At 35.8% G+C, this 72089-nt stretch overlaps 1 protein-coding gene across 1 annotated transcript; it reads right to left on the reverse strand.

Moving 5' to 3' along the window:
* Positions 1–36868: 36868 nt before the first annotated feature.
* Positions 36869–44220, reverse strand: LOC139894464 (uncharacterized). Its single transcript, XM_071877777.1, has 9 exons — positions 40812–44220; positions 40570–40720; positions 40398–40476; positions 40128–40202; positions 38745–38829; positions 38331–38601; positions 38183–38225; positions 38004–38107; positions 36869–37596 (listed from the first exon to the last, which is right to left on the reverse strand). The coding sequence occupies exons 1-9, from the start codon at positions 44090–44092 to the stop codon at positions 37168–37170; spliced, it is 4518 nt and encodes a 1505-aa protein (XP_071733878.1). The 5' UTR covers positions 44093–44220; the 3' UTR covers positions 36869–37167.
* Positions 44221–72089: the final 27869 nt, after the last annotated feature.

Raw genomic sequence — 72089 nt, forward strand, 5'->3', positions numbered from 1 at the left:
TTCTGGAAATAAATGCGGGTATTTCTTCTTCATCTGATCTTCACGCTCCCAGGTGAACTCGGGTCCTCTACGAGCATTCCATCGAACCTTAACAATCAGTATCTTGTTTCGTTTAAGTCTCTTAACCTCACGATCCATTATTTCGACGGTTCTTCAATGAATTGAAGTTTTTCATTGATTTGGATTTCGTCCAATGGAATAGTGAGATCTTCTTTAGCAAAACATTTCTTCAAATTTGAGACGTGGAAAGTGTTATGTACAGCCGCGAGTTGTTGAGGTACCTCCAGTTGGTAAGCTACTGGTCCGACACGATCTATAATCTTGAATGGTCCAATGTACCTTGGATTTAGTTTCCCCCGTTTACCAAATCGAACAACGCCTTTCCAAGGTGAAACCTTAAGCATGACCATTTCTCCAATTTCAAACTCTATATCTTTTCTTTTACTGTCCGCGTAGCTCTTTTGTCGACTCTGGGCGGTTTTCAATCTTTGTTGAATTTGGATGATTTTCTCGGTAGTTTCTTGTATTATCTCCGGACTCGTAATCTGTCTATCCCCCACTTCTCTCCAACAAATCGGAGACCTGCACTTTCTACCATAAAGTGCTTCAAACGGCGCCATCTCAATGCTTGAATGGTAGCTGTTGTTGTAGGAAAATTCTGCTAACGGTAGATGTCGATCCCAACTGTTTCCGAAATCAATAACACATGCTCGTAGCATGTCTTCAAGCGTTTGTATCGTCCTTTTGGTCTGTCCATCAGTTTGTGGATGATAGGCAGTACTCATGTCTAGACGAGTTCCTAATGCTTGCTGTAATGTCTGCCAGAATCTTGAAATAAATCTGCCATCCCTATCAGAGATAATAGAGATTGGTATTCCATGTCTGGAGACGACTTCTTTCAAATACAGTCGTGCTAACTTCTCCATCTTGTCATCTTCTCTTATTGGCAGGAAGTGTGCTGATTTGGTGAGACGATCAACTATTACCCAAATAGTATCAAAATCACTTGCAGTCCTTGGCAATTTAGTGATGAAATCCATGGTAATGTTTTTCCATTTCCATTCCGGGATTTTGGGTTATTGAAGTAGACCTGATGGTTTCTGATGCTCAGCTTTGACCTTAGAACACGTCAAACATTCTCCTATGTATTTAGCAACATCGGCTTTCATACCCGGCCACCAAAAATGTTTCTTGAGATCCTTGTACATCTTCCCCATTCCAGGATGTATTGAGTATCTGGTTTTATAAGCTTCTCTAAGTACCATTTCTCTCATATCTCCAAATTTTGGTACCCAAATCCTTTCAGCCCTATACCGGGTTCCGTCTTCCCGAATATTAAGATGCTTCTCCGATCCTTTGGGTATTTCATCCTTTAAATTTCCCTCTTTTAAAACTCCTTGTTGCGCCTCCTTTATTTGAGTAGTAAGGTTATTCTGAATCATTATATTCATAGATTTTACTCGAATGGGTTCTCTGTCCTTCCTGCTCAAGGCGTCGGCTACCACATTTACCTTCCCCGGGTGGTAACGAATCTCAAAGTCATAATCATTCAACAATTCAATCCACCTACGCTGCCTCATATTCAGTTGTTTCTGATTAAATATGTGCTGAAGACTTTTGTGGTCGGTATATATAATACTTTTGACCCCATATAAGTAGTGCCTCCAAGTCTTTAATGCAAAAACAACCGCGCCTAATTCCAAATCATGCGTCGTATAATTTTGTTCGTGAATCTTCAATTGTCTAGACGCATAAGCAATCACCTTCGTTCGTTGCATTAATACACAACCGAGACCTTGCTTTGATGCGTCACAATAAATCACAAAATTATCATTCCCTTCAGGCAATGACAATATATGTGCCGTAGTTAGCTTTTTCTTCAATAACTGAAACGCTTTCTCTTGTTCATCCTTCCATTCAAATTTCTTCCCTTTATGCGTTAATGCAGTCAAGGGTTTTGCTATTCTGGAAAAGTCTTGGATGAACCTTCTGTAGTAACCAGCTAATCCTAAAAATTGACGTATATGCTTCGGAATTTTTGGGGTTTCCCACTTTTCAACAGTTTCTATCTTTGCCGGATCCACCTTAATACCTTCTTTGTTCACTATGTGACCGAGGAATTGAACTTCTTCTAACCAAAATGCACACTTTGAAAACTTAGCGTACAATTCTTCCTTCCTCAATACTTCTAACACCTTTCTCAAATGTTCACCATGTTCTTGGTCATTCTTTGAGTAAATAAGTATGTCATCAATGAAAACAATGACAAACATGTCAAGGTATGGTCCACACACTCGGTTCATAAGGTCCATGAACACAGCTGGTGCATTAGTTAAACCAAACGGCATGACCATAAACTCGTAATGACCGTAACGTGTTCTGAAAGCAGTCTTTGGAATATCATCTTCTTTCACCCGCATTTGATGATACCCGGAACGTAAGTCAATCTTTGAATAAACAGACGAGCCTTGTAGTTGATCAAATAAGTCGTCGATTCTCGGTAGTGGGTAGCGGTTCTTGATGGTAAGTTTGTTCAACTCTCGGTAGTCGATACACAACCTGAATGTACCATCTTTCTTCTTGACAAACAAAACAGGAGCTCCCCACGGTGATGTGCTTGGTCGAATGAAACCACGCTCTAAAAGTTCTTGTAATTGGATTTGCAGTTCTTTCATCTCGCTGGGTGCGAGTCTGTAAGGAGCACGAGCTATTGGTGCAGCTCCTGGTACAAGATCTATTTGAAATTCAACAGATCGATGTGGGGGTAATCCCGGTAATTCTTTCGGAAATACATCGGGAAATTCTTTTGATACGGGAACATCATTGATGCTCTTTTCTTCAGTTTATACTTTCTCGACGTGTGCTAGAACAGCATAGCAACCTTTTCTTATTAGTTTTTGTGCCTTCAAATTACTAATAAGATGTAGCTTCGTGTTGCCCTTTTCTCCGTACACCATTAAGGGCTTTCCTTTTTCTTGTATAATGCGAATTGCATTTTTGTAACAAACGATCTCTGCTTTCACTTCTTTCAATCAGTCCATACCGATTATCACATCAAAACTCCCTAACTCTACCGGTATCAAGTCAATCTTAAATATTTCGCTACCCAGTTTAATTTCTCGATTTCGACATATATTATCTGCTGAAATTAATTTACCGTTTGCTAATTTGAGTAAAAATTTACTATCCAACAGCGTCAATGGACAACTTAATTTAGCACAAAAATCTCTACTCATATAGCTTCTATCCGCACCCGAATCAAATAAAACGTAAGCAGATTTATTGTCAATAAGAAACGTACCCGTGACAAGCTCTGGTCTTCCTGTGCCTCTGCCGCATTAATATTGAAAACTCTTCCGCGGCCTTGTCCATTCGTGTTCTCCTGGTTCAGGCAATTTCTAATAATGTGGCCCGGTTTTCCACATTTATAACAAACTACATTGGCATAACTTGCTCCGACACTACTTGCTCCGCCATTACTCGTTCCGACACTATTTGTTCCTTTCGTTCTATTAACCCCTGGTCCGTAGACCTCACACTTCGCCGCGCTATGACCATTTCTTTTACACTTGTTGCAAAATTTGGTGCAGAACCCCGAGTGATACTTTTCACACCTTTGGCATAGCTGCTTCTGATTGTTGTTGTTGTTGCGATTGTTATTGTTGTTGGGATGATTGTTGTAGTTGTTGTTGTTGTTGTTGTTGTTGTTGTTGTTGGGCCATTTGTTGTAGTTGCGATTGATGTTGTGATTGTTGGGATAATTGTTGCGATTATTGTTGTAATTGCTGTTGTTGTATTGGTGATTCTTATCACCGTTTTTCTCCCACTTTCTTTTGACTTGCTTCACATTGGCCTCTTCAGCAGTCTGTTCTTTAATTCTTTCTTCAATCTGGTTCACTAGTTTGTGAGCCATTCTACATGCCTGTTGTATGGAGGTGGGCTCGTGTGAACTTATATCTTCTTGGATTCTTTCCGGTAATCCTTTCACAAACGCGTCGATCTTCTCTTCCTCATCTTCGAACGCTCCCGGACACAATAGGCACAATTCTGCGAATCATCTTTTGTACGTGGTAATATCAAATCCTTGGGTTCGTAACCCTCTAAGTTCTGTCTTGAGCTTATTGACCTCGGTTCTGGGACGGTACTTCTCGTTCATCAAGTGCTTGAATGCTGACCACGGTAGTGCGTACGCATCATCTTGTACCACTTGCTCTAGATAGGTATTCCACCATGTTAATGCAGAACCTGTGAAGGTATGCGTAGCGTACTTCACTTTGTCCTCTTCGGTACACTTACTTATGGCAAACACCGATTCGACCTTCTCGGTCCACCGTTTCAATCCGATCGGTCCTTCGGTTCCATCAAATTCCAAAGGTTTGCAGGCAGTGAATTCTTTGTAGGTGCATCCTACACGATTTTCTATACTGCTAGATCCAAGGTTATTGTTGGTATGTAGCGCAGCCTGTACTGCGGCTATGTTTGAAGCTAGAAAAGTACGGAATTCCTCTTCATTCATATTCACGGTGTGTCGAGTAGTCGGTGCCATTTCCTTCAAAATAGTCAAATGGAACAAGTTAATCATACAGAATATTAAGAGTAGTTAATAGTATTTCGTAGCATAATATGAACTCATTTATAAAAGCTTTTTCTTCATATTAGCGTTTTATAAGTTTAAATTCGGGTAGTACCTACCCGTTAAGTTCATACTTAGTAGCTAATATACAATTCAACTACTACAATTCTATATGAAAAACTGATTATAATAATATTTCGCGTTCAAACTTTTATACAATATTTTACAAACTTACAATACCGCTTATTTTACATAAAGCATGAAATATAGCACACAATAACTTTGATACAAGATAGTTGTGAAGATAATTCTAGCTAGTACACAAGTCGTTCAGCAAAGGCAATAAAGACACGTAATTCATACGTCCAGAAACAAGTCATGCATTTTGGTTTTACTAAGACTACTTCCCATCCTTGGTCTTGTGGAACATAACCGTTATGGCCGTTGATAAGACAGCGTGTTGTAACATCGTCAAAGGGACGAGGGTTACGTAATGACCAACAGTCTCGTAATAACCTAAAAACCTCATTTCTTACCCCAATTACCGACTCCGTTACTTGTGGGAACGTTTTATTTAATAGTTGTAGCCCGATGTTCTTGTTCTCACTTTGGTGAGAAGCGAACATTACTAACCCGTAAGCATAGCATGCTTCTTTATGTTGCATGTTAGCTGCTTTTTCTAAATCATGAAGTCCTATATTCGGATACATTGAGTCAAAATAATTTCTTAACCCGTTGCGTAAAATAGCATTTGGGTTCCCCGCAATATATGCGTCAAAGTAAACACATCGTAACTTATGGGTTTCCCAATGTGATATCCCCCATCTTTCAAACGAAAGTCTCTTATAAACCAAGACATTCTTGGAACGTTCTTCGAATGTCTTACAAACTGATTTCGCCGTAAATAGTTGTGCCGAAGAATTCTGACCGACTCTAGACAAGATTTCATCAATCATGTCTCCGGGTAGGTCTCTTAAAATATTGGATTGTCTATCCATTTTGTGTTTTTATACTGTAAAATAGACAAGAGTTAAATTCATAAAAAAAATACTTATTAATACAAGCAATTTTTACATATATCATAAAGCATAAGCACACTATATTACATATATTACACCACACGAATACAACTATCTTATTCCGACTCGCTCATTTCTTCTTCTTCGGTTTTGGTTCGTTTTGCCAAGTTTCTAGGGATATATGATGTTCCCCTAATACGAGCCGTCGTTTTCCACATTGGTTTAGAAAAACCTGGTGGTTTAGAGGTTCCCGGGTTATTGTCACAACTTAAGAAATACGGGTGTTGACGATACATATAAAGTTCATCGGGTTTCGAATCAAATTTCTCTATTTTTATGCCCTTTCCCTTATTGTTCTCTTTGGCCTTATTAAATTCAGTTGGGGTAATTTCTATAACATCATCGGAATTCTCGTCGGAATCCGATTCATCGGAGAATTGGTAATCCTCCCAATATTTTGCTTCCTTGGCGGAAACACCATTGACCATAATTAACCTTGGTCGGTTGGTTGAGGATTTTCTTTTACTTAACCGTTTTATTATTTCCCTCACCGGTTCTATTTCCTCCTCCGGTTCCTCCTCTTCCAGTTCTGATTCTTCTTCCGGTTCCGACTCTTCTTCCGGTTCCTCTTCGGGAACTTGTGAATCAGTCCATGAATCATTCCAATTTACATTTGACTCTTCATTATTATTAGGTGAGTCAATGGGACTTGTTCTAGAGGTAGACATCTATCACATAATATCAAACGCGTTAAGAGATTAATATATCACATAATATTCACATGTTAAAAATATATAGTTTCCAACAAAATTTGTTAAGCAATCATTTTTCAAGTAAACACGGTCGAAGTCCAGACTCACTAATGTATCCTAACAAACTCGATAAGACACACTAATGCAAAATTCTGGTTCTCTAAGACCAACGCTCGGATACCAACTGAAATGTCCCGTTCTTATTGATTAAAAACGTTCCATATTAATTGATTTCGTTGCGAGGTTTTGACCTCTATATGAGACGTTTTTCAAAGACTGCATTCATTTTAAAACAAACCATAACCTTTATTTCATCAATAAAGGTTTAAAAAGCTTTACGTAGATTATCAAATAATGATAATCTAAAATATCCTGTTTACACACGACCATTACATAATGGTTTACAATACAAATATGTTACAACAAAATAAGTTTCTTGAATGCAGTTTTTACACAATATCATACAAGCATGGACTCCAAATCTCGTCCTTATTTAAGTATGCGACAGCGGAAGCTCTTAATAATCACCTGAGAATAAACATGCTTAAAACGTCAACAAAAATGTTGGTGAGTTATAGGTTTAACCTATATATATCAAATCATAATAATAGACCACAAGATTTCATATTTCAATACACATCCCATACATAGAGATAAAAATCATTCATATGGTGAACACCTGGTAACCGACATTAACAAGATGCATATATAAGAATATCCCCATCATTCCGGGACACCCTTCGGATATGATATAAATTTCGAAGTACTAAAGCATCCGGTACTTTGGATGGGGTTTGTTAGGCCCAATAGATCTATCTTTAGGATTCGCGTCAATTAGGGTGTCTGTTCCCTAATTCTTAGATTACCAGACTTAATAAAAAGGGGCATATTCGATTTCGATAATTCAACCATAGAATGTAGTTTCACGTACTTGTGTCTATTTTGTAAATCATTTATAAAACCTGCATGTATTCTCATCCCAAAAATATTAGATTTTAAAAGTGGGACTATAACTCACTTTCACAGATTTTTACTTCGTCGGGAAGTAAGACTTGGCCACTGGTTGATTCACGAACCTATAACAATATATACATATATATCAAAGTATGTTCAAAATATATTTACAACACTTTTAATATATTTTGATGTTTTAAGTTTATTAAGTCAGCTGTCCTGGTTAGTAACCTACAACTAGTTGTCCACAGTTAGATGTACAGAAATAAATCGATATATATTATCTTGAATCAATCCACGACCCAGTGTATACATGTCTCAGGCTAGATCACAACTCAAAGTATATATATTTTTGGAATCAACCTCAACCCTGTATAGCTAACTCCAACATTACTGCATATAGAGTGTCTATGGTTGTTCCAAATAATATATATACATGGGTCGATATGATATGTCAAAACATTTTCATACGTGTCTATGGTATCCCAAGATTACATAATATATTAGAATACATGTATAATATAATATAAGTTAGCTAGGATATGATTTGTATAGAATTGTTAATATTTTCCGTAGCTACAAAAATAAAAAAAATATTCAATCTTGTTTTACCCATAACTTCTTCATTTTAAATCCGTTTTGAGTGAATCAAATTGCTATGGTTTCATATTGTACTCTATTTTATGAATCTAAACAGAAAAAGTATAGGTTTATAGTCGGAAATATAAGTTACAAGTCGTTTTTGTAAAGGTAGTCATTTCAGTCGAAAGAACGACGTCTAGATGACCATTTTAGAAAACATACTTCCACTTTGAGTTTAACCATAATTTTTGGATATAGTTTCATGTTAATAATAAAAATCATTTTCCCAGAATAACAACTTTTAAATAAAAGTTTATCATAGTTTTTAATTAACTAACCCAAAACAGCCCGCGGTGTTACTACGACGGTGTAAATCCGGTTTTACGGTGTTTTTCGTGTTTCCAGGTTTTAAATCATTAAGTTAGCATATCATATAGATATAGAACATGTGTTTAGTTGATTTTAATAGTCAAGTTAGAAGGATTAACTTTTATTTACGAACAAGTTTAGAATTAACTAAACTATGTTCTAGTGATTACAAGTTTAAACCTTCGAATAAGATAGCTTTATATGTATGAATCGATTGATGTTATGAACATCATTACTACCTCAAGTTCCTTGGATAAACCTACTGGAAATGATAAAAATAGATCTAGCTTAAAAGGATCCTTGGATGGTTTGAAAGTTCTTGAAGCAGAATCATGATACGAAAACAATTTCAAGTAAGATTTCCACTCGAAATAAGATTGTTATAGTTATAGAAATTGAATTAAAGTTTGAATATGATTATTACCTTGTATTAGAAAGATAACCTACTGTAAGTAACAAGGGTTTCTTGATCTTGGATGATTACTTGGAATGGATTTAGAAAACCTGGAAGTAAACTTGCAATCTTGGAAGTATTCTTGATTTTATGAAACTAGAACTTTTGGAATTTATGAAGAACACTTAGATCTTGAAGATAGAACTTGAGAGAGATCAATTAGATGAAGAAAATTGAATAATGAAAGTGTTTGTAGGTGTTTTTGGTCGTTGGTGTATGGATTAGATATAAAGGATATGTAATTTTGTTTTCATGTAAATAAGTCATGAATGATTACTCATATTTTTGTAATTTTATGAGATATTTCATGCTAGTTGCCAAATGATGGTTCATACATGTGTTAGGTGACTCACATAGGCTGCTAAGAGCTGATCATTAGAGTGTATATACCAATAGTACATACATCTAAAAGCTGTGTATTGTACGAGTACGAATAAGGGTGCATACGAGTAGAATTGTTGATGAAACTGAACGAGGATGTAATTGTAAGCATTTTTGTTAAGTAGAAGTATTTTGATAAGTGTCTTGAAGTCTTTCAAAAGTGTATGAATACATATTAAAACACTACATGTATATACATTTTAACTGAGTCGTTAAGTCATCGTTAGTCGTTACATGTAAATGTTGTTTTGAAACCTTTAGGTTAACGATCTTGTTGAATGTTGTTAACCCATTGTTTATTATAACAAATGAGATGTTAAATTGTTATAATATCATGATATTATGATATATAATATATCTTAGTATGATATATATACAGTTAAATGCCGTTACAACGATAATCGTTACATATATGTCTCGTTTCGAAATCATTAAGTTAGTAGTCTTATTTTTACATATGTATTTCATTATTAATACACTTAATAATATATTTACTTATCATTTAACATAATTAACCAAGTGTATCAATATTTTAATATGATTCATATGTACCTAGTAAGACGTTGTTATAACGATAATCGTTATATATATCGTTTTCGAGTTTCTTAAATTAATAGTCTCATTTTTATGTATATAACTCATTGTTAAAATACCTAATGAGATACATACTTATAATAAAATCATGTTAACTATATATATAACCATATATATGTCATCGTATAGTTTTTACAAGTTTTAACGTTCGTGAATTACCGGTCAACTTGGGTGGTCAATTGTCTATATGAAACCTATTTCAATTAATCAAGTATTAACAAGTTTGATTGCTTAACATGTTGGAAACATTTAATCATGTAAATAACAATTTCATTTAATATATATATAAACATGGAAAAGTTCGGGTCACTACATATTAATTGTGAACTTATATATTTCCCGGGAATTACCTACCCGTTAAAGATTTCACAAGTAATTATTGTACAAAAGAATTTTCATTACAGTCTTTACGAAAATATATGTATGTATATTTCTTCAGATGTAATATGGATTCAATGAGTTAATATCATATTAAGCTCATTTGATTTTTGGCTTGACTTAGAAATGATTAATCTCTAAAACATTAAAGATTACATAATCTTTGCGGAGTTTTTCACTAATGAAATCAATACTTCATTATTTATTCTTATTGATATTCCTCGGTGAAGGATGTTGGTGCTCGTGGTATTTTTGTGAACCTTACAAGGCATAGATGATGTTTTCTGGAAAGTTTCGAGTATATCGAAATTGAAAATATAAAATCAATTATGTAATTGATTAATACACTTGGTTTATTATGAAATGGAATTCATTGGGTTGAAACAGAGATTGTAGTTAACAATGGTTATGTTGTTATGGAAGGATGTACATCATTGCATATTAGTAATATGAACTAACCGAGTAGTACCTACCAGTTAAGATTCACACGTAATAACTTAGTACGAAAAGATTTATTTTGATTTCAAAATTCATATATATTAAATATACATAAAATTTCTTCAGGGGAAATGAGTTAATACTTCATCGGTTATTGTTGTTGGTATTTCTTGGTAACTACGGTGCGTATGACGTTGATGCTCGTGGAACAGATTGTGAAGTTGAGGTTTGCGATGCGGATGTTGTTGGTGGTGGTAATGGTACTGTTAGTGTTGTTGTCGGTGGTACTGTTGATGCCGGTGATGCTGCTGGTGCTTGTAACCTTTGCACCGTATTCTCCAAAGACACTATCCGAGCGCGAAGCTCATTGACTTCTTCTACTACACCGGGATGATTGGCGGTTCGGACGAGCGGATGAATAAGATCCAGAATTTGAGATAGTATATTATCGTGACGAGATACTCTGGAAATGAGAGAGAAAATGGTGTCTCGAACAGGTTCGCCGATAAGTGCTTCAGGTTCTTCGCCAAGAGGGCAATGTGGTGGATGGAAGGGATCACCTTCTTCTTGTCTCCAATGATTAAGTAGACTACGAACCCATCCCCAATTCATCCAGAATAGATGATGGCTAATTGGTTGATCCATTCCGGTTACACTGTCTTCGGAATTCAGGTGAATATCCATATCGGAATAGCTGTCGGAGTTTAAGGAATTTGAACTAGATACGGGATCCATCTTGTATAATTAGGGAGATGATTTTTGATATGAATTAGATTATAGAATTTAGTTTGGTATTCTTCAATACATAATTTACATATGTATATATAATACCAAATTCCATAAATCACGAAGAAATTTTCGGAAGATGTCAGGAAAAGTTTACAGTAACAGATACGCTAAGATATGAATTTTGTCTATACACTATTCATGCAATCAATGCAGGAAAACGTGTCTAGACTTAAGAATGATAAGCATGTAATTTCCGACAAGAAATGATAAGCAAAACTTTTAACATGCAGACACGATCGAAGTCCAGACTTACTAATGCATCCTAACAACTATCAGTTAGACACACTCATGCAAGACCTGGTTCACTAGGACCAACGCTCTGATACCAACTGTGACGATTGCTCCAAATCCATATGGACGAACACGTCATTCATCGATTTCATTGCGAGGTATTTGACCTCTATATGATACGTTTTGTAAACATTGCATTCTTTTGAAAAGGCACACCATAAATGAATATTTAAATCAAAGATTTTCGACATCTGATGATTTCTACATATAGACAATCACCGTAAATAATAGTTTACAATAGTACTTCCATTGACAATGCAGTTAAAATACGATACATGGTGATGATTTTGTGAATGCAACGTTTCCTTGATAAATATGCCATGTAAGACTCCATGCACATAGCTTGTCTAACATATAAGCAAACAGCGGAAGACTTCTAGGGAACCTGAGAATAAACATGTTAACAAGTGTCAACACAAAGGTTGGTGAGTTCATAGTTTTAGTGTTTCGCATAATCTGTATATAAAGGTGGATCACAAGATTTCAGTTGTTTCATCCAGAAACGTTTATCAAAATATTCTACGAACGTATATATAATTTATACCCTTTGTATAATCATCTTAATAATATACGCAAACCAACGTGTACACTTCTCAAATAGCATACGTCCGTTAAAAGGCTAGTGCTCTAACTCGGACGGGGATATCAAGCCCTATGGATCCATATACTACTACTCGCGCCCACCAGTTCTTATAACTGGCAGTTACTAGTTACCAAAGCTAAGGGATTTTCGGTTCAAACTCAGTGTAGAATTTAGTATGTACTTGTATCCATTGTGTTTAAAATAAAGTACATGTATTCTCAGCCCAAAAATATAGATTGTAAAAGAAATTAAAAAGGGAGCATATGAAACTCACCTTAGCAGCATATAAAGTCGTTCACCAAAATGTGACTGAAACTCGGATTACCAAATAACCGTAGATCTCAACCACGAGAACATATGTTGGTCAATAAATGTCTATTAAGCTAGGTCAGGTTATAGTGTATCACAATCCTAATGCTCGATATCGACATACAAAAGTTATCCAATGTTGTTTCAAAAAGTCAATTTTGACAATAGTTCAACAAACGAGACGTACCTTATATAAGGATTCATTTACTAGGCTGGTAATATTTAAAAATCCATTTTATCAATCTTGTAAACAAGTTGTTTAAATCTTAATTGCAGATTTAAAAGCAATTCCAATTAACGTCAATCATAATTCAGTTGATCATATCTTTTAATCCGTTCATCGAAACTATTCGATATCTAAATGAAAAGTTATTGATTTTTCGCCAGCTTTCCAAAAACATGTATATCATATACCTTTTACCAGTAATATATGTATTTAATTCGTGGTTCATCATAAACTGTTTAACGACGAAATTTAGCATACCAGCATGTATAAATATATATACTCGAGCACTAGTCAGGGATACACAATTAATATAAAAAAGATAAAATATGAGTGCTTACGTATCAATATTGAGATTCAATATTGTAGAAAAGTACGTAGACGTAACGGAGATGATAAACACTAGGTTTGATTCACAAATATACCCCCGAACATTACCCATAACCTCCTTGGCAATAACCCATAATTTCCTTAGCTCTATCCTGCTTAAAAACCATTTTGAAAGTGACACGCTCATGACCTCGTCGTAGTATTTTATGTATAATACTACTAATAATAATAAGATTAATAATAATATTAATCTTAATAATAATAATATAAATAATAATAATTATAATTATAATTATAATTATAATTATAATATAAATATATATATATATATATATATATATATATATATATATATATATATATATCAGAGAAATAGATTGATGAGGAAATGAAGAACAGAAACGAACTCGTGCGAATTTATAGATTTGAGCCACCAGCCCCTGCCATGCGATCGCATGGTTTATGGGCATCAAGGCCATGCGATCGCATGGCCCTCTGATCCAGCTCACATTGTTTTAACTTTTTGTTTGTCGACATAATTTAATAATAATATATATAATATATATAATTTAAATTAATTAATTATATATTATATTTTATTCCCGTGCGTAGTGGACTTGTAACTTTTGCTCCGATAAGTCGTACGTCGTTACTCGACTTATGTCCCGGTTTCGGTTTTTCAAGTGTCCCTTCGTACGCTGAGAAAACTTGTAATTTACATTTTGGGACACGTACCTTTGTCAAAATATAGCCTTAAATTATCCCTAAATTATATCACTCAAAGTATATCTTAAACTTTTGAGTATTTTGGTCATTTACTTCTATAAATCATCGTCTCGCTATTTGTTAATATATATATATAATAACAATTCGTTTTATGACCAAGTTAATATTATATTTTATCGTATTGTTAAATATATATTTTCAACATTTATAAACACGTTTTTAAAATACATCTCTCAAGTTATTCATATATCTAATTCTTAACAATTAATATTCTAATTATTGTATGTGTCCAAATTACGTTATTTAAACAACCACCCTTAATTAACCAATCTTATTATATCGAAATACGTTCTCGCACGTTTGAAACAAAATCAATTCAATAGTATGCAGTTTAGTTCTCCATTAACTTTTATCTAACTTTCATTATCTAACACTTTACCATTTTCCGAATACCATTAAAAATGAATGATTTCTCAAATCAGTGTGGACCTCATAACAGAGACCCGTAAAAATATCATAATCATTATGAGGCCTAATAAATATCTTTTAATTCAATCGTTTGGCATAATCTTTTAACTCCATAGTTGAATATATCAATCAGATAATCAAACCAATAAGTTTAATGCACAGTATCATTTACTTAACACTTTGTTACGTTTTCAAGTTATAGTATATGTATCTATTTACATATAATTGTTCGCGAATCATTGATAACAATCGAAGGGTAATTGAATAGTTCAAAATTTTGAGATTCAACTTCATAGACTTTGCTTATCGTGTCGGAAACGTTAAAGATTAAGTTTAAATTTGGTCAGAAATTTCCGGGTCATCACAAATAATAGCTTTGCAAATTCACATTTACAATATGATTACCATGTACGAGATCAATTACACATATATGATGTTGTTGTGGCAGAAGTGAACTAGACCAAAGCGGTAAACAAGTCGTATCTTCTACATTTCTCAAAAATAGCAAAATCACATTGTAGGTTGAAGCAATTAAGAAACTCATACCAATGAGCTAGTAGCTTAACTAATCCAAAATCTTTAATAGTAAACTTAAAAATTGATGGAAGATTTAGTAGCTTGAATCTATATGATAGCATTCTCGGTGATCAACACATCGTCAACAAAAAAACTAAGGCAACAATTAATTCATTTTAACAAATAAACAGTAATCATGCTTAGATTCTCAGAGTCAATAAAAACTTAGGTAGTTTTAAAGTTCCACTGCCTGGATGCCTGTTTTAAAACAGGGACGGATGTAGTATACGTTCAGTGGTCGTACGGGACACCAGTGAAATACACAATGTAGTGAGAATTTTTTTGGTTTTTAACTAGTGACACCAGTGGATTTTGTAAATTTTTTAAGTGACTCCACTGAAATAAGATATCTAACAGAATTTTTTTTAGGATTTTAACTGGTGACACAAGTGACTACCATTTTCAGATCTGCCGCTGTAACCATATAGGGACTTCTGTAATTTGCATACACAACGCCTTAATCTATTCTTCGGGTGGTTTCATATATATTTATTCATCTATGAAACCATGCAAAGAACCATCGTTGATGTCCAGTTGATGTAAAGCCCGCCTTTAACTGTGACGCCCTGTACAAAACCATCGTGTACGGATCATCAACAACAGGATCATCACAAGGTCAAACACTATATGCTGTTTGAAAACCGATTTGCATTCATTAAAAAGATAACATTTTACAAAGATAACATGTCATAAGACTTATTACAAACCATTGTTCCAAAATAACATAAGTTTACGAATGCAAAACATAGGTTTCATAATTTGAGACATCTCTAGTAATGCAGTGGATAACTAGTACAGTAGGTCCATAACAGCAATTCAATAACAGCATGACAGCAAGTGTAACAGCGGAAGCAATAAACCTCTAGGCACCTGAGAAATACAAGCTTAAAAAGTCAACACGAATATTGGTGAGCTATAGTTTAAGTTGTAATAGTAACGTAAGATAGGCCACAAGATTTCAGTGCTGCAACAGCATATCAAAACAGTATGAAAAGTATATGTATAACCGTGGGCACCCGGTAACTAGACTTAATGTTTATAACCCCCTGATAGTACACTTGGCGATTGCGTATGTTCACGAAGTATTAAACACTCGTTAAATGCTAGCGCGACTAGCCCGAGTGGGGATGTCAAACCCTATGGATCCATATCTAAGATTCGCGTTCACCGGTTCAAAAACCAATGACTAAACGTTACCGTGCTAAGGGGAAAGTTTATGCCGTTGTATAACTCACATACATACAAAGTTTAAGTACTCGTGCCTAGCATGTAAAACGTAAAAAGCGCATGTATTCTCAGTCCCAAAAATAGTAAAAGTAGTAAAAGGGATGCTATAACTCACAGTGATAAAAGTGGTAAAGTCGGTAATGAAAGTACGCAAGTAGTAAGTCGGTCCGAAAGGTCGTCAACCTAAATCAAAGGTTACTAGGTTAGTAGGTTATCTTTATAAATTCTAATAGTGCATAAAATAAGTTTAAGTGTCATCATCATCATCATTCATCATCATAAAAGCTAAGTAAGTTCGACAAGAATAGAGATCGAAACAATAGGCTGACTTCGGTCAGCAGCTATGACCTCTACGTAAATCGAAAAGATGCATAGTCAGTGGCCATGGCTCCGTATATGAGTCCCCTAACAGCTGACCAATTTTAAGAACCTAACTCGTCTTCGTTTGACCGTGGAGACGGTTTAAGTGCGAGTATGTCAGAAATTTCAACACAACGTTAATAGGGTGTAGTGACTATCGGAGGGCCATAAATCCTAAACCGTAACTCGGATTAAGACGAGGCCTAAACGGAAAATCATCTCATCGAACCGAAATAACTGAAAATCAACTTTACAGTAGCCCAGGTGGTCTGATCAGATACGAAAAATAGTAGGTAAGTGCTCTGGTGGGGTTCTTTTTGCTTGATGCTCATCACGGTTCTCATCCTTGATGCTTGTAGCTTCAAGTGTACAACTCGTTGATGGTTTAGTATCACTTTTGACCAAGATTCACCATCAATACACAATATGTTAAGACCAAGTAAGAAAACAACTCATTCATGAGTCTTAGATGGATGATGAACCAAGGTTACATCATATCCTTAGTCTTAACACAATTTCAATTTACAATAACAACTAAAGCTACAAACTTTACATCAATTCAACAAGTATAAGCACAATCCAAGTCAAATGTGGTGATGGAACCCTAAGCTAGAGAGCTTGGATCCATTTCACACAAGTTACAAGGTTGCAAAGCTAGAAAGCTTGAACCTTTAAGTGTTCTTGAAGATGTTGAAGCATAAAGCTTGGATCTTGAAGATACATGAAGATTACAAACAAAAGTTTGAATCTTTATCATAAAATAACAAGATTAAAGCATAAAAGAAGTAGATCTACAAAGTTGGTGAAGATTCAAAGCTAGAAAGCTTGAATCTTCCATGTTCTTGAAGGATTCATACTTGAATCAACAAGATATAATCAAGATCAAGTTAAAGGAACTTGATCTCCATGAAAGAATGATGATGATACACGAAAATGATGAAGGAAAAGAAGAGAAAAAAAAAAGAAACTTACAAGTAATACTAGAAAGGAAAGAAAGAAAGAACAATTGTGTGTGAAAACCAAATGAGAGCTAGTGTTTGAATGAGGGAAAATGGCTAGTATTTATAAGCAAAAATTGACATGGATTGATGACATGGAGGCCCCTAGGGCCGTAGGTTTTCATGGGGGGGGACACCATTTTGCTTTATGGATAATGGTTGTCTAAAGTGTGTACTTATGCTCGAATCCTAAGTGACAATATGGATAATCCTTATCCAAATGGCTAGTATGACTCATTAATTAATTTATTTTTTTTATTTATTTATTATTATGGGTCACTAGTAATAATACTTGGGCTAATTAATTGGGTCACTAGCTAGAGTAGGGTGGGCTTGAGCTCATCAAGTTAGAAAATCCAACAAGACTAATTATTGGGCTCTAGCAATTGAATAAATAAAATTAAGCATCCAAAGGCCCAAGTAATTATTATTATAAAATAATAATTAATATTTCGCTGTCCAAATATTTCGGTTCCGACAAAAGTCAAACGTGCGCGCAGTCCGCGGTTTATTCGTAACGGCAAGTAACACTAACTGTTATAAAGCATCCAAAGGACAAGTTAAGCATTCCACATACACCAAGGCATGTTTTAGGGTGAATATGAATATAAAACACGTGTGCCAAGGTTCCGGAGTAATAAAGTAACACAGTACGCACAAATACGCAGTTTCGCTAAAATACAAGGCACAAAAGCAAGTCGAAAAAGTCGGGTCGTTACATTACCCACCTGTTATTGGAAATTTCGTCCTGAAATTTAAGATGAGGCAGGTTATGGAGTCGGGAAAAAGTGAGGATACTTCTGCTTCATTTGATCCTCTCGCTCCCAGGTAAACTCAGGTCCACGCTTGGCATTCCATCGAACTCGGACAATTGGAATCTTATTGCGTTTCAAGGTTTTGACCTCACGGTCCATAATTTCTACAGGTTCTTCCACGAAGTGGAGTTTGTCATCAATCGTAAGTTCCTCCAGGGGTATGATAAGTTCCGGTGGAGCAAGACACTTTTTCAAATTTGATACATGGAAGGTAGGATGAACAGCACTCAACTGAGTTGGAAGATCCAAATGGTAAGCAACCGGTCCAACACGTTCCAAAATTTCAAAAGAACCAATGTATCGCGGGTTCAACTTTTCGCGCTTTCCAAACTGAATTACACCTTTCCAAGGTGCGACCTTCAACATTACCTGGTCACCCACGTTGAATTCGAAGTCTTTACGTTTAAGATCAGCATAACTCTTTTGGCGATCGCGGGCCGTCTTAAGTCTCGCCTGAATCTGAGAAATTTTCTCCATCGTTTCATGGACTATCTCGGGTTCGGTGATTTGCACTTCACCTAATTCGGACCAACAAATAGGAGAACGGCACTTGCGGCCATACAACGCTTCAAAAGGCGCGGCTTTAATACTTGAATGATAACTATTGTTGTAAGAGAATTCGACTAGCGACAGATGCCTTTCCCAAGACTTTCTGAAGTCAATAACACAGGCAAGTAACATGTCCTCTAAAGTCTGAATCATTCGTTCACTATGACCATCGGTCTGGGGGTGATACGCGGTGCTCATGTCGAGACGGGTTCCCAAGGCTTCTTGCAAAGAATGCCAGAATCTGGAAGCAAAACGGGGATCGCGATCTGAGATAATTGATAGAGGCACACCATGACAAGATACAACCTCTTTGATGTACAGTTGAGCAAGTCTCTCCATTGTATCTGTTTCTTTCATCACTAGAAAATGAGCAGATTTGGTAAGACGGTCAACGATAACCCAGATTGTATCGTATCCGCCCACCGTCTTTGGTAGCTTCGTGATGAAATCCATTGTAATTGCTTCCCATTTCCATTGTAGGATTTCTGGTTGTTGAATTAATCCAGATGGCCTCTGATGTTCAGCCTTAACCTTCGAACAAGTCAAACACCTTCCAACATAAGTTGCAACATCCTTCTTAAGATTTGGCCACCAATACTGTTCCTTAAGATCGTGGTACATTTTTTCGGCTCCTGGATGAATTGAATATCTCGACTTGTGGGCTTCATCAAGTAAAAGGCTTCGTAAATCTCCATAACGAGGTACCCAAATTCTTCCGGCATAACATCGGAGTCCAGACTCCTTAACCTCGAATTTAGAGACGAGAATATTCAAGTATTCATAACGTAAGTTCTTCTCGATGAGAGCCTCTTCTTGGGCTACTCTGATCTGGCTATGGAGGTTCGAATGGATGGTGATGTTCAGAGCCCGAACACGAAGAGGTACCGTTCTCTCCTTTCGACTTAAAGCGTCGGCTACAACATTGGCCTTACCAGGATGGTAACGAAGTTCACAATTATAGTCGTTCAACGTCTCAATCCATCGTCGTTGTCTCATGTTCAGGTGCTTCTGATCGAAGATGTGTTGGAGACTCTTGTGATCGGTAAAGATAGTGCTCTTTGTCCCATAAAGATAGTGTCTCCACAGTTTCAATGTGAAGACAACGGCTCCAAGTTCGAGATCGTGAGTAGTGTAGTTTCGCTCGTGGACCTTCAGTTGACGAGAAACATAAGCAATGACCTTCGTTCTTTGCATCAACACACAACCAAAACCATTCTTTGAAGCATCGCAGTACACAACGAAGTCGTCACTGCCTTCGGGAAGAGATAAGATAGGTGCGGTGGTTAACTTCTACTTCAGGGTTTGAAATGCTGCTTCTTGTTCTTTTTCCCAAACAAACTTCTTCCCTTTATGAGTTAACGCAGTCAAAGGAAGCAAAATCAAAGAGAAACCTTCAATGAACCTTCGGTAATAACCGGCAAGACCTAGAAATTGGCGGATGTGAGTCGGAGTAGTGGGGGTTTCCCACATGCTGATAGCCTTGATCTTGGCGGGATCAACTTTGATACCTTGATCACTCACAATATGACCCAGATATTGGACTTCCTTCAGCCAAAATTCACACTTGGAGAATTTGGCATAAAGTTGTTCTTGTCTCAAGAGTTCGAGCACTAACCGAAGATGTTGTTCATGTTCTTCTTCACTTCGGGAATAGATGAGGATATCATCTATGAAAACGATAATGAACTTATCCAGGTATGGCTTGCAGACACGATTCATGAGGTCCATGAATATAGCGGGTGCGTTGGTTAAACCGAATGGCATCACGAGAAACTCATAATGACCATAGCGGGTTCTAAACGCAGTCTTCATCACATCACTCTCCTTCACCCTCAATTGGTGATAACCTGATCGCAAATCGATCTTAGAATAAATGCTTGATCCTTGCAGCTGATCAAAAAGATCGTCAATTCGGGGAAGAGGATATCGATTCTTGATCGTCAATTTGCTGAGTTCGCGGTAGTCGATACACATGTATCTGTCCTTCTTCTTCACGAATAAAATAGGTGCACCCCAAGGCGACGAGATCGGTTGGATAAACCCTCGGTCAAGCAATTCCTGTAGTTGACTCTGCAATTCTTGCAGTTCTGAAGGTGCCAGACGATAAGGCGCACGAGCTACGGGTGCAGCTCCCGGCACTAGATCGATCTGGAACTCCACGGCTCTCGGTGGCGGTAATCCAGGCAGTTCTTCCAGAAAGACGTCGGGGAATTCATTCACGATTCGCACATCATTCACACTCTTCTCTTCTGTTTCTAAAGCCTTCACGTGTGCTAAAATAGCAAGACGTCCTTTCTTCATGATCTTCTGCGCTTTCATACAACTAATGAGGTTCAGTTTTGAACTACATCTCTCTCCGTATATAACCAGTGGCTCACCATCTCCTTGGGGTATACGAAGAGCTTTATCTCCACAGATAACATCGGCCCTTACTTTAGTCAACCAGTCCATGCCGAAAATCACGTCAAAGCTTCCCAATTTGATGGGTATCAAGTCAATTTCGAAATCCACGCCAGCTATGTTAATAATAGCTCCTCGGCCAATTTGGTCAACTTTCTCAAGTTTCCCATTGGCTACCTCAACTAGCATACTTTCTTTTAAAGGAACTAATGACCAATTTATCTTATCGCAAAAGTGTCTACATATATAACTTCTATCGGCACCGGTATCAAATAGGACAGAAGCTAAAAGATTGTTAATAGCGAATATACCTGTCACCAATTCGGGGTTCTCGCGCGCATTCCTTGCATTAACATTGAAAGCTCTACCACGCGGTGGTCCGCCGTCCTTCTTTTTATTGGGACAATCATTCCTAAAGTGGCCCTGCTGTCCACACTCGTAGCATTTTCTTGGCCCATTTTGGTTTGTCCTTGCAGCTGGGACGGGAATCTTGCAGTTCTTGCCAACATACCCGATCCTGTTGCACTTTTCACAGACCGCATTACAATACCCAGTATGGTGTTTGTAACACCTCTTGCATTGCGGTAGGGTACCTTTGTAGTTCGGGTTGGAGCTTGTGCCGGGGTTGGGGTTTCCACCGTTGTTGTGTCTCTTAGCGGGGGTTTGATCATAGGTCCTCCCCTTACTGTTATCCCACTTTTGCTTGTCACTACTACCCGCTTCAGACTTGGACTTCTCCAGTTCATCGATGAGAATCTGATTCATGAGTGTATGCGCCATGCGCATTGCTTCGGGAACATTCGGTGGCTTGGACGAGGTGACATTACCCTTGATGGACTTAGGGAATCTCCAAAAGTATCTCTCCATACGGTTGAATTCCGGGGTGACCATGGTAGGACACATAAGAGCAAACTCAAGAAACCTCCGATTGTAACCATCGAGATCGTTGCCAACAGCCTTCAATTGCATAAACTCCATTTCCATCTTTTGTATCTCGGTTCTAGGACAATACTCATCAATCATAGCTGCTTTGAACTCCTCCCATGGCGTAGCATACGCCTCATCGATACCTTGTGCCTGTGCCATGGTGTTCCACCACGTGAGGGCGCCATCAGATAGCGTGCAGGAAGCAAATTTGGTTTTGTGAGACTCGGAACAGTTACTGACTCGAAATACTGATTCAAGCTTTTCAAACCATCTTGTGAGATCAACAGGCCCCTCAGTTCCGCTGAAGTTATGTGGTTTACAGCTCTGGAATTCCTTGTAGGTGCACCCGTTTCGAACGGGTTGGATAGCCGGCGGTGGTTCAGCTTGAGGGTTCATTTCCGCCAAGGCTGCGGCGACTCGTTCATTAATCATCTCTTCGATTTGAGCTGCTGTGGGTGTTGTTCGTGTGTTTGCCATTGTCCTTCGAAACAAAAGTTTTGACTTAAGTCAAAATCCAGCATACAACATACAATAATACAGTATATAGTAAAGAGGGAAACAACACAACGTATGCCAATATAGTAACGCAACCAGGTATAAATACCGCAAAACCAACATACAGTAATGTAGATAGAACACTGTGCAAGAATTTAACAATACAAAGTTCCATTCATTAATAAAGAGTTGCATACATCCGCATAAGTTCGCACATTACATAAGGAAAACATGGAACTACAAACGAGATTACAAAATGAAATCTACTACAAAGCTCTATGGTGACGGTGGGTAAAGGATGTCCACCACATGGGACATCTGCTCCTCGAGCTCAGTCACCCGAGCATGGAGGATCTCCACCTCCCTTGCCAGTTCCTCGACAGAGGGAGGGGCTGGCAGAGCAGGTGGTGCTGGTGGTGCAGATGGTCCGGTTCAAGAGGTAGATGTTGCACGGCGGTAAGGCTTACGCACGAACGAATCAGCCGGGTAAGGCACGACCCGCTTACGGGCGGTAACCCTACAACGATGGCCACGTGCGTTAGTGAATGCTCGTCCTCCGTTGATCCCCGGAATAACGGTGCCATCGAAACGGTACCGCTTCTTCGGCGGGGTGAAGGGTGGCTGCACAGGTGCATCATCAGGGTTCTCCTCGTCGGAGTCATTGTCACTAGTTTCATCTGTGGATGAGTCGTCGGATGATGAATCAGTTGGTGTCACGTCCTCCAGATAGGGCCTGGAAGAATAATGTGACTTACTATATCAAATCACAGTTGTATAAACGAGAACGACTCTATATGAGACGATTTATTGAGTTTTGCAGCGGAAGATAAATAGATTACATTAAATGTTTTTAAATGAATTGGTAAGTAATGCATAAAGACTCCTAGCATGGCAAGCAATCATCATCAAAGCAGCAGATATACAGCGGAAGCAATATTTAAGTACCTGAGAATAAACATGCTTAAAAAGTCAACACGAGGTTGAGTGAGTTCATAGGTTTGTCATAAATAATGATTTCAGTAATAGTATTAGACCACAAGATTTATTTTCAAAAGTAGATCACTCAGATCCAGTCAAGTTGATCTCCCGCAGGATCAAAAATTATGCCAGTGCGTGATATTTAGACTAAACGTTCTTTGCCCCGTGATAAGTTGTTCTGTCCTTGTCGTTTAATTTCATTATCAAGTAATACAAAGACTTAGTCAAATGTATCGGGGATGTTACTCCCGATAGGCCTATCCCCAATAATTAAGAATGTCGCAGCAATTAAAAATATCACTGTAGGGACTTAGTCGGACATAGCCGGGTATAGCATAGTTTAATAGTTGGTACTGATATTTAGACTAGACTTTCAAGTTTACCCAGTACAAGTTATCGTTTATACTTGTCGGTTGGGGACTTGCTGGTCATAGCCCAACATATCACAGTTTAATAGTTGGTACTGATATTTAGACTAGACTTTCAAGTTTGCCCCGTTCAAGTTATCGTTTATACTTGTCAGTTGGGGACTTGCTGGTCATAGCCCAACATATCACAGTTTAATATTTGATACGTGTAAAACAGTTATAAAAGTTGTGCATGTATTCTCAGCCCAAAAATATATAAAAAGGGAGCAGATGAACTCACAAAAAATCAGTTTTAGTATTTGTGTTCATTTCATAAAAACAGTTATAAAAGTAGCGCATGTATTCGCAGTCCAAAAATGTAAAGAGTAAAAGGGATCTAGAAACTCACGATAAATCAGTTTTAGTATTTGTATTCATTTCATAAAAACAGTTATAAAAGTAGCGCATGTATTCTCAGCCCAAAATATAGATAAAAAGGGAACTATGAAAACTCACATTAAATAGCAGTTGAAGTATTCCACGCAAGAAGGAAAGTAAAGCAAGTAAGTGATCTGGATATCAACTAGTAGTAATTCTTCAAAGAGAGAATGAGAGAAATTTTTAGTGTGAGTTTGAATGAGAAATGATGGGTATTTATACTTGAAAAAATTAGGTAAAAAGAATAAAATAATTAAAAGAAAAGAAATATTTTAAATTTTAATAGGATTTTAAAATTCAAAAGTATTAAATGTTAGGTCATGGGATAATGCACAAAATAAAATAATAAAAGTAGTTTTCCATTATAATTTTTAATTAAAAAGTAATTTTTTTATTTATTTATTTATTTTATTAAAAAAATCATTTATTTTAAGGATTTTTTTTATATATTTTTTTTTGAAATAAACAAATTGATTTACTACTTTTCCAAGAATATTTGTCAATATTTTTTTTATTCATAATAACAATACTGATAATAAAGATATTAATTATTGATATCTTCTTTAAAAAGGATATTAATAATAATAATAATAATAATAATATTAATATATCAAATTAATGCGTAATTATTTACAAATAATTGTTCATGAATCGTCGGAATTAGTCGAGGTTAAATGAAATCATATAAAGATTTTTGTTTAAATTTTGCCGAAAATTTACGGGTTGTCACAGTTGGAGGTGGCGGCGATCGGCGATCGGCGACCGGTAGTCATGATCCGGTATCTGAAAGGTGGGATTGGTATGACACGTCCATCAGGAAGGCGTAGGCACCAATGGTTATGCTCATTACGGAACGGAATGTCCCCGTATTCCCAGAGAATCACAACACCACCGGGGCGGGGCTGTGGCTCCTGAGGTACCGGGGCAACTGGAGTTGAAATCTCTGGAGGGTCCTGGGCTCCGACTGTGGTAACCACTGGTACAGGTGTATGGCTGCTGGTTCCGGAGGATGAAGCGCCAAGGTCACTAGAGGGTGTCGTCGACGGAATTGGAGGGTCGGCAATAGTGGTAGGTGAAGTGTCTGAGGAGTCTGAGTCACTGCCCAAAATGATGACAGGTGGAATATCCGACATCTGAACAAGGAAAATAACTTTTCCATATCAGTAAGTCATAAGCAAGCATGTATTAGGCACTATAGCAACCTAGCATGGCAATAACAATAGTGCTAAACAGAAATAACATGTGAAAGCAGATAGTAATCATGCAATAGCGGAAGTAAGCATACAACAAGTTCGCATGGCAGTGAAGATAAGCAATAGCATGCAGTAAGATCACATAGCAGTAAAAGTAAGCAGTAGCATGCAGTAAGTCTCGCAGAAACAAGTAAACTAGCAAGTTGTAGATTAGTCCTATTAGTGAATCCTACTCGGGTCAGTCTAGACTCACTAATGCAACCTAATTCCCAACAACCAATGCTCTGATACCAACTGTGATGCCCCGTACAAAACCATCGTGTACGGATCATCAACAACAGGATCATCACAAGGTCAAACACTATATGTTGTTTGAAAACCGATTTGCATTCATTAAAAAGATAACGTTTTACAAAGATAACATGTCATAAGACTTATTACAAACCATTATTCCAAAATAACATAAGTTTACGAATGCAAAACATAGGTTTCATAATTTGAGACATCTCTAGTAATGCAGCGGATAACTAGTACAGTAGGTCCATAACAGCAATTCAATAACAGCATGACAGCAAGTGTAACAGCGGAAGCAATAAACCTCTAGGCACCTGAGAAATACAAGCTTAAAAAGTCAACACGAATGTTGGTGAGCTATAGTTTAAGTTGTAATAGTAACGTAAGATAGGCCACGAGATTTCAGTGCTGCAACAGCGTATCAAAACAGTAAGAAAAGTATATGTATAACCGTGGGCACCCGGTAACTAAACTTAACATTTATAACCCCCTGATAGTACACTTGGCGATTGCGTATGTTTCACGAAGTATTAAACACTCGTTAAATGCTAGCGCGACTAGCCCGAGTGGGGATGTCAAACCCTATGGATCCATATCTAAGATTCGCATTCACCGGTTCAAAAACCAATGACTAAACGTTACCGTGCTAAGGGGAAAGTTTATGCCGTTGTATAACCCACATATATAAAAAGTTTAAGTACTCGTGCCTAGCATGTAAAATGTAAAAAGCGCATGTATTCTCAGTCCTAAAAATAGTAAAAGTAGTAAAAGGGATGCTATAACTCACAGTGATAAAAGTGGTAAAGTAGGTAATGAAAGTACGCAAGTAGTAAGTCGGTCCGAAAGGTCGTCAACCTAAATCAAAGGTTACTAGGTCAGTAGGTTGTCTTTATAAATTCTAATAGTGCATAAAATAAGTTTAAGTGTCATCATCATCATCATTCATCATCATAAAAGCTAAGTAAGTTCGACAAGAATAGAGATCGAAACAATAGGCTGACTTCGGTCAGCTGCTACGACCTCGACGTAAATCGAAAAGACACATAGTCAGTGGCCATGGCTCCGTATATGAGTTCCCTAATAGCTGAACAATTTTCAGAACCTAACTCGTCTTCGTTTGACCGTGGCGATGGTTTAAGAGCGAGTAGGTCAGAAATTTCAGCACAACGTTAATAGGGTGTAGTGACTATCGGAGGGCCATAAATCCTAAACCGTAACTCGGATTAAGACGAGGCCTAAACAGAAAATCATCTAATCGATCCGAACTAACTGAAAATCAACTTTTCAGTAGCCCAGGTGGTCTGATCAGATACGAAAAATAGTAGGTAAGTGCTCCGGTGGGGTTCTTGGTGCTTGATGCTCATCACGGTTCTCATCCTTGATGCTTGTAGCTTCAAGTGTACAACTCGTTGATGGTTTAGCATCACTTTTGATCAAGATTCACCATCAATACACAAAATTTTAAGACCAAGTAAGAACACAACTCATTCATGAGTCTTAGATGGATGATGAACCAAGGTTACATCATATCCTTAGTCTTAACACAATTTCAATTCACAATAACAACTAAAGCTACAAACTTTACATCAATTCAACAAGTATAAGCACAATCCAAGTCAAATGTGGTGATGGAACCCTAAGCTAGAGAGATTGGATCCATTTCACACAAGTTACAAGGTTGCAAAGCTAGAAAGCTTGAACCTTTAAGTGTTCTTGAAGATCTTGAAGCATAAAGCTTGGATCTTGAAGATACATAAAGATTACAAACAAAAGTTTGAATCTTTATCATAAAATAACAAGATTAAAGCATAAAAGAAGTAGATCTACAAAGTTGGTGAAGATTCAAAGCTAGAAAGCTTGAATCTTCCATGTTCTTGAAGGATTCATGCTTGAATCAACAATATATAATCAAGATCAAGTTAAAGGAACTTGATCTCCATGAAAGAATGATGATGATACACGAAAATGATGAAGGAAAAGAAGAGAGAAAAAAAAGAAACTTACAAGTAATACTAGAAAGGAAAGAAAGAAAGAACAATTATGTGTGAAAACCAAATGAGAGCTAGTGTTTGAATGAGAGAAAATGGCTAGTATTTATAAGCAAAAATTGACATGGATTGATGACATGGAGGCCCCTAGGGCCGTAGGTTTTCATGGGGGTGGGGGGGGGGGGGGGGAGACACCATTTTGTTTTATGGATAATAGTTGTCTAAAGTGTGTACTTATGCTAGAATCCTAAGTGACAATATGGATAATCCTTATCCAAATGGCTAGTATGACTCATTAATTAATTTATTTTATTTATTTATTTATTATTATGGGTCACTAGTAATAATACTTAGGCTAATTAATTGGGTCACTAGCTAGAGTAGGGTGGGCTTGAGCCCATCAAGTTAGAAAGTCCAACAAGACTAATTATTGGGCTCTAGCAATTAAATAAATAAAATTAAGCATCCAAAGGCCCAAGTAATTATTATTATAAAATAATAATTAATATTTCGCTGTCCAAATATTCCGGTTCCGACAAAAGTCAAACGTGCGCGCAGTCCGCGGTTTATTCGTAACGGCAAGTAACACTAACGGTTATAAAGCATCCAAAGGACAAGTTAAGCATTCCACATACACCAAGGCATGTTTTAGGGTGAATATGAATATAAAACACGTGTGCCAAGGTTCCGGAGTAATAAAGTAAAACAGTACGCACAAATACGCAGTTTCGGTAAAATACAAGGCACAAAAGTAAGTCGAAAAAGTCGGGTCGTTACATTAACTGTGACAATGGCTATGAGCACTCTAACATTAGCAAGTTTAGCTACTGGGGAAAAGGTATGCTTGTATTTTGTACCTTCTTTTTGATTAAAACCTAATAGCCAATTTTACTTTATTCCTCTTTGCAGTTCCATTTGCATTATATTTTGTTTTGTAAACCCACTTAGAAGCTAGGGATCTGAATAAATCTGGTAAATATGTTAATTACCAAGTTTCTTTCTTAAATGCTTCAGAAGCCAAACTCTAATGAACAACTTTCATGAGATCAAAAACAATGATTTCAGCAATCGGTAAGTTTTTGATGATGAAATTATAGTAGAGACGAAAATAATGTTCTTAAAGCTTGTTGCCAAGATCTGTATTTGTACTAGTTTGAGCTCTAGATATGGTCAAACATTTTGTATTAAATAAAAAGGGAACAATAGATCCTTTACTTTTTTTTTTTTTTTTTTGAAAAAAAAAACAAAAATTAAATAAAAATAGATAAAAGGGAATGAGAATGTATCGAATATGAATCGGATTATGTCATATCCACGTCCGTATTTATTAATCAAAGTTTTTTCCATATACATATTCATACCCATATCCATTAATTTTAATTTATCCATCCATATTGATATCTGATTGATTAATCGGGTTAATGGATATTTATTAAATAATTCATTGTTGAACAACTTAATTTTATTAAAAACTGTCGATTGTTATAAAACTATTTAATTACTAAAAAATAAGTTATAACGTATATAACCTACGTACTCTAAATCGACTATTATATGGTGAGTTGTGTATAATATACAAATATACGATCCAAATCCAACGAGGTAACTAGATTTTAGGTGGTTACATGATTACTAACTTGGGTCACTAAATTAGTTATCAAATATATGCGAAGACTTTCCTTTTCTTTCCTTTCTTTTTAGTGCTTCGACCCGAACTCAAAGACATAAATGTTGATCGTATAATCCTTGTTTTCCTACTTTTCTGTACCTCATTAGTTGAGACAATGTTTAACAACTTATGGTTTCTTTAGACCATTTCTAACCTTGCATGTGATATCACACGCAGTTTTGACATTTTTTGGCCAAAAAGTGCAATATGACTCTAACTGCGAAGTGTCAGTTTCTGACATTTTATAACCGCAAATGTCAGTTTTTCAGTGTCAGTTTAGTTTTCTGTAGGATCCATTTGTTTTTTATTTTTACATTTTATTTATATAATTAACACATTATTTAATAAAACTAATAATAAAATATTCAGTAATAATAAAAACAAAATGCAAACTAATAAATAAAAGAAGTAATATAAAAAAAATTACAATCTAAAAATAATAAAATTAAAGATTACATAAATAAAGACTAATTCATAGGTGGAAATGACGCTGGAAGATTCCGAATATGCTCGATTAAATCTTCAGTGAGTTGGTATAACACCCTAGGCAAATCCCACATCGCCCACGGATATGAGTGATCATGAGATTATAAGGTAATACTCACGCTTAAATGACACAACGCGTTTTGGGACCACAGGTAGAGCAAGTGTGCGAGTACGTTGTGGTTAAGCGCGCTCTGGCGAGAGCACTATCAGGATGGGTGACTGTAGTGACCCGAACTTTTCCTATTTATATATATTAAATGAAATTGATATTTACATGATTAAGTGTTTCCAACATGTTAAGCAATCAAACTTGTTAAGACTTGATTAATTGAAATAGGTTTCATATAGACAATTGACCACCCAAGTTGACCGGTGATTCGCGAACGTTAAAACTTGTAAAAACTATATGATGACATATATATATGATTATATATATAGTTAACATGATATTATGATAATTAAGTATCTCATTAGGTATTTTAACAATGAGTTATATACATAAAATTGTGTTTATTGAATTAAGAAACTCGAAACGATATATATAACGATTATCGTTATAACAACGTCTTACTAATTACATATGAATCATATTAAGATATTGTTACACTATGTTTAATCATGATAAATGATAAGTAAACATGTCATTATGTATATTAACAATGAACTACATATGTAAAAACAAGACTACTAACTTAAGGATTTCGAAACGAGACATATATGTAACGATTATCGTTGTAACGACATTTAAATGTATATATATCATATTAAGATATATTAATATATCATAATATCATGATAATATAATAATTTAAGATCTCTTTAGATATAATAAACAATGGGTTAACAACATTTAACAAGATCGTTAACCTAAAGGTTTCAAAACAACATTTACATGTAACGACTAACGATGACTTAACGACTCAGTTAAAATGTATATACATGTAGTGTTTTAATATGTATTCATACACTTTTGAAAGACTTCAAGACACTTATCAAAATACTTCTACTTAATAAAAATGCTTACAATTACATCCTCGTTCAGTTTCATCAACAATTCTACTAGTATGCACCCGTATTCGTACTCGTACAATACACAGCTTTTAGATGTATGTACTATTGTTATATACAATCCAATGATCAGCTCTTAGCAGCCCATGTGAGTCACCTAACACATGTGGAAACCATCATTTGGCAACTAACATGAAATATCTCATAAAATTACAAAAATATTAGTAATCATTCATGACTTATTTACATGAAAACAAAATTACACATCCTTTATATCTAATCCATATACCAACGACCAAAAATACCTACAAACACTTTCATTCTTCAATTTTCTTCATCTAATTGATCTCTCTCAAGTTCTATCTTCAAGTTCTAAGTGTTCTTCATAAATTCTATAAGTTCTAGTTTCATAAAATCAAGAATACTTCCAAGTTTGCTAGCTTACTTCCAATCTTGTAAAGTGATCATCCAACCTCAAGAAATCTTTCTTATTTACAGTAAGATATCTTTCTAATACAAGGTAATACTCATATTCAAACTTTGATTCAATTTCTATAACTATAACAATCTTATTTCGAGTGGAAATCTTACTTGAACTTGTTTTCGTGTCATGATTCTGCTTCAAGAACTTTCAAGCCATCCAAGGATCCTTTGAAGCTAGATCTATTTTTCTCATTTCCAGTAGGTTTATCCACAAAACCTGAGGTAGTAAGGATGTTCATAACATCATTCGATTCATATATATATATATAACTACCTTATTCGAAGGTTTAAACTTGAAATCACTAGAACATAGTTTAGTTAATTCTAAACTTGTTCGCAAACAAAAGTTAATCCTTCTAACTTGACTTTTAAAATAAACTAAACACATGTTCTATATCTGTATGATATGCTAACTTAATGATTTAAAATCGGAAAACACGAAAAATACCGTAAAACTGGATATACGTCGTCGTAGTAACACCACGGGCTGTTTTGGGTTAGTTAATTAAAAACTATGATAAACTTTGATTTAAAAGTTGTTCTTCTGGGAAAATTATTTTTCTTATGAACATGAAACTATATCCAAAAATCATGGTTAAACTCAAAGTGGAAGTATGTTTTCCAAAATGGTCATCTAGACGTCGTTCTTTCGACTGAAATGACTACCTTTACAAAAACGACTTGTAACCTGTATTTCTGACCATAAACGTATACTTTTTATGTTTAGATTCATAAACTTAAGTTCAATATGAAACCATAGCAACTTGAAACACTCAAAACGGATTTAAAACGAAGAAGTTATGGGTAAAACAAGATTGGATATTTTTGCTTATTGTAGCTACGTGAAAATTGGTAACAAATTTATATTAATCATATCCTAGCTAACTTATATTGTATTATACATGTATTCTAATATATTATGTAATCTTAGGATATCATAGACACGTATGCAAATATTTTGACATATCATATCGACCCATGTATATATATTATTTGGAACAACCATAGACACTCTATATGCAGTAATGTTGGAGTTAGCTATACAGGGTTGAGGTTGATTCCAAATATATATATACTTTGAGTTGTGATCTAGCCTGAGACGTGTATACACTGGGTCGTGGATTAATTCAAGATAATATATATATCGATTTATTTCTGTACATCTAACTGTGGACAACTAGTTGTAGGTTACTAACGAGGACAGCTGACTTAATAAACTTAAAACATTAAAACGTATTAAAAATGTTGTAAATATATTTTGAACATACTTTGATATATATGTACATATTTGTTATAGGTTCGTGAATCGACCAGTGGCAAAGTCTTACTTCCTGACGAAGTAAAAATCTGTGAAAGTGAGTTATAGTCCCACTTTTAAAATCTAATATTTTGGGATGAGAATACATGCAGTTTTATAAATGTTTTACGAAATAGACACAAGTAATTGAAACAACATTAAATGGGTGAATGATCGAAGCCGAATATGCCCCTTTTGCTTGGTAACCTAAGAATTAGTAAACCGATCTACTAATTGACGCGAATCCTAAAGATAGATCTATTGGGCCTAACGAACCCCATCCAAAGTACCGGATGCTTTAGTACTTCGAATTCGTTTTTATCATGTCCGAAGGATTTCCCGAAATGATAGGGGATATTCTTATATGCATCTTGTTAATGTCGGTTACCAGGTGTTCACCATATGAATGAATTTTATCTCTATGTATGGGATGTATATTGAAATATGAAATCTTGTGGTCTATTATTATGATTTGATAATATATAGGTTAAACCTATAACTCACCAACATTTTTGTTGACGTTTTAAGCATGTTTATTCTCAGGTGATTATTAAGAGCTTCCGATGTTGCATACTAAAATAAGGACAAGATTTGAAGTCCATGCTTGTATGATATTATGTAAAAAAACTGCATTCAAGAAACTTATTTTTGATGTAATATATTCTTATTGTAAACCATTATGTAATGGTCGTGTGTAAACGGTATATTTTAGATTATCATTATTTGATAATCTACGTAACTCTTTTTAAACCTTTATCGATAAAATAAAGGTTATGGTTTTTTTAAAAATGAATGCAGTCTTTGAAAAACGTCTCATATAGAGGTTAAAACCTCGCGACGAAATCAATTAATATGGAACGTTTATAATCAATATGAACGGTACATTTCAGTGACCTCCTGGGAAAGTGCTTCTCGTGTGTGGTCGCCAAGAAAAAGTTGTGCGCCTGCGGGCAAAGCGGACAATATTGTGATCATGTTAAGGTGAGGTGTTACAAAATGGTATCAGAGCCACTCATGTGCCGTTGGGGGTGGTGGGCAAACCTCATCGAGGACGATGAGTCCCTAAGAGGTGAATGTAACACCCTAGGCAAATCTCACATCGCCCACGGACATGAGTGATCATGGGATTATAAGGTAATACTCACGCTTAAATGACACAACGCGTTTTGAGACCACATGTAGAGAAGGTGTGCGAGTACGTTGTGGTTAAGCGTGCTCAGGAGAGAGCACTATCAGGATGGGTGACCTCCTGGGAAAGTGCTTCTCGTGTGTGGTCGCCAAGAAAAAGTCGTGCGCCTGCGGGCAAAGCGGACAATATTTTGGTCATGTTAAGATGGGGTGTTACAGTTGGTCGTGCACCGCCTTATCCCTTATTTCTCTTGTGACAATGTCTTGATCACGTCCTCTATTCCTTACTCGTTGGTCACGATTTGCCCTTTCCTCGAATATAAATCTTTCTTCCCATTTACATAGCGCAAAATCATTATCTTCTAAAATCATGTTATGTAAAATGAGACGACATTCCATTATTCTTCGCATCTTGTTACTTTCAAAGTCCGTAAAGGTTGACTTAAAATATGAACTCGTCCTTAAAGAACACCAAATGCCCTCTCTATGTCCTTTCGTGCACTTGTTTGAAATCTTGTGAACTTAATCATTGGTTCGTCTGTGGGGCACGACATTCCTTTGATAAGTGTCGCCCATTCGGGATATATACCATCGGCAAGGTAATAACCTTCGGTGTATTAATGGCCATTTACCTCAAATGGTGCAGATGGAGCAGTTTCGTTCTTTTGTGCATCAAAAACGGGTGACTGGTTAAAAACATAGATATCATTGTTGGAACCTGCCATCTCAAAAAAAAAAAAAACATGCCAAATTCAAGTCATATGAAGCCACCGCTTCAAGCATAATTGTCGGTTTCTTGTGATCACCTTTAGTGTATTGTCCTTTCAAAGCAACAAGATAATTCTTCCACTCCCAATGCATGCAGATACTACCGAGCATACCCTTGAATCCCATGCTTCTCCTCGTGTGCATGATACAATCGTGCAACATCATCGTGTGTAGTGGGAGATCTCATGTATTGCCTTTTATATAAATCGATGACACATTTACAAAAGTTGTCTAAAAATAGTACTGATGTTTGCTCACTCATATGTAAATATTCATCGATAGCATCATGGCTCAATCCATAAGCCAACTGACGTATAGCTGAAGTACACTTTTGTAAAGTAGTAAACGACTCCCTATCGAGCGCATCAATATTTTCTCTAAAAAAATTAAAATGCTCGGGAATATAATTACCATTAAATGTAGTTATTTCTTGCGCTATACGGAGAAATAAATTTATGCGCATACGAAACCGCCTTTTAAATTTCTTAGCCTGAAAAACTGGTGTGTCGGCAAAGTAATCGTTGCACTGCTGACTCACGATCTCTCGGAATGTATTCGCGAACTCTATGAATACGAGGAACGGACTCGACTTCGGACTCTTCGTCCAATTCTTGAATAAGTTGGGTAACACGAATATCCTCCGAATCGGAATCGGAAGCTAGTAAATATGATGCCATAATTGTATAATTTTTTAGAGTAAAATGTATAAATATTGAGAGAGTGTTGATGTTTTTGTTGTGTAAAAATGAATAATATATGTGGCATTTATAATAGAAATTAAATAAGGGAAAAAATATATATAAAAAGGAATACAGCTAGATAGCCGTTGGACAACGGCTTGTGACACGTGGCCCAATAAAAACAGACACCAAACTGACCTTTTTTTCGTTGCTAGTCCAACTAAACTGACGAATACTGATGAAAATTGACGTCGCGTTAACGACCGCCAATTTTCGTCAGTTTATGCCAACTAGACTGATGGATCTGTTTGACGCCTGGATGGAGATGGTTTAAGTTAGAGGGAACTAATAACTCGGTCCTCTTGTACCTCAAACAAGAATTGTACGCTTCATTGAAGTAGATAATCTTTCTCTTTCCATATTCTTTAATCAGATGAGAATTTATACACCACTTTGTTATGATCTGAAATAAATTATGTAACGGATGAAGAACAACAAATTCAATCTCAACATTCAATGATAAGAATGAGTAATGAAATAGATTTGTATTATGATTGAACTAGTCACTTGTTTTCAATTATAAGAATGAGTAATGAAATTGAATTGTATTATGAACTAGTAAAACTGAATGTTACATACAACATAATTAGATAATTACATATTTAGAGATAGGAAGAAGTGTTTACACACAAAATGATTAGCCATCTGCTGTATCCCTATCACTATCACTATTCTATTTATACTACTAATTATACCTATATACATACCTAAAAGACATAGGGAAAATGAATAGTAATCGGGGTACTTTCGACTTTTTGCGTTTTTTTTTCTTTTTTTTTTCCTCAAATTGAACAACAAAACCACCGCACTTAATCCAAAAAATCAAACCCACCCCCAAACAGGGGAATAAAGTGTTAAATACCATTTCTCATAAAAAAAATCTTAAACAAACTCCACCCAAATATTCAACGGGATATATCTTCGCGCTCGCAACGAGTTAAATTTTTCCGCCACCTTCGTTAAACTCGAAATAATTTTAGGAACACAATGTCACTAGCTATACGCAAAACGGACGCTTTTTTAAAAAACGCTAAATATTTGGGGTACTTTTCATACACGTTAATTCTCCGTTAAATTTTTAAAAATCGACAATTCCATAGCGAAACGCGAAGATGCACATATATTGTTAATTTAAAATAACATTTAAATCTTTCACGGGTTATACCTTTTAGTTCGATTCGATTTGCGCTTCGACGACATCATCGTTAACCATAAAATAATTTTACAAACTAAACGCAATAAAATACATTAAAAACCGAACCCCGCTGCGAAGCGAGGGCTCGAACACTAGTTCACACTAATGTGCAACTCACGTAAGTTCAACCAAAAAGTTCATAACATTTTAATGTAGCTAAACAATAGCATACCTGCAATTCTCTTCTACCTTTTTTTCTGAATATTTTAGTTCTCTCTCAATATCATATCTTACTCTCATCCCATCTCAATCGTACCAAATCACAACAAAGAAACATGTATTCCACCAACAAAACAAAACAAAACAAAATCAAATTTCATTAAGCACTTGAAAATATAATTATCCAGTACAAAATCTAATATCTAATTATCCTATCAACACTACAGTACAGAACAAAATCAACATTCCCATTTTCCCAATTTCTCTTCCTTTACACTTTACTTCTTTCTTCGTACCGTCTAAGATTCTTCTTACTGGTTAGAAAAAACAATCCAATCAGCTCAAAAAAGGGATTGTCAATATACATTTGATCCCTGCTTCAAGTTGAATGCAGCTTTAACGAATCGTAAAAACAACACATTCTATAGCCCACTAATTAATCAGACTCGAACACAATCCTATTAATTAATCTAATGGGTTTCGTTTTGTCATCGAATTCAGCTGCGCCTAAACTTGGAGTTTCACTAACCAACATCATGCTTTGGTCACCGATCACCTCCCCAGACTTTTCATTACCAAAATCTAAGCTAATATATTCTGCAAATATCCCTTGTTGACACGATATATCCGTGACATCATCTTTTGAATTACAATTCTCGGATATCGGCATTGTCTCTACGCTACTAACAGAGCCAAAATAACGACCCCTTGTATTCTTCCTTTGTTGTTGTTCCATTGAATGTTGTTGTTTCCTCTTCAACCCGGTTTTTCGGGTTTTAGGATGATGAAGCTTGCATTTTGTACCTTGAGAACACGTGCCTGTTGCTTCAAATACTGGGCATGCATACGTATGCTTCTTTCGACACTGCAAGTTAGAGATATGATCCATTGTACATAATTAAACTTTAGTGGATTTGTGTGCATGTGATTCACTCTCAATTGTCTATACTTTCTTTTTTCTAGTAGAAAGTTTCAACATCCACAAATGAAACCACATATGTTATTAAGTCATACACACTATATATGTCTGTATAGATATAGTATACTAGAGAGGGCATATTATGACATTCATTTTTTTCTTAAGTTCCTACTAAGTTATGTTACTATTTATTCTAGAGAATTATGTGTTTATCTAAGTAACAATGCATAGGTAAGTTCCATTTTCACAGCATATTTCCTACCATGATTTAAAAAAAGATATATATAAAAAAAGATAATAAAAGTATTTATAACGAGAGGAGATATCAATGATGACATCAGCTTCATGACTACCTCATTGCCATCTGCACAATAACCCTTGAGAAAACCTTCACATATAGACGCACCCGAGTTCACCTTTACATGTCTATAAGGACAATCTTTGTTTGAGCATAATCCTGCATGTTAACGAGTTTACATCTTTATCTTAGTAATATTATTCAGTGTAAAAAAAAAAACACAACTCAACTTACCCTCCAAAAAATAAGAACAATCTTGCATCCTTTCGGGGATGACCTGGCACGAAAACATATCAAAAGCTAAGATTGTAAATAAACAACAAAAAAAAGTCAAATATTCAAGTTATTTTAAATAAAATAAATAAAAGGAGTAATAGTACACCTTATGAGTTAGTTTGCAGTTGGGGTTTGAGCATGAACCATTCAAGAACTTGGTGCAGACTGCAACTTTAGACGAATCGTGCATGTATGGGCATTTCCCGTCATCCTTGTTGCATTTACCAAACCTTGTAAAGAATTGACAAAACTTTTTCTTTTTGGCCAGTCGTGATCTGGCTGTATGCAAGCTCCATCGAAGTTTCTCGTTAGCAAATATGCGTGTTCTTCGTTTTGGATTTCTAACGAGCTGGTTACCATTTCCAATCCGTAAATATCTGCCAATTAGAAAAACACAATTTTAAATGTTTCAGATAATTATTCCTACAAATCTAAGTGAACTGTTTTTGCATCCAGCTATATATAATTATTATTATTATCAGCTTAAAAAAATATATATCATGCAATATGCTCTACATACTCATCTTGGCCGATCTTTAATCGTTTAGGAACATAAGATTTCCTGATCTCTTCTTTTGACTTAACAGATGTTGATGGTTCCTCATCTGCACAATATACATATATTAGTGGTTTACTTGAGTGTTTGCCATCACGTTCGTTTGATAGCTAAATACACTATTTCTCGTTCTCTTAAAAGTGAACGGTTGAACTTATTTTGTTTTACCATCAAGTTCATCAGATAACTATGTAAGGTCCTTTGTATTGTCTAACACATTCCATTAGTTATGGTTAGACAAGACGAAAGTTGCCAACATACCTTTGAGAGAAATCTCATCAGACCATTAAGATCGAAAAATATGCATTAGGAATGCTAGTATGCCAACAAATACATGAAAATTGCGATTTTGCATAGACTTGATATATTGTAATTGTAATACACTGAGACAAATATCATATACAGAGAGTATGATGTGAACATGAATGTAAGAATATAAGTATGCCAGAGTGTATAAATATAATAACACTAAATTAAGTCAAGGACGAGATATGAATCGTTTTTATTTAGCATCACTTGTTCAAATTCTGAGAAGCTTCAGATAATTTCAACTGGGACACGAAGTTCATGATTATGGCCTTCCTAAATTATAATAAATTCCTAGAGTTCATATAATACATATCAAACGAAATAAAAAGAGACAGCTAAGTCTTAAGCAGTACAAGGGCGTCAATAAAGTAAAAACAAACAAACGAGATCTGAAGTTTTCTCTAACATACAAATGCTGATCAGCATTAAGGAATGTAAGGCATCATAATGCAGCATACACAAATAGATTCCTAGCTTGTTATGGTCTTTTGCATCTGCCTTAAGGTCGTACATCAAATTTTGGAGATGGGTGTATATTATAAAAACACAACATTATATATATTTCAAGATGTGCAAGCAGATTTGGCTTGAAAACGGTGTTGCGACACAATAACCAAGAATGAGTAATTTTAATAGAGAATTTCATCTCTATAATGGCCTGTTCTTGCTAAATAAGAGCCACTTTCTTTCTTTTTGTTATACATAACTATTCCTGAAATGCTGCATATAAATTCTACTTCCACCTTTTGGAACTACATCTAAAAAAAAGCCTGTAAAAAGCCATTTTTTGCACCATAACCTTTATATATTTAACAACGCCTGAATGTAGGGATGGCAATGGGCGGAAAAAAAACCGTGACCCGCGGGTACCCGTAACCGTGACGGGCGGGTATTTATGAAAATATGTACCTAAATATATATTAGCAGAAGACAGTGCTTGGTAACCTTATAAATTTTAAAGGAACGGGATAACAGCATGGATATGACATTAGAGAAAAATAAATAAAATATGCAAGAAAATAACCAGGACTAAACCACCTGAAATTCTTTGAAGTGTTCTTCTTGAAGGATCCATTTTGTATCTGACCAAGCCTATCCGATATATCTTATCTCCTACAAATCAACAAGATGTTAACACTTAGTAGTCCACTTTGATACACCAACAGACTACATATAAAAATTCAAACAATTAAAATAAATAAATAAATAAATAAATAAATAAAAATAAAGAACTCAAACATCCATCTGCTACACCAGGACTGTGGTCTGGCCTACCAGGGTGCGTCTTCTTTATATGAATTGACTTACTCGACATATTATTCCTACTCTTTCTTTCATGCTGCTCTCTCTTTTTCTTCGCAGCTGCTGCAACCGCAAGTGTGGCTTCCTATAGTAAAAGAACATAATCACAGTTATCTAATTTACTATCATCAGCAAAACGTGTATATTATAAAGTAATAAGCTTTGCATCCGTACAAACCTCGTTAGCTCTTTTTGAATTCTTCTCTAAAGATTTTGACCACTTTAAACCGGAACCACCAACGCTCAATAGCTTAGACATACGAAGAGAAAACCCATGCTTTGACCTTGTGTAGATCATATTTCTCTTTCTCGAATGCTGCAACTTGCGACTGGAACAACAATATAACATAACATTGATCTATATTCTTAATCCAGAATACTCATAAATGAAAAAAATATGTCATGATTAATTTAACATACCTGATGGAAGTTGACGGGCTATTACTGGGTAGATTCGTCACTGATCTTTTCCAAGGGAATAGATGGGGCCTCAGCTTCTGATATAACGGTACGCCATCTTTTTCTTTTCCTAATGACTGAGAATTAAGTGTCCATACTGAAGGGAATTTTAAATGTTTATACTTCTTAGATAAACCAAACGGCCGTTTAATATTGATCTTTGTAACCTTAGGCACATCTACGTTTGCTGAGTCATCACCCACTGATGTCCTGATAAGTTGATTCTTCCTTTTCTTATAGTAGCCATCTGATGATAAAGCTTGTGTCTTATCAATGTCTTGAACCGATTGATCACCGCTAGCAGCAGCGACTATCTGGTTTGTTTTTGGCTTCAAATATTGTATCTTTTTTTCAGTGACTCCTTCATCTAAAGTCTTCTGGCTTTCAATGTTGTTGGAAATACCATTCTGATCTTCCATTGGCAACGATGGTATATCGTTTGGGTACGTTGGGCAATCGGGTGAATTGGGTCTGCTTGATAGTGGTGGTGTTTTGGGTCGTACAACAGGAGCAGTGGGCCCACCTGATCTAAGATTAGTATTGCTTGCATTGTTTTTTGTTTCAACTGGGCCTGCAGTATTTGAAGAAACGGGAGCAGGTTTCCTTAAAAGAGTATTACCGGTACGAACATACGAGTTCTGAACCGTAACAACTGGCTTAGGTGGCAGAGGAACAGGAACACTAGTAGAGCGATGCCAGGTTCGGGGTTTTGCAATGTTTTTTGCAGGATTATTGATTCTTGAATTTGTAAAAACAGGAGTCGTATGCCCTGCAAAAGCTCTTGGTAATGCAGATACATGGCTCGGTTTTTTCATTGACATATTTGGTCCCTGCAATTTTGTGTTGGAGTCCAGACTCCTAAAAGTGCTACCCTGAGATGCAGATGACACCTTTTTGGTGTTAGCCAAAAGACCAGCTACATCCAATTGTATACCAGTTCTAGAATCTTCTAAAGATGACTCGTGAGAATTTAACAAAGGACCATCTTTAGATACCGACTGCTCACAAATATTGCCAACATTATCAGTTACTGTGTTATCTGTTGAATTGCTAGTCAAAATTTGTGAGCCTGAAAAACTGGTTGGCAAATCAGCAATAGATTCCACAGATTTATCATTCAGATCGGTAACAAATGAACCAGTTTCATAAGTACTAGACCCTGTATGGTCAGTTCCTAGTGTCTGAACTGGTGTACAAATTGACTCTACCACATCAGCATCTTCATCTTTGTCAACAGAACTCACTGGCATTGCATTATCTTCAGCAAAGATATCTGAGTTTACAGAATCTTTAAAGCCATCTTCAGAACATTTACTTATCCCATCATAATCTGTTTGTTTGCTAGTATCCTCAAGCATTTGGCTTTCCTTTTCCTTTATTGATGATAAATCTTCAAGAAAGCCCTGACCATCACTGCTTTCAGACACGATAATAATCTCATCAGAACAAGAATCTAAAGAATTCATATCATCAGTAGTTTTTTCTTCTTGCAGTTCAACAGGTCCATTGCACAAACTATCAGAGATATTGACTGCATCAAAACCAGTATATGATTCAGTGGGGCATTTCTGAATCTCAATTTGATCCTGCTCTGATGGATCAGAAATATCAGTGCCACATACTGACAGCTTAACATCTGCAGATATCTTTTCAGTATCATTCTCAAGATTCAGTGAAAATCCATTCTCATTAGCCAAATCATCATTTATAACAGATACCTTCTCTGCAGCTAGACTCGTGTTTTCAGTGGGGCCATTACCAAAACTGTTAACACGATCAAGACTTCGATTCTCAACTTCTAAACCATCTTTCTCTAAAAACATATCCTTAAGTGATTCATCAACTTTGCTGGAAATCAAATCTTCCCCAGGTGTAGGTACAACTGGGCTCTTTTTAGCACTCTCAATCTTGCCAGATTTGTCATCTTTCACATTCAACTCTTCCCCAGAAGTAGGTACAACTGGGCTCTTTTTAGCACTCTCAATCTTGCCAGATTTGTCATCTTTCGTATCCAGCTGAAAACTAGACGCGAGAGGTTTTAATGTCATAAGTTTTCTTTTCTTCTTAAGCCTAAAAGACAAACGTTCATTGCCAGCACCACCCCCGTCTAAAACTGAGACAGACGAAGAACCTTTCACACCGTCATTAACCGAATTGTTATCCTTGACCTTTTTGGTAGCCTTTTCAGAACTAGAGGGAGTATCTAACCCACGAGAAGAGCTCCCAGAACAGTCACCGAGTTTTGATATTGGTGAATCAAACTCAGTGATTCTCTTAATCTTCTTATTACTAGGTTGAGTGTTCTTCTTATCAGACATTGGACTTGAAGGCGTTACAACAGCCTTGGCTACTAACGTATTGGATTTAAAAGACACGTCAAGATCTACAGGACTATGCTCTCTATCTTCATCTATCCTTTTATCCTTATACACACTAGAATCTTTATTTCTATCCTTATCTTTACCCTTAACTTTACTATTGTTGGATTGTTGGTCATGGTTTCTATTCTTAGAGGTCTTATTAGGTTTTCCTATCCTAAGTAAAACACTCTTTTTTTGAACTTGCTTAAACTCTTCTCTATCATCCCTAACCCTATTGGACTGAAAGCTATTCTTTTTCCCCTTCATCACCCATGTGGAATCTTCTTCACCATGATTATCCCAAATCCTATCATTAGGCGAAGTATTGACATAATGAGGCTCATACTTCTCCACAAAATCTCGGGTAGGCGAATAACGATCCTGTGAAGCAATATTACTAATATCTCTACCAGCAGTATATCTATCATTAACACTAATATGATCTCTATCTCTAAACCTAAGATTTGAAATTACCTGTGGTGAACCATTAGGTTTAAAATAGTTCTCAGATTGAGAATTCAAGTGGCGTTCAGGTAAATTCACATCCGTACGATAATCATAATGAAACTGATTAGAAACCCTAGATTGGGGATATGAAGAGCGGTTATGATTGACAAAAGAGGGGTTTTGTGCGTCAAGAAACGTAAAGTGTGATTGATGAGGGTTGTAAGACGGTGGTGGTGGTAGTGGCACAGAAAGCGGCGGCGGTGGTGGAGGGAGAGTAGGGTATAGAGGTGGCGGAGGAGGAAGGTGAACTGGTGCCATAAGGTGGTGAGCGTAGGGATTGGATCGGTCGTCGGAGTAATTATTGGGAGGAGGTGGTGGTGGATGGACGTACCTATTGTCGTGGCGATGATGGTGGTTGAACGAGGAATAATCCATCGGAGATTTGACGACGGCGATTTGCAGCGGTTGACTTATCGATAAGGGTAGAGGTTGTGTGTGATTTGGATTTGGATTTTGAATTTGCGGTTTTGGTTTTCTTAACTTGTTAGGGACGGCTGGCTATCAGAAGGGGGCAAAACTTAAAAAAATCCTTCTAAACAACTGTATATTGTATTTATATCCTAAGCTGAGCACATAAAATTCAAATTAGGGCATAATAAAGACTCAATACATTATATTTATATATTTTTTTTAATGAAAGTCCTCGAATTTTCATTGGGGGATGATTCTCACACACACTTTTTTGATCCTCACACACCAATTGAGTATTATTAGAAGAGTAAAAGGTTAAAATAGGTGTGTGAGGATCAAAAAAGTGTGTGTGAGAATCATCCCCCTTTACATTTACATATTAACTAATAGACAAAAGTTATGAATAGTAATCAGGGGCATTTTCGACTTTTCGTTAAATTTTTTCGACACAATCGTTAAACTCGAAATAATTTTAGAAACACAATATCACTAGCTATACGCAAAACGGACGCTTTTTAAAAAACGCCAACTATTTGGGATACTTTTCATACACGTTGATTTTGCGTTAAATTTTTAAAAGTCGACAATTCCATAGCGAAACGCGGAGATGCACGTATATTGTTAATTTAAAATAACATTTAAATCTCTCACGGGTTATACCTTTTAGTTCGACTCGAGTTGCGCTTCAACGACATCATCGTTAGCCACAAAATAATTTTTCTAAACGGGCAATAATATACAATGAAAATCGAACCCCGGCGCGAAGCGAGGGTTCGATAACTAGTTTTATACCAAAAATCAAGATGGACTTAAATTTTATATAAATTATGGTTGATCCGAAGTTTTAAATATTGGACACGAATGGTACCAGAGTTTACTGTGTAGTGACCCGAACTTTTCCATGTTTATATATATTAATTGAGATTGATATTTACATGATTAAATGTTTTCAACATGTTAAGCAATCAAACTTGTTAAGACTTGATTAATTGAAATATGTTTCATATAGACAATTGACCACCCAAGTTGACCGGTGATTCACGAACGTTAAAACTTGTAAAAACTATATGATGACATATAAAAGGATATATATATAGTTAACATGATACTATGATAAGTAAACATATCATTAAGTATATTAACAATGAACTACATATGTAAAAACAAGACTACTAACTTAATGATTTTTAAACGAGACATATATGTAACGATTATCGTTGTAAAGACATTTAATGTATATATATCATATTAAGAGATATTCATACATGATAATATCATGATAATATAATAATTTAAAATCTCATTTGATATTATAAACATTGGGTTAACAACATTTAACAAGATCGTTAACCTAAAGGTTTCAAAACAACACTTACATGTAACGACTAACGATGACTTAACGACTCAGTTAAAATGTATATACATGTAGTGTTTTAATATGTATTTATACACTTTTGAAAGACTTCAATACACTTATCAAAATACTTCTACTTAACAAAAATGCTTACAATTACATCCTCGTTCACTTTCATCAACAATTCTACTCGTATGCACCCGTATTCGTACTCGTACAATACACAGCTTTTAGATGTATGTACTATTGGTATATACACTCCAATGATCAGCTCTTAGCAACCCATGTGAGTCACCTAACACACGTGGGAACCATCATTTGGCAACTAGCATGAAATATCTCATAAAATTACAAAAATATGAGTAATCATTCATGACTTATTTACATGAAAACAAAATTACATATCCTTTATATCTAATCCATACACCAACGACCAAAAACACCTACAAACACTTTCATTCTTCAATTTTCTTCATCTAATTGATCTCTCTCAAGTTCTATCTTCAAGTTCTAAGTATTCTTCATAAATTCTACAAGTTTTAGTTACATAAAATCAAGAATACTTTCAAGTTTGCTAGCTCACTTCCAATCTTGTAAGGTGATCATCCAACCTCAAGAAATCTTTGTTTCTTACAGTAGGTTATCATTCTAATACAAGGTAATAATCACTTCCAATCTTTGGTCGGTTGGTTGAGGATTTTCTTTTACTTAACCGTTTTATTATTTCCCCCACCGGTTCTATTTCTTCATCCGGTTCCGATTCTTCTTCCGGTTCCGATTCTTCTTCCGGTTCCGACTCTTCTTCCGGTTCCTCTTCGGGAACTTATGAATCAGTCCACGAATCATTCCAATTTACATTTGACCCTTCATTATTATTAGGTGAGTCAATGGGACTTGTTCTAGAGGTAGACATCTATCACATAATATCAAACGCGTTAAGAGATTAATATATCACATAATATTCACATGTTAAAAATATATAGTTTCCAACAAAATTTGTTAAGCAATCATTTTTCAAGTAAACACGGTCGAAGTCCAGACTCACTAATGCATCCTAACAAACTCGATAAGACACACTAATGCAAAATTCTGGTTCTCTAAGACCAACGCTCGGATACCAACTGAAATGTCCCGTTCTTATTGATTAAAAACGTTCCATATTAATTGATTTCGTTGCGAGGTTTTGACCTCTATATGAGACGTTTTTCAAAGCCTGCATTCATTTTAAAACAAACCATAACCTTTATTTCATCAATAAAGGTTTAAAAAGCTTTACGTAGATTATCAAATAATGATAATCTAAAATATCCCGTTTACACACGACCATTACATAATGGTTTACAATACAAATATGTTACAACAAAATAAGTTTCTTGAATGCAGTTTTTATACAATATCATACAAGCATGGACTCCAAATCTCGTCCTTATTTAAGTATGCGACAGCGGAAGCTCTTAATAATCACCTGAGAATAAACATGCTTAAAACGTCAACAAAAATGTTGGTGAGTTATAGGTTTAACCTATATATATCAAATCATAATAATAGACCACAAGATTTCATATTTCAATACACAACCCATACATAGAGATAAAAATCATTCATATGGTGAACACCTGGTAACCGACATTAACAAGATGCATATATAAGAATATCCCCATCATTCCGGGACACCCTTCGGATATGATATAAATTTCGAAGTACTAAAGCATCCGGTACTTTGGATGGGGTTTGTTAGGCCCAATAGATCTATCTTTAGGATTCGCGTCAATTAGGGTGTCTGTTCCCTAATTCTTAGATTACCAGACTTAATAAAAAGGGGCATATTCGATTTCGATAATTCAACCATAGAATGTAGTTTCACGTACTTGTGTCTATTTTGTAAATCATTTATAAAACCTGCATGTATTCTCATCCCAAAAATATTAGATTTTAAAAGTGGGACTATAACTCACTTTCACAGATTTTTACTTCGTCGAGAAGTAAGACTTGGCCACTGGTTGATTCACGAACCTATAACAATATATACATATATATCAAAGTATGTTCAAAATATATTTACAACACTTTTAATATATTTTGATGTTTTAAGTTTATTAAGTCAGCTGTCCTCGTTAGTAACCTACAACTAGTTGTCCACAGTTAGATGTACAGAAATAAATCGATAAATATTATCTTGAATCAATCCACGACCCAGTGTATACGTATCTCAGTATTGATCACAACTCAAACTATATATATTTTGGAATCAACCTCAACCCTGTATAGCTAACTCCAACATTCACATATAGAGTGTCTATGGTTGTTCCGAAATATATATAGATGTGTCGACATGATAGGTCGAAACATTGTATACGTGTCTATGGTATCTCAAGATTACATAATATACAATACAAGTTGATTAAGTTATGATTGGAATAGATTTGTTACCAATTTTCACGTAGCTAAAATGAGAAAAATTATCCAATCTTGTTTTACCCATAACTTCTTCATTTTAAATTCGTTTTGAGTGAATAAAATTGCTATGGTTTCATATTGAACTCTATTTTATGAATCTAAATAGAAAAAGTATAGGTTTATAGTCGGAAAAATAAGTTACAAGTCGTTTTTGTAATGGTAGTCATTTCAGTCGAAAGAACGACGTCTAGATGACCATTTTAGAAAACATACTTCCACTTTGAGTTTAACTATAATTTTTGGATATAGTTTCATGTTCATAATAAAAATCATTTTCTCAGAATAACAACTTTTAAATCAAATTTTATCATAGTTTTTAATTAACTAACCCAAAACAGCCCGCGGTGTTACTACGACGGCGTAAATCCGGTTTTACGGTGTTTTTCGTGTTTCCAGGTTTTAAATCATTAAGTTAGCATATAATATAGATATAGAACATGTGTTTAGTTGATTTTAAAAGTCAAGTTAGAAGGATTAACTTTTGTTTGCGAACAAGTTTAGAATTAACTAAACTATGTTCTAGTGATTACAAGTTTAAACCTTCGAATAAGATAGTTTTATATATATGAATCGAATGATGTTATGAACATCATTACTACCTCAAGTTTAGTAGGTAAACCTACTGGAAGTGACAAGAAATGATCTAGCTTCAAAGGATCTTGGATGGCTTGAAAGTTCTTGAAGTAGGATCATGACACAAAAACAAGTTCAAGTAAGATTTTTACTCGAATTAAGATACTTTATAGTTATAGAAATTGAATCAAAGTTTGAATATGAATATTACCTTGAATAATAAAGATAACCTACTGTATATAACAAAGGTTTCTTGATCTTAGATGATTACTTGGAATGGATTAGAAAGCTTGGAAGTAAATTAGTAAACTTGAAGGGATTCTTGAAGTGTTCTTCCTATGATGATTATAGCTTGATTCTTGAAGTGATTTTTGATGAAGATGATGATTAACTACTGGAAAAATACGTTCATAATAGTGTGGGTGTGTTGAGAGAGAATTAGAAAGAGAATTGGAAGTGAAATGGAGTGAATGATGAGTGGCAATTGGTGAGTGGTGAGTGGGGTTAAAAGGAGTTCTAGTTAGTTGACTAGCTCATGGTAGAAGTTAAAATTGATTAGTCATACATGACATAATCAAGAGTGGAATCCCATGCTAGTTCCTATTGGTATATACCCATAGTAAGTACGTTTTGAAGCTGTGTATAATACGGGTAAGAATACGACTAGAATTCTTGATGAAAGAAAAGAATGGGAAAGTAACTGTAACCATTTTCGTTAAGTATGAGTGTTTTGATATATGTCTTGAAGTCTTCCAAAAGTATTTTAATACATCTAAATACACTACATGTATATACATTTTAACTGAGTCGTTAAGTCATCGTTAGTCGTTACATGTAAGTGTTGTTTTGAAACCTTTAAGTTAACGATCTCAATTAATGTTGTTAACCCATTGTTTATTATATCTAATGAGATGTTAAATTATTATATTATCATGATATTATGATATATTAATATATCTTAATATGATATATATACATTTAAATGTCGTTACAACGATAATCGTTACATATATGTCTCGTTTCGAAATCCTTAAGTTAGTAGTCTTGTTTATATGTATATAACTCATTGTTAATATACTTATGGAGATACTTACTTATCATAATCTCATGTTAACCATATGTATATCCATATATATATCGTCATGTTGTTTTTACAAGTTTTAACGTTCGTGAATCGCCGGTCAACTTGGGTGGTCAATTGTCTATATGAAACATATTTCAATTAATAAAGTCTTAACAAGTTTGATTGCTTAACATGTTGGAAACATTTAATCATGTAAATATCAATCTCAAATAATATATATAAACATGGAAAAGTTCGGGTCACTACAGTACCTACCCGTTAAATAAATTTCGTCCCGAAATTTTAAGCTGTTGAAGGTGTTGACGAATCTTCTGGAAATAGATGCGGGTATTTCTTCTTCATCTGATCTTCACGCTCCCAGGTGAACTCGGGTCCTCTACGAGCATTCCATCGAACCTTAACAATTGGTATCTTGTTTTGCTTAAGTCTTTTAACCTCACGATCCATTATTTCGACGGGTTCTTCGATGAATTGAAGTTTTTCGTTGATTTGGATTTCATCTAACGGAATAGTGAGATCTTCTTTAGCAAAACATTTCTTCAAATTCGAGACGTGGAAAGTGTTATGTACAGCCGCGAGTTGTTGAGGTAACTCAAGTCGGTAAGCTACTGGTCCGACACGATCAATAATCTTGAATGGTCCAATATACCTTGGATTTAATTTCCCTCGTTTACCAAATCGAACAACGCCTTTCCAAGGTGCAACTTTAAGCATGACCATCTCTCCAATTTCAAATTCTATATCTTTTCTTTTAATGTCAGCGTAGCTCTTTTGTCGACTTTGGGCGGTTTTCAACCGTTGTTGAATTTGGATGATCTTCTCGGTAGTTTCTTGTATAATCTCCGGACCCGTAATCTGTCTATCCCCCACTTCACTCCAACAAATCGGAGACCTGCACTTTTTACCATAAAGTGCTTCAAACGGCGCCATCTCAATGCTTGAATGGTAGCTGTTGTTGTAGGAAAATTCTGCTAACGGTAGATGTCGATCCCAACTGTTTCCGAAATCAATAACACATGCTCGTAGCATGTCTTCAAGCGTTTGTATCGTCCTTTCGCTCTGCCCATCAGTTTGTGGATGATAGGCATTACTCATGTCTAGACGAGTTCCTAATGCTTGCTGTAATGTCTGCCAGAATCTTGAAATAAATCTGCCATCCCTATCAGAGATAATAGAGATTGGTATTCCATGTCTGGAGATGACTTCCTTCAAATACAGTCGTGCTAATTTCTCCATCTTGTCATCTTCTCTTATTGGTAGGAAGTGTGATGATTTGGTGAGACGATCAACTATTACCCAAATAGTATCAAAACCACTTGCAGTCCTTGGCAATTTAGTGATGAAATCCATGGTAATGTTTTCCCATTTCCATTCCGGGATTTCGGGTTGTTGAAGTAGACCTGATGGTTTCTGATGCTCAACTTTGACCTTAGAACACGTCAAACATTCTCCTACGTATTTAGCAACATCAGCTTTCATACCCGGCCACCAAAAATGTTTCTTGAGATCCTTGTACATCTTCCCCGTTCCAGGATGTATTGAGTATCTGGTTTTATGAGCTTCTCTAAGTACCATTTCTCTCATATCTCCAAATTTTGGTACCCAAATCCTTTCAGCCCTATATCGGGTTCCGTCTTCCCGAATATTAAGATGCTTCTCCGATCCTTTGGGTATTTCATCCTTTAAATTTCCCTCTTTTAAAACTCCTTGTTGCGCCTCCTTTATTTGAGTAGTAAGGTTATTATGAATCATTATATTCATAGATTTTACTCGAATGGGTTCTCTGTCCTTCCTGCTCAAGGCATCGGCTACCACATTTGCCTTCCCCGGGTGGTAACGAATCTCAAAGTCGTAATCATTCAATAATTCAATCCACCTACGCTGCCTCATATTCAGTTGTTTCTGATTAAATATGTGTTGAAGACTTTTGTGGTCGGTATATATAATACTTTTGACCCCATATAAGTAGTGCCTCCAAGTCTTTAATGCAAAAACAACCGCGCCTAATTCCAAATCATGCGTCGTATAATTTTGTTCGTGAATCTTCAATTGTCTAGACGCATAAGCAATCACCTTCGTTCGTTGCATTAATACACAACCGAGACCTTGCTTTGATGCGTCACAATAAATCACAAAATCATCATTCCCTTCAGGCAATGACAATATAGGTGCCGTAGTTAGCTTTTTCTTCAATAACTGAAACGCTTTCTCTTGTTCATCATTCCATTCAAATTTCTTCCCTTTATGCGTTAATGCAGTCAAGGGTTTTGCTATTCTGGAAAAGTCTTGGATGAACCTTCTGTAGTAACCAGCTAGTCCTAAAAACTGGCGTATGTGTTTCGGAGTTTTCGGGGTTTCCCACTTTTCAACAGTTTCTATCTTTGCCAGATCCACCTTAATACCTTCTTTGTTCACTATGTGACCGAGGAATTGAACTTCTTCCAACCAAAATGCACACTTTGAAAACTTAGCGTACAATTCTTCCTTCCTCAATACTTCTAACACCTTTCTCAAATGTTCACCGTGTTCTTGGTCATTCTTTGAGTAAATAAGTATGTCATCAATGAAAACAATGACAAACTTGTCAAGGTATGGTCCACACACTCGGTTCATAAGGTCCATGAACACAGCTGGTGCATTAGTTAAACCAAACGGCATGACCATAAACTCGTAATGACCGTAACGTGTTCTGAAAGCAGTCTTTGGAATATCATCTTCTTTCACCCGCATTTGATGATACCGGGAACGTAAGTCAATCTTTGAATAAACAGACGAGCCTTGTAGTTGATCAAATAAGTCGTCGATTCTCGGTAGTGGGTAGCGGTTCTTGATGGTAAGTTTGTTCAACTCTCGGTAGTCGATACACAACCTGAATGTAGCATCTTTCTTCTTGACAAACAAAACAGGAGCTCCCCACGGTGATGTGCTTGGTCGAATGAAACCACGCTCTAAAAGTTCTTGTAATTAGCTTTGCAGTTCTTTCATCTCGCTGGGTGCGAGTCTGTAAGGAGCACGAGCTATTGGTGCAGCTCCTGGTATAAAATCTATTTGAAATTCAACGGATCGATGTGGGGGTAATCCCGGTAATTCTTTCGGAAATACATCGGGAAATTCTTTTGCAATGGGAACATCATTGATGCTCTTTTCTTCAGTTTGTACTTTCTCGACGTGTGCTAGAACAGCATAGCAACCTTTTCTTATTAGTTTTTGTGCCTTCAAATTACTAATAAGATGTAGCTTCGTGTTGCCCTTTTCTCCGTACACCATTAAGGGTTTTCCTTTTTCTCGTATAATGCGAATTGCATTTTTGTAACAAACGATCTCTGCTTTCACTTCTTTCAACCAGTCCATACCGATTATCACATCAAAACTCCCTAACTCTACTGGTATTAAATCAATCTTAAATGTTTCGCTAACCAGTTTAATTTCTCGATTCCGACATATATTATCTGCTGAAATTAATTTACCACTTGCTAATTCGAGTAAAAATTTACTATCTAAAGTCGTCAATGGACAACTTAATTTAGCACAAAAATCTCTACTCATATAGCTTCTATCCGCACCCGAATCAAATAAAACGTAAGCAGATTTATTGTCAATAAGAAACGTACCCGTAACAAGCTCCGGGTCTTCCTGTGCCTCTGCCGCATTAATATTGAAAACTCTTCCGCGGCCTTGTCCATTCGTGTTCTCCTGGTTCGGGCAATTTCTAATAATGTGGCCCGGTTTTCCACATTTATAACAAACTACATTGGCATAACTTGCTCCGATACTACTTGCTCCACCATTACTCGTTCCGACACCATTTGTTCCTTTCATTCTATTAACCCCTGGTCCGTAGACCTCACACTTCGCTGCGCTATGACCATTTCTTTTACACTTGTTGCAAAATTTGGTGCAGAACCCCGAGTGATACTTTTCACACCTTTGGCATAGCTACTTCTGATTGTTGTTGTTGTTGCGGTTATTATTGTTGTTGGGATGATTGTTGTAGTTGCTGTTGTTGTTGTTGTTGTTGTTGTTGTTGTTGTTGTTGTTGGGCCATTTGTTGTAGTTACGATTGATGTTGCGATTGTTGGGATAATTGTTGCGATTATTGTTGTAATTGCTGTTGTTGTTGTATTGGTGATTCTTATCACCGTTTTTCTCCCACTTTCTTTTGACTTGCTTCACATTGGCTTCTTCAGCAGTCTGTTCTTTAATTCTTTCTTCAATCTGGTTCACTAGTTTGTGAGCCATTCTACAAGCCTGTTGTATGGAGGCGGGCTCGTGTGAACTTATATCTTCTTGGATTCTTTCCGGTAATCCTTTCACAAACGCGTCGATCTTCTCTTCCTCATCTTCGAATGCTCCCGGACACAATAGGCACAATTCTGTGAATCGTCTTTCGTACGTGGTAATATCAAATCCTTGGGTTCGTAACCCTCTAAGTTCTGTCTTGAGCTTATTGACCTCGGTTCTGGGACGGTATTTCTCGTTCATCAAGTGCTTGAATGCTGACCACGGTAGTGCGTACGCATCGTCTTGTCCCACTTGCTCTAGATAGGTATTCCACCATGTTAACGCAGAACCTGTGAAGGTATGCGTAGCGTACTTCACTTTGTCCTCTTCAGTACACTTACTTATGGCAAACACCAATTCGACCTTCTCGGTCCACCGTTTCAATCCGATCGGTCCTTCGGTTCCATCAAATTCCAAAGGTTTGCAGGCAGTGAATTCTTTGTAGGTGCATCCTACACGATTTCCTGTACTGCTAGATCCAAGGTTATTGTTGGTATGTAGCGCAGCCTGTACTGCGGCTATGTTTGAAGCTAGAAAAGTACGGAATTCCTCTTCATTCATATTCACGGTGTGTCGAGTAGTCGGTGCCATTTCCTTCAAAATAGTCAAATGGAACAAGTTAATCATACAGAATATTAAGAGTAGTTAATAGTATTTCGTAGCATAATATGAACTCATTTATAAAAGCTTTTTCTTCATATTAGCATTTTATAAGTTTAAATTCGGGTAGTACCTACCCGTTAAGTTCATACTTAGTAGCTAATATACAATTCAACTACTACAATTCTATATGAAAAACTGATTATAATAATATTTCGCGTTCAAACTTTTATACAATATTTTACAAACTTACAATACCGCTTATTTTACATAAAGCATGAAATATAGCACACAATAACTTTGATACAAGATAGTTGTGAAGATAATTCTAGCTAGTACACAAGTCGTTCAGCAAAGGCAATAAAGACACGTAATTCATACGTCCAGAAACAAATCATGCATTCTGGTTTTACTAGGACTACTTCCCATCCTTGGTCTTGTGGAACATAACCGTTATGGCCGTTGATAAGACAGCGTGTTGTAACGTCGTCAAAGGGACGAGGGTTACGTAATGTCCAACAGTCCCGTAAAAATCTAAAAACCTCATTTCTTACCCCAATTACCGACTCCGTCACTTATGGGAACGTTTTGTTTAATAGTTGTAGGCCGATGTTCTTGTTCTCACTTTGGTGAGAAGCGAACATTACTAATCCGTAAGCATAACATGCTTCTTTATGTTGCATGTTAGCCGCTTTTTCTAAATCACGAAGTCCAATATTCGGATATATTGAGTCAAAATAATTTCTTAACCCATTGCGTAAAATAGCATTTGGGTTCCCCGCAATATATGCGTCAAAGTAAACACAACGTAACTTATGGATTTCCCAATGTGATATCCCCCATCTTTCGAACGAAAGCCTTTTATAAACCAAGGCATTCTTGGAACGTTCTTCGAATGTCTTACAAACTGATCTCGCCTTAAATAGTTGTGCCGAAGAATTCTGACCGACTCTAGACAAGATTTCATCAATCATGTCTCCGGGTAGGTCTCTTAAAATATTGGGTTGTCTATCCATTTTGTGTTTTTATACTGTAAAATAGACAAGAGTTAGATTCATAAAAAAATACTTATTAATACAAGCAATTTTTACATATATCATAAAGCATAAGCACACTATATTACTTATATTACACCACACGAATACAACTATCTTATTCCGACTCGCTTGTTTCTTCTTCTTCGGTTTTGGTTCGTTTTGCCAAGTTTCTAGGGATATATGATGTTCCCCTAATACGAGCCATCGTTATCCACATTGGTTTAGAAAAACCTGGTGGTTTAGAGGTTCCCGGGTCATTGTTACAACTTAAGGACTTCGGGGGTTGACGATACATATAAAGTTCATCGGGGTTGGAATTAGATTTCTCTATTTTTATGCCCTTTCCCTTATTATTTTCTTTTGCCTTTTTAAATTCAGTTGGGGTAATTTCTATAACATCATCGGAATTCTCGTCGGAATCCGATTCATCGGAGAATTGGTAATCCTCCCAATATTTTGCTTCCTTGGCGGAAACACCATTGACCATAATTAACCTTGGTCGGTTGGTTGAGGATTTTCTTTTACTTAACCGTTTTATTATTTCCCCCACCGGTTCTATTTCTTCATCCGGTTCCGATTCTTCTTCTGGTTCCGATTCTTCTTCCGGTTCCGACTCTTCTTCCGGTTCCTCTTTGGGAACTTGTGAATCAGTCCACGAATCATTCCAATTTACATTTGACTCTTCATTATTATTAGGTGAGTCAATGGGAGTTGTTCTAGAGGTAGACATCTATCACATAATATCAAACGCGTTAAGAGATTAATATATCACATAATATTCACATGTTAAAAATATATAGTTTCCAACAAAATTTGTTAAGCAATCATTTTTCAAGTAAACACGGTCGAAGTCCAGACTCACTAATGCATCCTAACAAACTCGATAAGACACACTAATGCAAAATTCTGGTTCTCTAAGACCAACGCTCGGATACCAACTGAAATGTCCCGTTCTTATTGATTAAAAACGTTCCATATTAATTGATTTCGTTGCGAGGTTTTGACCTCTATATGAGATGTTTTTCAAAGATTGCATTCATTTTAAAACAAACCATAACCTTTATTTCATCAATAAAGGTTTAAAAAGCTTTACGTAGATTATCAAATAATGATAATCTAAAATATCCCGTTTACACACGACCATTACATAATGGTTTACAATACAAATATGTTACAACAAAATAAGTTTCTTGAATGCAGTTTTTACACAATATCATACAAGCATGGACACCAAATCTCGTCCTTATTTAAGTATGCGACAGCGGAAGCTCTTAATAATCACCTGAGAATAAACATGCTTAAAACATCAACAAAAATGTTGGTGAGTTATAGGTTTAACCTATATATATCAAATCATAATAATAGACCACAAGATTTCATATTTCAATACACATCCCATACATAGAGATAAAAATCATTCATATGGTGAACACCTGGTAACCGACATTAACAAGATGCATATATAAGAATATCCCCATCATTCCGGGACACCCTTCGGATATGATATAAATTTCGAAGTACTAAAGCATCCGGTACTTTGGATGGGGTTTGTTAGGCCCAATAGATCTATCTTTAGGATTCGCGTCAATTAGGGTGTCTGTTCCCTAATTCTTAGATTACCAGACTTAATAAAAAGGGGCATATTCGATTTCGATAATTCAACCATAGAATGTAGTTTCACGTACTTGTGTCTATTTTGTAAATCATTTATAAAACCTGCATGTATTCTCATCCCAAAAATATTAGATTTTAAAAGTGGGACTATAACTCACTTTCACAGATTTTTACTTCGTCGAGAAGTAAGACTTGGCCACTGGTTGATTCACGAACCTATAACAATATATACATATATATCAAAGTATGTTCAAAATATATTTACAACACTTTTAATATATTTTGATGTTTTAAGTTTATTAAGTCAGCTGTCCTCGTTAGTAACCTACAACTAGTTGTCCACAGTTAGATGTACAGAAATAAATCGATAAATATTATCTTAAATCAATCCACGACCCAGTGTATACGTATCTCAGAATTGATCACAACTCAAACTATATATATTTTGGAATCAACCTCAACCCTGTATAGCTAACTCCAACATTCACATATAGAGTGTCTATGGTTGTTCCGAAATATATATAGATGTGTCGACATGATAGGTCGAAACATTGTATACGTGTCTATGGTATCTCAAGATTACATAATATACAATACAAGTTGATTAAGTTATGGTTGGAATAGATTTGTTACCAATTTTCACGTAGCTAAAATGAGAAAAATTATCCAATCTTGTTTTACCCATAACTTCTTCATTTTAAATCCGTTTTGAGTGAATCAAATTGCTATGGTTTCATATTGAACTCTATTTTATGAATCTAAACAGAAAAAGTATAGGTTTATAGTCGGAAAAATAAGTTACAAGTCTTTTTTGTAAAGGTAGTCATTTCAGTCGAAAGAACGACGTCTAGATGACCATTTTAGAAAACATACTTCCACTTTGAGTTTAACTATAATTTTTGGATATAGTTTCATGTTCATAATAAAAATAATTTTTTCAGAATAACAACTTTTAACTCAAAGTTTATCATAGTTTTTAATTAACTAACCCAAAACAGCCCGCGGTGTTACTACGACGGCGTAAATCCGGTTTTACTCTGTTTTTCGTGTTTCCAGGTTTTAAATCATTAAGTTAGCATATCATATAGATATAGAACATGTGTTTAGTTGATTTTAAAAGTCAAGTTAGAAGTATTAACTTTTGTTTGCGAACAAGTTTAGAATTAACTAAACTATGTTCTAGTGATTACAAGTTTAAACCTTCGAATAAGATAGTTTTATATATATGAATCGAATGATGTTATGAACATCATTACTACCTCAAGTTTAGTAGGTAAACCTACTGGAAGTGACAAGAAATTATCTAGCTTCAAAGGATCTTGGATGGCTTGAAAGTTCTTGAAGTAGGATCATGACACAAAAACAAGTTCAAGTAAGATTTTTACTCGAATTAAGATACTTTATAGTTATAGAAATTGAATCAAAGTTTGAATATGAATATTACCTTGAATAAGAAAGATAACCTACTGTATATAACAAAGGTTTCTTGATCTTAGATGATTACTTGGAATGGATTAGAAAGCTTGGAAGTAAATTAGTAAACTTGAAGGGATTTTTGAAGTGTTCTTAAAGTGTTCTTCCTATGATGATTATAGCTTGATTCTTGAAGTGATTTTTGATGAAGATGATGATTAACTACTGGAAAAATACGTTCATAATAGTGTGGGTGTGTTGAGAGAGAATTAGAAAGAGAATTGGAAGTGAAATGGAGTGAATGATGAATGGTAATTGGTGAGTGGTGAGTGGGGTTAAAAGGAGTTCTAGTTAGTTGACTAGCTCATGGTAGAAGTTAAAATTGATTAGTGATACATGACATAATCAAGAGTGGAATCCCATGCTAGTTCCTATTGGTATATACCCATAGTAAGTACGTTTTGAAGCTGTGTATAATACGGGTAAGAATACGACTAGAATTCTTGATGAAAGAAAAGAATGGGAAAGTAACTGTAACCATTTTCGTTAAGTATGAGTGTTTTGATATATGTCTTGAAGTCTTCCAAAAGTATTTTAATACATCTAAATACACTACATGTATATACATTTTAACTGAGTCGTTAAGTCATCGTTAGTCGTTACATGTAAGTGTTGTTTTGAAACCTTTAAGTTAACGATCTCAATTAATGTTGTTAACCCATTGTTTATTATATCTAATGAGATGTTAAATTATTATATTATCATGATATTATGATATATTAATATATCTTAATATATCTTAATATGATATATATACATTTAAATGTCGTTACAACGATAATCGTTACATATATGTCTCGTTTCGAAATCCTTAAGTTAGTAGTTTTGTTTATATGTATATAACTCATTGTTAATATACTTATGGAGATACTTACTTATCATAATCTCATGTTAACCATATGTATATCCATATATATATCGTCATGTCGTTTTTACAAGTTTTAACGTTCGTGAATCGCCGGTCAACTTGGGTGGTCAATTGTCTATATGAAACATATTTCAATTAATCAAGTCTTAACAAGTTTGATTGCTTAACATGTTGGAAACATTTAATCATGTAAATATCAATCTCAATTAATATATATAAACATGGAAAAGTTCGGGTCACTACAGGTATTAAGGTGGATCCGGCAAAGATAGAAACTGTTGAAAAGTGGGAAACCCCGAAAACTCCGAAACACATACGCCAGTTTTTAGGACTAGCTGGTTACTACAGAAGGTTCATCCAAGACTTTTCCAGAATAGCAAAACCCTTGACTGCATTAACTCATAAAGGGAAGAAATTTGAATGGAATGATGAACAAGAGAAAGCGTTTCAGTTATTGAAGAAAAAGCTAACTACGGCACCTATATTGTCATTGCCTGAAGGGAATGATGATTTTGTGATTTATTGTGACGCATCAAAGCAAGGTCTCGGTTGTGTATTAATGCAACGAACGAAGGTGATTGCTTATGCGTCTAGACAATTGAAGATTCACGAACAAAATTATACGACGCATGATTTGGAATTAGGCGCGGTTGTTTTTGCATTAAAGACTTGGAGGCACTACTTATATGGGGTTAAAAGTATTATATATACCGACCACAAAAGTCTTCAACACATATTTAATCAGAAACAACTGAATATGAGGCAGCGTAGGTGGATTGAATTATTGAATGATTACGACTTTGAGATTCGTTACCACCCGGGGAAGGCAAATGTGGTAGCCGATGCCTTGAGCAGGAAGGACAGAGAACCCATTCGAGTAAAATCTATGAATATAATGATTCATAATAACCTTACTACTCAAATAAAGGAGGCGCAACAAGTAGTTTTAAAAGAGGGAAATTTAAAGGATGAAATACCCAAAGGATCGGAGAAGCATATTAATATTCGGGAAGACGGAACCCGGTATAGGGCTGAAAGGATTTGGGTACCAAAATTTGGAGATATGAGAGAAATGGTACTTAGAGAAGCCAATAAAACCAGATACTCAATACATCCTGGAACGGGGAAGATGTACAAGGATCTCAAGAAACATTTTTGGTGGCCGGGTATGAAAGCCGATGTTGCTAAATACGTAGGAGAATGTTTGACGTGTTCTAAGGTCAAAGCTGAGCATCAGAAACCATCAGGTCTACTTCAACAACCCGAAATCCCGGAATGGAAATGGGAAAACATTACCATGGATTTCATTACTAAATTGCCAAGGACTGCAAGTGGTTTTGATACTATTTGGGTAATAGTTGATCGTCTCACCAAATCAGCACACTTCCTACCAATAAGAGAAGATGACAAGATGGAGAAATTAGCACGACTGTATTTGAAGGAAGTCGTCTCTAGACATGGAATACCAATCTCTATTATCTCTGATAGGGATGGCAGATTTATTTCAAGATTCTGGCAGACATTACAGCAAGCATTAGGAACTCGTCTAGACATGAGTAATGCCTATCATCCACAAACTGATGGGCAGAGCGAAAGGACGATACAAACGCTTGAAGACATGCTACGAGCATGTGTTATTGATTTCGGAAACAGTTGGGATCGACATCTACCGTTAGCAGAATTTTCCTACAACAACAGCTACCATTCAAGCATTGAGATAGCGCCGTTTGAAGCACTTTATGGTAGAAAGTGCAGGTCTCCGATTTGTTGGAGTGAAGTGGGGGATAGACAGATTACGGGTCCGGAGATTATACAAGAAACTACCGAGAAGATCATCCAAATTCAACAACAGTTGAAAACCGCCCAAAGTCGACAAAAGAGCTACGCTGGCATTAAAAGAAAAGATATAGAATTTGAAATTGGAGAGATGGTCATGCTTAAAGTTGCACCTTGGAAAGGCGTTGTTCGATTTGGTAAATGAGGGAAATTAAATCCAAGGTATATTGGACCATTCAAGATTATTGATCGTGTCGGACCAGTAGCTTACCGACTTGAGTTACCTCAACAACTCGCGGCTGTACATAACACTTTCCACGTATCGAATTTGAAGAAATGTTTTGCTAAAGAAGATCTCACTATTCCGTTAGATGAAATCCAAATCAACGAAAAACTTCAATTCATCGAAGAACCCGTCGAAATAATGGATCGTGGGGTTAAAAGACTTAAGCAAAACAAGATAGCAATTGTTAAGGTTCGATGGAATGCTCGTAGAGGACCCGAGTTCACCTGGGAGCGTGAAGATCAGATGAAGAAGAAATACCCGCATCTATTTTTAGAAGATTCGTCAACACCTTCAACAGCTTAAAATTTCGGGACGAAATTTATTTAACGGGTAGGTACTGTAGTGACCCGAACTTTTCCATGTTTATATATATTAATTGAGATTGATATTTACATGATTAAATGTTTCCAACATGTTAAGCAATCAAACTTGTTAAGACTTGATTAATTGAAATATGTTTCATATAGACAATTGACAACCCAAGTTGACCGGTGATTCACGAACGTTAAAACTTGTAAAAACTATATGATGACATATATATGGATATATATATAGTTAACATGATACTATGATAAGTAAACATATCATTAAGTATATTAACAATGAACTACATATGTAAAAACAAGACTACTAACTTAATGATTTTTAAACGAGACATATATGTAACGATTATCGTTGTAAAGACATTTAATGTATATATATCATATTAAGAGATATTCATACATGATAATATCATGATAATATAATAATTTAAAATCTCATTTGATATTATAAACATTGGGTTAACAACATTTAACAAGATCGTTAACCTAAAGGTTTCAAAACAACACTTACATGTAACGACTAACGATGACTTAACGACTCAGTTAAAATGTATATACATGTAGTGTTTTAATATGTATTTATACACTTTTGAAAGACTTCAATACACTTATCAAAATACTTCTACTTAACAAAAATGCTTACAATTACATCCTCGTTCAGTTTCATCAACAATTCTACTCGTATGCACCCGTATTCGTACTCGTACAATACACAGCTTTTAGATGTATGTACTATTGGTATATACACTACAATGATCACCTCTTATCAGCCCATGTGAGTCACCTAACACATGTGGGAACCATCATTTGGCAACTAGCATGAAATATCTCATAAAATTACAAAAATATGAGTAATCATTCATGACTTATTTACATGAAAACAAAATTACATATCCTTTATATCTAATCCATACACCAACGACCAAAAACACCTACAAACACTTTCATTCTTCAATTTTCTTCATCTAATTGATCTCTCTCAAGTTCTATCTTCAAGTTCTAAGTATTCTTCATAAATTCTACAAGTTCTAGTTACATAAAATCAAGAATACTTTCAAGTTTGCTAGCTCACTTCCAATCTTGTAAGGTGATCATCCAACCTCAAGAAATCTTTGTTTCTTACAGTTTATCATTCTAATACAAGGTAATAATCATATTCAAACTTTGGTTCAATTTCTATAACTATAACAATCTTATTTCAAGTGATGATCTTACTTGAACTTGTTTTCGTGTCATGATTCTGCTTCAAGAACTTCGAGCCATCCAAGGATCCGTTGAAGCTAGATCTATTTTTCACTTTTCCAGTAGGTTTATCCAAGGAACTTAAGGTAGTAATGATGTTCATAACATCATTCGATTCATACATATAAAGCTATCTTATTCGAAGGTTTAAACTTGTAATCACTAGAACATAGTTTAGTTAATTCTAAACTTGTTCGCAAACAAAAGTTAATCCTTATAACTTGACTTTTAAAATCAACTAAACACATGTTCTATATCTATATGATATGCTAACTTAATGATTTAAAACCTGGAAACACGAAAAACACCGTAAAACTGGATTTACGCTGTCGTAGTAACACCGCGGGCTGTTTTGGGTTAGTTAATTAAAAACTATGATAAACTTTGATTTAAAAGTTGTTATTCTGAGAAAATGATTTTTATTATGAACATGAAACTATATCCAAAAATTATGGTTAAACTCAAAGTGGAAGTATGTTTTCTAAAATGGTCATCTAGACGTCGTTCTTTCGACTGAAATGACTACCTTTATAAAAACGACTTGTAACTTATTTTTCCGACTATAAACCTATACTTTTTCTGTTTAGATTCATAAAATAGAGTTCAATATGAAACCATAGCAATTTGATTCACTCAAAACGGATTTAAAATGAAGAAGTTATGGGTAAAACAAGATTGGATAATTTTTCTCATTTTAGCTACGTGAAAATTGGTAACAAATCTATTCCAACCATAACTTAATCAACTTGTATTGTATATTATGTAATCTTGAGATACCATAGACACGTATACAATGTTTCGACCTATCATGTCGACACATCTATATATATTTCGGAACAACCATAGACACTCTATATGTGAATGTTGGAGTTAGCTATACAGGGTTGAGGTTGATTCCAAAATATATATAGCTTGAGTTGTGATAAATACTGAGATACGTATACACTGGGTCGTGGATTGATTCAAGATAATATTTATCGATTTATTTCTGTACATCTAACTGTGGACAACTAGTTGTAGGTTACTAACGAGGACAGCTGACTTAATAAACTTAAAACATCAAAATATATTAAAAGTGTTGTAAATATATTTTGAACATACTTTGATATATATGTATATATTGTTATAGGTTCGTGAATCAACCAGTGGCCAAGTCTTACTTCCCGACGAAGTAAAAATCTGTGAAAGTGAGTTATAGTCCCACTTTTAAAATCTAATATTTTTGGGATGAGAATACATGCAGGTTTTATAAATGATTTACAAAATAGACACAAGTACGTGAAACTACATTCTATGGTTGAATTATCGAAATCGAATATGCCCCTTTTTATTAAGTCTGGTAATCTAAGAATTAGGGAACAGACACCCTAATTGACGCGAATCCTAAAGATAGATTTATTGGGCCTAACAAACCCCATCCAAAGTACCGGATGCTTTAGTACTTCGAAATTTATATCATATCCGAAGGGTGTCCCGGAATGATGGAGATATTCTTATATATACATCTTGTTAATGTCGGTTACCAGGTGTTCACCATATGAATGATTTTTATCTCTATGTATGGGATGTGTATTGAAATATGAAATCTTGTGGTCTATTATTATGATTTGATATATATAGGTTAAACCTATAACTCACCAACATTTTTGTTGACGTTTTAAGCATGTTTATTCTCAGGTGATTATTAAGAGCTTCCGCTGTCGCATACTTAAATAAGGACGAGATTTGGAGTCCATGCTTGTATGATATTGTGTAAAAACTGCATTCAAGAAACTTATTTTGTTGTAACATATTTGTATTGTAAACCATTATGTAATGGTCGTGTGTAAACAGGATATTTTAGATTATCATTATTTGATAATCTACGTAAAGCTTTTTAAACCTTTATTGATGAAATAAAGGTTAGGGTTTGTTTTAAAATGAATGCAGTCTTTGAAAAACGTCTCATATAGAGGTCAAAACCTCGCAACGAAATCAATTAATATGGAACGTTTTTAATCAATAAGAACGGGACATTTCAGTTGGTATCCGAGCGTTGGTCTTAGAGAACCAGAATTTTGCATTAGTGTGTCTTATCGAGTTTGTTAGGATGCATTAGTGAGTCTGGACTTCGACCGTGTTTACTTGAAAAATGATTGCTTAACAAATTTTGTTGGAAACTATATATTTTTAACATGTGAATATTATGTGATATATTAATCTCTTAACGCGTTTGATACTATGTGATAGATGTCTACCTCTAGAACAAGTCCCATTGACTCACCTAATAATAATGAAGGGTCAAATGTAAATTGGAATGATTCGTGGACTGATTCACAAGTTTCCGAAGAGGAACCGGAAGAAGAGTCGGAACCGGAAAAAGAATCGGAACCGGATGAAGAAATAGAACCGGTGGGGGAAATAATAAAACGGTTAAGTAAAAGAAAATCCTCAACCAACCGACCAAGGTTAATTATGGTCAATGGTGTTTCCGCCAAGGAAGCAAAATATTGGGAGGATTACCAATTCTCCGATGAATCGGATTCCGACGAGAATTCCGATGATGTTATAGAAATTACCCCAACTGAATTTAAAAAGGCAAAAGAAAATAATAAGGGAAAGGGCATAAAAATAGAGAAATCTAATTCCAACCCCGATGAACTTTATATGTATCGTCAACCCCCGAAGTCCTTAAGTTGTAACAATGACCCGGGAACCTCTAAACCACCAGGTTTTTCTAAACCAATGTGGAAAACGACGGCTTGTATTAGGGGAACATCATATATCCCTAGAAACTTGGCAAAACGAACCAAAACTGAAGAAGAAGAAACAAGCGAGTCGGAATAAGATAGTTGTATTCGTGTGGTGTAATATATGTAATATAGTGTGCTTATGCTTTATGATATATGTAAAAATTGCTTGTATTAATAAGTATTTTTTTTATGAATCTAACTCTTGTCTATTTTGTAGTATAAAAACACAAAATGGATAGACAACCCAATATTTTAAGAGACCTACCCGGAGACATGATTGATGAAATCTTGTCTAGAGTCGGTCAGAATTCTTCGGCACAACTATTTAAGGCGAGATCAGTTTGTAAGACATTCGAAGAACGTTCCAAGAATGCCTTGGTTTATAAAAGGCTTTCGTTCGAAAGATGGGGGATATCACATTGGGAAATCCATAAGTTACGATGTGTTTACTTTGACGTATATATTGCGGGGAACCCAAATGCTATTTTACGCAATGGGTTAAGAAATTATTTTGACTCAATATATCCGAATATTGGACTTCGTGATTTAGAAAAAGCGGCTAACATGCAACATAAAGAAGCATGTTATGCTTACGGATTAGTAATGTTCGCTTCTCACCAAAGTGAGAACAAGAACATCGGCTACAACTATTAAACAAAACGTTCCCACAAGTGACGGAGTCGGTAATTGGGGTAAGAAATGAGGTTTTTAGATTGTTACGGGACTGTTGGACATTACGTAACCCTCGTCCCTTTGACGACGTTACAACACGCTGTCTTATCAATGGCCATAACGGTTATGTTCCATAAGACCAAGGATGGGAAGTAATCCTAGTAAAACCAGAATGCATGACTTGTTTCTGGACGTATGAATTACGTGTCTTTATTGCCTTTGCTGAACGACTTGTGTACTAGCTAGAATTATCTTCACAACCATCTTGTATCAAATTTATTGTGTGCTATATTTCATGCTATATGTAAAATAAGCGGTATTGTAGGTTTGTAAAATATTGTGTAAAAGTTTGAACGCGAAATATTATTATAATCAGTTTTTCATATAGAATTGTAGTAGTTGAATTGTATATTAGCTACTAAGTATGAACTTAACGGGTAGGTACTACCCGAATTTAAACTTATAAAATGCTAATATGAATAAAAAGCTTTTATAAATGAGTTCATATTATGCTACGAAATACTATTAACTACTCTTAATATTCTGTATGATTAACTTGTTCCATTTGACTATTTTGAAGGAAATGGCACCGACTACTCGACACACCGTGAATATGAATGAAGAGGAATTCCGTACTTTTCTAGCTTCAAACATAGCCGCAGTACAGGCTGCGCTACATACCAACAATAACCTTGGATCTAGCAGTACAGGAAATCGTGTAGGATGCACCTACAAAGAATTCACTGCCTGCAAACCTTTGGAATTTGATGGAACCGAAGGACCGATCGGATTGAAACGGTGGACCGAGAAGGTCGAATCGGTGTTTGCCATAAGTGAGTGTACTGAAGAGGACAAAGTGAAGTACGCTACGCATACCTTCACAGGTTCTGCGTTAACATGGTGGAATACCTATCTAGAGCAAGTGGGACAAGACGATGCGTACGCACTACCGTGGTCAGCATTCAAGCACTTGATGAACGAGAAGTACCGTCCCAGAACCGAGGTCAATAAGCTCAAGACAGAACTTAGAGGGTTACGAACCCAAGGATTTGATATTACCACGTACGAAAGACGATTCACAGAATTGTGCCTATTGTGTCCGGGAGCATTCGAAGATGAGGAAGAGAAGATCGACGCGTTTGTGAAAGGATTACCGGAAAGAATCCAAGAAGATATAAGTTCACACGAGCCCGCCTCCATACAACAGGCATGTAGAATAGCTCACAAACTAGTGAACCAGATTGAAGAAAGAATTAAAGAACAGACTGCTGAAGAGGCCAATGTGAAGCAAGTCAAAAGAAAGTGGGAGGAAAACGGTGATAAGAATCACCAATACAACAACAACAACAACAACAACAGCAATTACAACAATAATCGCAACAATTATCCCAACAATCGCAACATCAATCGCAACTACAACAAACGGCCCAACAACAACAACAACAACAGCAACTACAACAATCATCCCAACAACAATAATAACCGCAACAACAACAACAACAATCAGAAGCAGCTATGCCAAAGGTGTGAAAAGTATCACTCGGGGTTCTGCACCAAATTTTGCAACAAGTGTAAAAGAAATGGTCATAGCGCGGCGAAGTGTGAGGTCTACGGACCAGGGGTTAATAGAATGAAAGGAACAAATGGTGTCGGAACGAGTAATGGCGGAGCAAGTAGTGTCGGAGCAATTTATACCAATGTAGTTTGTTATAAATGTGGAAAACCGGGCCACATTATTAGAAATTGCCCGAACCAGGAGAACACGAATGGACAAGGCCGCGGAAGAGCTTTCAATATTAATGCGGCAGAGGCACAGGAAGACCCGGAGCTTGTTACGGGTACGTTTCTTATTGACAATAAATCTGCTTACGTTTTATTTGATTCTGGTGCGGATAGAAGCTATATGAGTGGAGATTTTTGTGCTAAATTAAGTTGTCCATTGACGCCTTTGGATAGTAAATTTTTACTCGAATTAGCAAATGGTAAATTAATTTCAGCAGAAAATATATGTCGGAATCGAGAAATTAAACTGGTTAGCGAAACATTTAAGATTGATTTGATACCAGTAGAGTTAGGGAGTTTTGATGTGAAAATCGGTATGGACTGGTTGAAAGAAGTGAAAGCAGAGATCGTTTATTACAAAAATGCAATTCACATTATACGAGAAAAAGGAAAACCCTTAATGGTGTACGGAGAAAAGGGCAACACGAAGCTACATCTTATTAGTAATTTGAAGGCACAAAAACTAATAAGAAAAGGTTGCTATGCTGTTCTAGCACACGTCGAGAAAGTACAAACTGAAGAAAAGAGCATCAATGATGTTCCCATTGCAAAAGAATTTCCCGATGTATTTCCGAAAGAATTACCGGGATTACCCCCACATCGATCCGTTGAATTTCAAATAGATCTTGTACCAGGAGCTGCACCAATAGCTTGTGCTCCTTACAGACTCGCACCCAGCGAGATGAAAGAACTGTAAAGCCAATTACAAGAACTTTTAGAGCGTGGTTTCATTCGACCAAGCACATCACCGTGGGGAGCTCCTGTTTTGTTTGTCAAGAAGAAAGATGGTACATTCAGGTTGTGTATCGACTACCGAGAGTTGAACAAACTTACCATCAAGAACCGCTACCCACTACGGATAATCGACGACTTATTTGATCAACTACAAGGCTCGTCTGTTTATTCAAAGATTGACTTACGTTCCGGGTATCATCAAATGCGGGTGAAAGAAGATGATATTCCAAAGACTGCTTTCAGAACACGTTACGGTCATTACGAGTTTATGGTCATGCCGTTTGGTTTAACTAATGTACCAGCTGTGTTCATGGACCTTATGAACTGAGTGTGTGGACCATACCTTGACAAGTTTGTCATTGTTTTCATTGATGACATACTTATTTACTCAAAGAATGACCAAGAACACGGTGAACATTTGAGAAAGGTGTTAGAAGTATTGAGGAAGGAAGAATTGTACGCTAAGTTTTCAAAGTGTGCATTTTGGTTGGAAGAAGTTCAATTCCTTGGTCACATAGTGAACAAAGAAGGTATTAAGGTGGATCCAGCAAAGATAGAAACTGTTGAAAAGTGGGAAACCCCGAAAACTCCGAAACACATACGCCAGTTTTTAGGACTAGCTGGTTACTACAGAAGGTTCATCCAAGACTTTTCCAGAATAGCAAAACCCTTGACTGCATTAACGCATAAAGGGAAGAAATTTGAATGGAATGATGAACAAGAGAAAGCGTTTCAGTTATTGAAGAAAAAGCTAACTACGGCACCTATATTGTCATTGCCTGAAGGGAATGATGATTTTGTGATTTATTGTGACGCATCAAAGCAAGGTCTCGGTTGTGTATTAATGCAACGAACGAAGGTGATTGCTTATGCGTCTAGACAATTGAAGATTCACGAACAAAATTATACGACGCATGATTTGGAATTAGGAGCGGTTGTTTTTGCATTAAAGACTTGGAGGCACTACTTATATGGGGTCAAAAGTATTATATATACCGACCACAAAAGTCTTCAACACATATTTAATCAGAAATAACTGAATATGAGGCAGCGTAGGTGGATTGAATTATTGAATGATTACGACTTTGAGATTCATTACCACCCGGGGAAGGCAAATGTGGTAGTCGATGCCTTGAGCAGGAAGGACAGAGAACCCATTCGAGTAAAATCTATGAATATAATGATTCATAATAACCTTACTACTCAAATAAAGGAGGCGCAACAAGGAGTTTTAAAAGAGGGAAATTTAAAGGATGAAATACCCAAAGGATCGGAGAAGCATCTTAATATTCGGGAAGACGGAACCCGGTATAGGGCTGAAAGGATTTGGGTACCAAAATTTGGAGATATGAGAGAAATGGTACTTAGAGAAGCTCATAAAACCAGATACTCAATACATCCTGGAACGGGGAAGATGTACGAGGATCTCAAGAAACATTTTTGGTGGCCGGGTATGAAAGCCGATGTTGCTAAATACGTAGGAGAATGTTTGACGTGTTCTAAGGTCAAAGCTGAGCATCAGAAACCATCAGGTCTACTTCAACAACCCGAAATCCCGGAATGGAAATGGGAAAACATTACCATGGATTTCATCACTAAATTGCCAAGGACTGCAAGTGGTTTTGATACTATTTGGGTAATAGTTGATCGTCTCACCAAATCAGCACACTTCCTGCCAATAAGAGAAGACGACAAGATGGAGAAGTTAGCACGACTGTATTTGAAGGAAGTCGTCTCCAGACATGGAATACCAATCTCTATTATCTCTGATAGGGATGGCAGATTTATTTCAAGATTCTGGCAGACATTACAGCAAGCATTAGGAACTCGTCTAGACATGAGTACTGCCTATCATCCACAAACTGATGGGCAGAGCGAAAGGACGATACAAATACTTGAAGACATGCTACGAGCATGTGTTATTGATTTCAGAAATAGTTGGGATCAACATCTACCGTTAGCAGAATTTTCCTACAACAACAGCTACCATTCAAGCATTGAGATAGCGCCGTTTGAAGCACTTTATGGTAGAAAGTGCAGGTCTCCGATTTGTTGGAGTGAAGTGGGGGATAGACAGATTACGGGTCCGGAGATTATACAAGAAACTACCGAGAAGATCATCCAAATTCAACAACAGTTGAAAACCGCCCAAAGTCGACAAAAGAGCTACGCTGGCATTAAAAGAAAAGATATAGAATTTGAAATTGGAGAGATGGTCATGCTTAAAGTTGCACCTTGTAAAGGCGTTGTTCGATTTGGTAAACGAGGGAAATTAAATCCAAGGTATATTGGACCATTCAAGATTATTGATCGTGTCGGACCAGTAGCTTACCGACTTGAGTTACCTCAACAACTCGTGGCTGTACATAACACTTTCCACGTCTCGAATTTGAAGAAATGTTTTGCTATAGAAGATCTCACTATTTCGTTAGATGAAATCCAAATCAACGAAAAACTTCAATTCATCGAAGAACCCGTCGAAATAATGGATCGTGAGGTTAAAAGACTTAAGCAAAACAAGATACCAATTGTTAAGGTTCGATGGAATGCTCGTAGAGGACCCGAGTTCACCTGGGAGCGTGAAGATCAGATGAAGAAGAAATACCCGCATCTATTTCCAGAAGATTCGTCAACACCTTCAACAGCTTAAAATTTCGGGACGAAATTTATTTAACGGGTAGGTACTGTAGTGACCCGAACTTTTCCATGTTTATATATATTAATTGAGATTGATATTTACATGATTAAATATTTCTAACATGTTAAGCAATCAAACTTGTTAAGACTTGATTAATTGAAATATGTTTCATATAGACAATTGACCACCCAAGTTGACCGGTGATTCACGAACGTTAAAACTTGTAAAAACTATATGATGACATATATATGGATATATATATAGTTAACATGATACTATGATAAGTAAACATATCATTAAGTATATTAACAATGAACTACATATGTAAAAACAAGACTACTAACTTAATGATTTTTAAACGAGACATATATGTAACGATTATCGTTGTAAAGACATTTAATGTATATATATCATATTAAGAGATATTCATACAT

Source organism: Rutidosis leptorrhynchoides, chromosome 2 (assembly GCF_046630445.1).
Source record: "Rutidosis leptorrhynchoides isolate AG116_Rl617_1_P2 chromosome 2, CSIRO_AGI_Rlap_v1, whole genome shotgun sequence".
Classification (NCBI taxonomy): Eukaryota; Viridiplantae; Streptophyta; class Magnoliopsida; order Asterales; family Asteraceae; genus Rutidosis; species Rutidosis leptorrhynchoides.

Excerpts from the sequence above, each read along its gene's own strand:
- LOC139894464 (XM_071877777.1), bottom strand. The coding sequence starts at position 44,092 with ATGGATTATTCCTCGTTCAACCACCATCATCGCCACGACAATAGGTAC. Across the intron at positions 38,830-40,127 it reads AACACTTCAAAGAATTTCAG|ATGAGGAACCATCAACATCT; the intron begins GTGGTTTAGTCC and ends TATATTGTGCAG. Across the intron at positions 38,602-38,744 it reads TTAAAGATCGGCCAAGATGA|ATATTTACGGATTGGAAATG; the intron begins GTATGTAGAGCA and ends TCTAATTGGCAG.